Below are 60,948 nucleotides of genomic sequence, written 5' to 3' on the forward strand. Positions count from 1 at the left end.
GTCATATGTCACATGAAAACCAAAATAGTTCCTAACGCCACATCTGAATGAGGGTAGGGGAGGTTCAATTTGCCATGTTGCAAGGAGAGCTTAACTTCTGTCTGGCTAGCTTGCCCTGCGCTCAGTGAATCTGCGTTCGACTACTCCGCCTAGGCTGCACTGTCGAGCGCAGATCCACTGAGCGCTCAACACAGACAGCATCGTCAGAAGGAAAGTTGATAAAATAAATTAAAAAATTTGTATTGTTCGATACATATGCGTACCGAACCGAAAGCACTATATCGAACGGTTCAATATCAATACGAATATCGTTGCACCCCTATTAACTACCTCTGCCTGGCGTTCTTTTCCTTTCCAACCCGGATCCAACTGTTACTGTCCCCCACCCTCTTCGCTTAACTTTCATGTGGGGACGTAACACTGCTATTATTGTGTTTTGCTGTGAATGCTGATTGTATGATGCATTACAGGAATTGTGGGTCTGAGTGGGCGGCTGATACATTTATGTTGAGGCTGCTACTGCTTCTCTGGGCTATACTTTACTACTTTGGATTTATTATTTTTGCTTCTTGTCTTTTCTTTTTGCTCTTTTTTTGTAAGCAAGCATCTTGCAACCTTTAGATTACATACTTAGTCACGGGGGGCTACAGGTGAGCCCACCCTCGTGCTCACTACCATCAGCAAAACAAGTCATAAAAAGAGTATATGTTGTTTCCTTATCAAGCACACCCAAGGACAGCACCCCCTAACGTTCACATGGAAAGGTACACTCCACAACTGTCCCTCTGTAGTCTCCTGCTGTACTATTCTTCTTTACAACCTACTGCTTATCTTGGCACATCAGAGGGGAACTGAAACTGTTACTTTCTGCTCTATCTGCCTTAAACTCACTTGGGCATCATGGAAAACACAAATTTTTATATTCTGCCTTACGGGGATTTGGACACTGCCTACTTGAGGCTCTTACACAACAACAAGCACTTCACCAGGATGCCGCGCTCTGTGTTATGGGAGATTTTAACAGATTTAATCTCAAACGCACATTTCACAACCTTCACCAGCACGTCCTCTGCCCCACCAGGGGCACGAGGACATTAGACCACTGCTACACTCCGCTCAAAGACTGCTGCAAGATTAGGCTTCTGCTGGCATTGGGAAAATCGGACCTTGCCGCCATCGTCCTTATGCCTGCTTACAAACAAAGGCTAAAGCAGCAAGCACCAATCAGAAGGGAGGTCGCACACTAGGCGGACCACTCGGTGACTGCACTGGATGACGCAGACTGGGACGTGTTTCGGCACTCTGAGATCGCGCATCGCTGCCTACAATGAAGGGCTTGTCTCCGGTAATATGGACCTATACACGGCTGCGTCTTAGAATGTGTGCAGCGCGGTCAGAAAGGCAAAGCAGAGTTACAGGGAAAAACTAGAGTCACGTCTACAACAGTGCAACTCTAGGAGCCTGTGGAAGGGACTGCAGACAATAACGGACTACAAACAACCAGCTTCTTCAATGAAGAATGCCGACGCTTCACTGGCTGTTGAGCTGTACACGTTTTATGCTCGCTTCGACGCTGCAGCAATTAAAACAACAAAAGTCTGCACATGCACGGAGTGCACCAGTGAAAACGATGCCTTCATCATCACAGAGCATGCTGTGAGGAAAGCTTTCAGGAGAGTGAACACCATGAGGGCAGCAGGACTAGATGCAATCCCTGGTCGAGTTCTGAGAGCCTGCGCTGACCAGCTAGCACTGGTGTTCACGGAGATCTTCAACCTCTCCCTGGCCCAAGCAGTGATTCCCACATGCTTCAAAGAGTCCATCATTTTCCCTGTCCCAAATAAACAACAGCCCGCTTGCCACAATGATTACCGCCATAGCTGGACTGGCCATCGGGCATACCGGGCATTTGCCCGGTGGGCCGCTGGCGATTTTTTTGTTTTTATGGGCCGATGGATTTTTTTTTTAGGAAGGGTATATATAATGAAAGGTGTTGGATTGGGTAATTGGTCATGATCGACTCTGGGCTGGACCAATTACAGCCGAGGAGACGGATTTACCCTCCCCCTTGTTTAGCAATCACGTGATTTTCGCGCATTGCATGCCGGGCACTAGTGGCAAAACAATCCAAGTACCGCATCAAATGCAAGCGTTTGCAGCACCGCTAAACGTTCATTCTCCGTACAAAACAAAAGGAGAACAATGCCGGTCCGTACAAAGACAGACTCGACGAAAAGACAAAGAAAAGATACGAGAAAAAATCAAAGGAGTGAAAGGGTCAGACCCTTACGAGCACACAGAGTGAACAAAAGACGTTAGCGTGCTGCCCAACTTTCACCACGCTCAGATTTATAATTATACGCTTCTTGGAGTGAGTGCATACACTCATGAAGTTTAGTAACTTCAGGCCACTGCAACAAGCCCAGGTACAGTTTACTGACGGATGGGTGCAGGACCTTGAAATGCACCGTGTAGAACGAAAGACCATCGTACGAACAAAGGTAAGTTTACCAGTCTCACAAATTGTCGTCATAAATACACATTCGTTAACAGTTTATTAATATAACCTTTGAGCTCAACGGTAATTAATTAGCAGTGGAAATAATTTCTGGTTCATTACAGAAATGTAGCAGTGACAATAATATTGTATGTTGTAATCGCACTGGAGAATTAGTGATACAAAAAACCTGTTTTATCCTGTGAATAAAAGTATATGTTTTTGTCAATGTACCATAATAACAGAAGCGAAACGCAATATTGTGTCAGGACAATTCACTATTTATGCACAATAAACAAAGGAGCATAGCGCGACAATTTCTGTTCAGCGCCAGACTTGCTTGTAACCTATATCACCAATTATGTTAAGAAAAATGACGTATTAACTACTACAAAACTCTGACCTTTGTGGGAATGCTTGGAGCAGACTAACCTGTGAGCTGGAGTGTTCTGGGACGTTATATTTGGTATATCCAGACCATCCGTCGGCTCTTACTTCGGAAACATGGCTTAAATTTCTCTTCAACGACGTAATCCGATTAAAAAAAACGATCTCTTTACCCGTCGGCTTCCCGTGGCTGTCATGCAACCGGCAGTTAATAATACAACAGCTTCTTGCCATTTTTTTGGGTTTCTTTTTATCGCTGTGTAACTGAGTTCGCTAGTACCTCTTGCCACAAGTTCCCAGAATCCTTTGCGGTTTTACCCCTGAATGACGTCACATTTTCAATCTTTATCCTGGTGGGCCGGTCTCTAGTCAAAATGCCCGGGCCGATTTTTTGTCCCAGTCCAGCCTTGATTACCGCCAACTAGCACTGACTTCAATTGTGATGAAGTGTTTTGAAAGACTGATGAGAGATCACATCCCTTCTTCACTACCTGCCACCATCGACCCACTTCAGTTTGCATACCGGACTAATCGTTCCACAGACGATGTCATAAGATAAGATAAGATAAGATAAGATAAGATAAGATAACCTTTATTAGTCCCACACCGTGGGAAATTGTTTTGTCACAGCAGGAAGTGGACATTGCAAAAGTTATGAAGCAAAAATTAGAATACAATAAGAATAAATACAGTACACCACTGTACAGAATAGAATAAAATAAAATACTATATACAGTAGAATAAAATAGAATAAAATATACAATAAGATAAAAATAGAATACAAATGCTATATACAACTGAGTAAAAATACAACGATGCCAGAAAAGATTATTGCACATTAGTGTTATTGCACATTTGTGGATGTGTGTGTTTGATCAGTTAAAGTCTTTGTTGTGGAGCCTGACAGCAGTGGGGAGGAAAGACCTGCGAAATCTCTCCGTCCCACACCGTGGGTGCCGCAGTCTCCCACTGAAGGAGCTGCTCAGTGCTGTCAGAGTGTCCTGCATGGGGTGGGAGATGTTGTCCAACAGGGATGACAGCTTAGCTGCCATTCTCCTGTCACTCACCACCTCCACTGGGTCCAGAGGGCATCCTAGAACAGAGCTGGCCCTTCGGATCAGCCTGTTCAGTCTCTTCCTGTAACCAGCAGAGATGCTGCCGCCCAGCAGACCACACCATAAAAGATGGCTGAGGCCACCACAGAGTCATAGAAGGTCTTCAGGAGTGGGCCCTCCACTCCAAACGACCTGAGTCTCCGCAGCAGGTACAGCCTGCTCTGCCCTTTCCTGTAGAGGGCGTCTGAGTTATGAGTCCAGTCCAGTCTGTTGTTCGGATGAACACCAAGGTACCTGTAGCTGTCCACAGCCTCAATGTCCAAAGCTTGAATGTTCAGTGGTTGCAGTGGAGGATGTTTGTGCCTGCGGAAGTCTACAACCAGCTCCTTGGTTTTACTGGCGTTGATCTGGAGGTAGTTCAGCTGGCACCAGTCCACAAAGTCTTGAGTCAGTCCTCTGTACTCCTTGTCGTCTCCATCAGTGATGAGGCCGACTATTGCAGAGTCATCAGAGAACTTCTGCAGGAAGCACTAGGTGGAGTTGTGGGAGAAGTCTGCAGTGTAGATGGTGAAGAGGAACAGAGCCAGAACCGTTCCCTGTGGGGCCCTCGTACTGCAGACGACCCTGTCCGACACACAGCCCTGAGTCCTCACATACTGTGGTCGGTCGGTGAGGTAGTCCCGGATCCAGGTAGTGAGGTGATGGTCCACTCCAGAGTTCTCCAGCTTGTCCTTCAGAACCGAGGGAAGAATAGTGTTGAAGGCACTGGAAAAATCAAAGAACATGATTCTCACAGTGCTTCCAGCGGTCTCTAGGTGAGCGAGGGAATGATGTAGGAGGTGAATGATGGCATCATCCGCTCCAATGCCAGGCTGGTAGGCAAACTGAAGTGGGTCCAGTGATGAGCTCACCAGGCGCCGAAGCTGAGCCAGGACCAACCGCTCCAGGGTCTTCATCAGGTGGGATGTCAGAGCCACCGGCCTGTAGCTGTTGAGGTCCTTGGGGCGTGAAGTCTTTGGCACTGGTACAACGCAGCAGGTTTTCCAGAGCTGTGGGACTCTTCCCAGCCTCAGGCTCAGGTTGAGGAGGTGCTCCATCACACCACACAGTTGGTCCGCGCAGGACCTGACGACCCTCGAGCTGATGCCATCTGGGCCCGCTGCCTTCTTGCCATTAATCCTCCTCAGTTCCCTCCTAACCTGGGTGGTTGAGAGAGACCGGCTGGAGCCTTGTGTTGAGTGTGTATTGGATGCTGTTGTTGGGGGTGGGGAGGAGTGAGCAGGATGAATAGAGGAGGTGTGAAGTGTCTGAGGTGTCAGAGGTGGAACAGCAGCAGTAGGGGTGGGTGAGTCTGCAGCCGATGTTGGAGACTGCCTCATGGCTGAATCAAATTTGTTGAAAAAATGATTCAGTTCATTTGCCCACCTCACATCCCTCCCAGGCAGAGAGTTCTGATGTTTGTGGCCTGAGATGGTTCTGAGGCCTCTCCAGACTTCACCAACGTTGTTTTGCTGAAGCTGGTTCTCCATCTTTTGCCTGTAGCTATCCTTTCCATTCCTTATCAGTCCCCTCAACTCACTCTGCACCCTTTTCAACTCCTCTTTGGATTTGAAGGCCCTCCTCTTCTGCTGAAGGACAGCTTTAATTTCTGGGGTAATCCAAGGTTTGTTGTTGGAGAAACACCGTATAGTCCTGGTAGGTACGGTGTTATCCACACAGAAATTAATATAGTCAGTGATGCATGTAGTAAGGCTGTCGATGTCCTCTCCGTGGTCGTCACCAGAGATGGGCAGTAATCCAATTACTTTTTCAAGTAACGAGTAAAGTAAGGGATTACTATTGCAAAAACGGTGTAATTAGATTACCGTTACTTTCCCGTAGGAACGCTGCGTTACCGCGTTACTAAAACCATGATTTTTTTTGCGAGAATGTCTCATGACAGTGACGTAAGCGAGTGTGACATTCGTGACAACAGCTGTGTGCAGATCGACAGTGGATAACATATCGAGTACGGGAGTATGAGCGTGCAGCGTTTAAAGCGTGGAAGTACTGACCTTACTTTGAGTTTGATTCCATAAAAAGTGACAAAAACATTAGTGTCCGTTATGCGTGGGAAGAAAACTTCTTTTTACAGCGAAAAAAAACCCTAAACTTCCAAGCAAACAACGAGTGCACTATGACATAACGGGAAACTCACAGAGAAACTCGCGGATTCTTCCACTGACCGCTGCGCACACCTGCACCAGAGTAAACCTCCACCTAACCCACTCCTGCTTTACAGGTGAAAATAGAGCAACAGGACCGCTAGTCTTTGAATTTTATTTATTTTCTGCTGTGTTTTACTTGCATCTATTTGAAAGAGTGAGTGTAAACACACACAAAAAATTATTTCATGTGCTGGAATGTGCAGAAAATAGGTTCAAATGTTAAACTAATTTCTTCCAGTCAGGGAATGGTGCATATAATTACATTTTTGCTTGATGCATAAAGTTAAAAGATTAAAACTAATAAAACAAGTTTTAAACAGAGACTTTTCCATTTGATTACATTTTGTATGATGGATTATGCAGAAAAAGTAGAATTGGGCTGAAAGATCTATCGCTTTATCACCTCTTCAGGTTGTAAATCGTATTTTTAAAAAGTAACTAAGTAGCTAAGTAATTAATTACTTTTGAAAATAAGTAATCAGTAAAATAACTGGATTACTTTTTGGGGGAAGTAATCAGTAATTAGTTACTTTTTTCAAGTAACTTGACCAACACTGGTCGTCACAGATCACCTCCCACACAGTCGACTCAAAACAATCCTTAAGGAAAAACAAGAAGAAAAACACTCAGTAACAGCCATCAAATGCACTGTAGTTTCAGCACAGCAGCCATCCACAGGGTCATATTTTTAAGTATACAAGTTTAAGGTCTTTGGGACACTGCTTCTCTCTTTTTGCTAAGTCACCTCTGTCTCAGCAGGGGCTGTATGCTATATGCTGTAAGCCTAGTTGTGATTGTCAAACTGAGCATAACGACCTTTCCCTACAGAAACGAAACAGGATGTGTCAACAGCTTTTATTTGTTCAGAAAAATACTCTCCCCAAATCTGTTGCCCATGAGCACAACAAAACCTACTGCCACTGAGTAGTATATATGAAATAAAGTTATTACAGTTTGGTAGAAAACACATACGGATCACAAATGCTGACTATATAACAAGATGATCTTTAAATTGTACTTTTAAAGGAAAAGAGAAGTCCAGTCAAACCAGTTTTCTTTTCTGTTAACAATGACCTGTTGTTCAGTAAAATACTCCCCTCGTAAGTCTGTTGCCTGTAAGCAGCACAGGATTGTGTGTGTGTGTGTGTGTGTGTGTGTGTGTGTGTGGGGGGGGGGGGGGGTTCAGAGTGTGACCCCATAAAGACTTCTCTAAACCTGCTGGTCTGGAAGTCCAGAAGTTCATCTAAACAAAAGGCACCTAGACTAAAACTGACATAGTTACGTTTTTCCTACCATGAAACAAAGAGAAGATACGATCTCTCCCATGCTCCAAGGATGTGCCAGAGCACTCTGGAATTCACACAAAGTCTTGTAGTGAACAACAGCCTAAGTCATCAAAAGGTCAACATGCAGTATTCTACCATATGCAAACTTATATCATTAAAAGATTATACTGACTACTAAGTACAATTTTTCTATTGACACTGAGATCCCGACGAGGCCTCCTTGCAAGTAAATTGATCGATCGCTGTTGCCTTGTTTTTCTTTCATGGGAATAAGTCCTTGATACAGCGTTGGTCTGTGTTTAGACCCAACAATAAGGCTTATAGGTTCAGAAATTGGTCAAACTACCAAGAAGTTGAGTTATGAAAATAACCCAGCATTTTTTAGTATGTATGCCATTATGTTTTTGTTTTTGTTGGCTATTTTCCTGCAAAGAAAAATGAGGTAATCTATCTTTTTCTGTGGAAAAAATGTAGAAAATGTAAAATGAATTAATAGGATGTATTATTATTTAGTTCACAGCAGATAGTAGGTATTTCATCCTGTTCTTCATGTAGTGGAAACAACACTTGTGATACTGTAGTTTTTATAGTTTGGGGCCCTCTGGAGATAAGTCCAATTTAAATAATGACCCTTCACAATCCTTCTGTGAATTTTTCCATTTTATGCACTATAAATACTGAGTGCGGTTCAACTGGCAACCATGTATGAATTTTGTTTAAATTTTAAACATGGAAGATTTAGACTACAGTACTTTTTTTTTTTTTTTCATTTCATTTTTAACAAATTTCTTGTTATTCTCATCATTAACACTAACACAGGTTTGTGGCCAGGAATCTAATGGTAAATGGTTGCTGTCTCTCAAGAGGTACAAATAAAACTGGTTTTACTGGACTTGTGCATTCAACTGACTTAAACAATGGCACCGGAGATAATGTAAAAAAAATATACATATGTATGTTCCCCATACAGGTTCTACCAGTTTAAGACACTCCATTTTGTGCTCCCTGTCTTTTTTCTTTTTATTAATTGGAAAAACATTTTGTTTTGAACATGTCGATGAAATTTCTTGAGAACCCACAGACATGATCAAATCTATGGAAAGTTCATAGAAGAGGCCAACTGAACCTTCAGGATTTGAAAACTGTTTGTGTAGAAGAATCAGTTAAAATCACACTTGATGCATGCGACTAGTTTCTCCATACAGGAGGTGTGTTGAAGCTGTCATCACCAGCAAAGGATTTTGTATGAAATATTAAATACATTTCTGTAAACATATTCGATACTTGACTGGTCTTTCAGTTTTCATTATTACGCAATTTTTATGGACCGCTATGGGTTGATTTATTTGAATGTGTTGATTCGATGGGTTGCTACCAACATGCCAGTAGCACCTTTAGAAATACTTTTACTTAGAAAATTGGTGATGTGTTCAATACTCATGTCACCTTCTGTATGCTACACTATACTGTCACTCAGTTCTAAAGCTACTTCCCACCAATGTCCATCTGCCTTAATTAAGATAGGCACAATTTTATGACATATTGGTTTAAGTTTCAATGGTAAAAACATTCTTTAAGCTATAGATTGGAGAAATTAATCCTAGATGCCACTAGATCATTTTGATGTTTGGGTCAAAGTATAGGATAGTATAGGAGGAGTTGCAGATGTAGCTTAGACTTTGGATAAAATGAATCAAGCTTTCACATTCACGGATTTACATCAATTGATCTTAATTGTAAAAATGAGCAATAGACTTTGTTGGTCTAAAACAGTTTTGAGCAGTTTATAATTTATGGATATGGCAGGTTATACAGGAAATGAATGTAAGATAATGAAAATATCTTACATGAAATAAGATACTTTATTACTTTACTTTATTTATCCCAAGGTTGGGCTCACGATTTTTTTTTTTTCAAAAAGGTCAAATCCTGTCAACCAGCCATCCCTTTCTCCTCCATCAGAACGCTGCTTAAGAGGAAAATGACAGGGCTGTTTTCCCTAACAATGAGGTAGGAGCGTGGGCCAAGATGGTGGTGCTGTTGGTTGGAGTGTGTGTCTGTGTGTGTGTGTGTGGGGGGGGGGGGGCATTATTATTACAGAAACTGGATTTTGAATTGTGAGTTGACAACAAACGAGACTTCCATTGTAATCAGAAGAGGATTGATTTCACTTTTCCTGATTCTATTTTATACAAACTTGTATCAAGTGAAGGAGAGAGCATTTCTAGAAATCTTTCTAACTTATTGTTTTTCTTACCTTGTTTTTTTTTATCTGTAGGAATAAAACACATAAAAATAACCATAATGTCCCCAATTGATTTTGGACTTTCTGGACAACATTTTGGCTGCCACCATGTCAGTGTTTTGGAGCCAGACATTATTATTACTACCTTCTAGCCCACTAGTGACCTAACCAATTGCAAGGAGGTTTTCAGTGCAGTACCATATACAGCTTTTTGACTAGTTTCACTATAGTGGCTTTTAGCATTGCAAGCAATAGCGGAATACACATTTTCCCCCATTGAATGATGGTTCCCAAAATATTCACCAACAGCATTGTAAGCCTGCATGACTCAGGCTTTAGCAATCTTCATGAATTACCTATGTAAAGACATTTATCTGTTAATTGATGCTAAATATTGGTATACCTGTCAAAGGAAAAACAATGAAGTGAGGCCCAAACTTTATTTGATTTATTTATTTAGTATTATTTTTAATATTATTATTTTTTATTAATTTCTCTAAGTAAAAATGATGGAATCCTCTGCTGTCTGCTGTTGATCATCCTCGGTTCTACTTCCTTATATACAAGGTATGTATTAAGGCACTATTTTCAAAAGCATATTGATATGTAATATCTATATGATGTAGCAACCTTTTCAAACAATTTATTTTGTTATGTCTTGTGGTGCTTATTTTTCCGGTATCAGATATTTAAGGAACACTATCCTAATGATAAAATTATATCCTGAACAAGAACCAAGCCACAGCATTAATTTGGATGACACACTTAACTTTGGGTAAGAGATATTCAAAATTTGGACACCATTGTCTGGTAATTATAATGTCCCATACTTGTATTTGATTTTTAAGATGTTGTTTTTAGTAGAATAAACACATGCAGCTTGTGCACACAATTTAGGAAACTTCTGCATCAAAGTACAGTTAAAATAAAATATTTTTGGAGGTTAATGTTACAATAGCACTTGTGACAAGCAGACAGTAACCAAATTTGAAAGTGTGTTTAAAAAAAAGGAAGAAAGAAAAACCAGAGCGACATGATTAAAGAAGCATTTACACAATAAAACACAAACTAACTATAGAATAAAATAACCTGCTTGGGAGTGTTCATAAGTAAGATTTTTTCACTCTCAATAAAGGACAAAAAAGCAAAAGAAACACTGGAAGAACAGTCTTTAGAGAGTTTCATGATTAAAAACAGTCAAAACACTGATAACAGCTGTACTGTTACAAATGAATTAACATCTCTGGTGAACTGTAAATTCAAGTTGTTTTTAGTTCCTCATATTCATTATCACATATATAGGGACATGTTCCTGAATTAATTTAAACAAGAATATATAGATTGTGTTTTAATTAAGTGTGCCTATGCCAAAAGGCACACTTATTACTATTTCTCCGATTTATTATTCTTATTATTATTAAGTGTGCCTATGCCAAAAGGCACAGTTATTACTATTTCTCGGATTTATTAAGTGTGCCTATGCCAAAAGGCACACTTATTACTATTTATTCTTATTATTATTATTTTCCTTTTTGTGCAGCTGGATCAGGAATGGTGTGCTATGACTTTTGGTGTTTATTACTTCTATAGTTTTTTAAATATGAATATTTTAATGCTAGTTTTTGCCCATTGAAATGAATGGGAAGGAAAGTGAAACTTAACTTGAAACGAAAGTGAAACTTACTTTGTGGTGTGTTGGCTCACTCACTTAATTTGTGGTGTGTTGGCTCACTCTAGTGGTATGCCAGCAGTAGTACGGCCTGTCTACCCTTATTTGGATTTTTTTTTGTAGCCGTATGAATGGCAAACTACACTCATTGGCAGCGGCATAGGCACACTTAAAATTTCTTCTGAAATTTTCGCTTTCTAGTTTGTTTTGTTCTTTTAATCCAGGGCCAGACCAGCAGTTCAGACATCAACATCTTGGAATGCTCCTATCATCTGGGAGGGAATGTTTGATCCAAATCTTTTTGATCAAAAGCACATAGGAGAAAAGTCATCAGTGGCCCTTACTGTGTTTGCTGTGGGACGGTCGGTTCCTCCATAAAAACTGTATTCCTTGGCTATTATACAGTGGTGCCTTCTAGTTAATAGAATTGAATAGAATGAATAAGAAATGTAGGCATACCTATGCCTGAATCAGTTCAATATGGCGAATTTAAACTGTAAATTCTCTAGCCCACATAAGTAATCATGAGGTGGTGACTCTAGTTTTAGTTTATGGGGGGAAATGTGCCTTATACCCCTGCAAAAGGGTTGCAAATGCATATGATAAGATCCACAAGCACAAACAAATGCTTACAAATGTGTACATGGATTTCTGTGTAACTTTTGAGGAGTCACAAATATGTGCTCCAATTCATGCTCAAATACAAAGAAATTTGACCAAACTGTTTTGAAATCCAGACATCTAAACCTGAATAAATTTGTGCACATACATCTACGGTTATTATTATTATTATTATTATTATTATTATTATTATTATTAGCATTAGCATTATAGTCATGTCTAGGTCTTTTCTTGCTTTCTTGCATGTTGCCTTCTTTGTTGCTTTTTTTTTTTTTTTTTTTAGCTTTTAAAAATGTAATTGGTAATTAGTATCTGGAGTAGTTGGCCTTTATGACCCATAACCAATAAACACCAGCTTGCCTTGCTGTTTGTTGGGTGCGGACGATTGAACCTTGGCTCAGATTGAAATAATTACTTTTTGTGCATCAAAGATAGTGAAGAAATATACAAACAGGATGGTTTTTGTATTGTTTTGCAATAATTTACAAATAAAAAAATCATTTGTTTTTCTCTGTCTCTCATTAAGGTACCTGGATGCCTACCTCAAGACTTTCCTCATCTCAGCAGAACAACATTTTATGTTGGGATTACCAGTGACGTATTATGTGTTTACAGACTTACCAGACAAAGTACCAAACATCACACTTGCTTCTCACAGAAACATAAAGGTTATCAAGGTGGGAAAGCACACCAGGTGGCAAGACATTTCTATGATGCGAATGAGGACAATATCAGAAGCTATACAGTCAGAGATCCGTCACAGATTTCATTATGTCTTCTGTTTTGATGTGGATCAGGAGTTTAAGGGGAGATTTGGGTCTGAGGCACTGGGTGATTCTGTGGCTTTGCTCCATGCCCACTATTATAAATTACCAAAAGCCCGGTTTACCTACGACAGAAACCCCAAATCTAAAGCCTTCATGGAAACTGGAGATTTCTACTACCATGCTGCTATCTTTGGAGGAACGTGGCAAAATGTAAAGCATTTGGTAGATGCCTGTTATCTGGCTATCATGGAGGATAAAATAAATGATGTGGAGGCTCTGTGGCATGATGAGAGCCATCTAAACAAGTACTTTTGGGTTCATAAACCAAGTAGGCTGCTGTCTCCAGAGTACTGCTGGGACCAGAGCATTTGGGCCAAGCAGGATATACTTGTCACCCGCCTAGTGTGGGCACCAAAACATTATGACACACTTCGTACTGGCTAGATTGAAAATCAAAGTTGGAATTATTTTATAAGCAAGGGGCTAGCTTGTTAAATGTGTATATATAGGCTTATTTTATGTTGGATTATTAAGTGTGCTAGTAGAATAGCTCGTCTTCCTTTTCTGAAAACTCATCTAATCCAGCTAGGTAAATCTAAATGCTTAGGCTTGGAGGACTGTTGTTCTTTTTTGTAATTATGTTGCAATATTATATATTATTTTGTAAATATTTTAGGTTGTGACTAAATCTGGAGACTTTAATTATAGTTTGGTGGCTAACAAAGGTGAAAATTCTGCTTATGTACTAAAATCTTAAAATACCATAAAGAGAAGCATATCCTCTGACCAGTAGGTTTTTGTGGAATATTTAGGGTGTCAAGAAGACAGACAGAAGTGAATTAAAAGGCCTAAAATCCAACTTTCATGGGTGTAATGTAACAAAGAGTGCATTGACAGAGATTTATGCATGTGCTTTTGCTGATAGTTATTTTTGCTTTAATCAAATCATGAATCTAATCAAAAATATGATCAAGAGGTAATAATTTAAAAACGAAGTGATTTTATTATGAATGGGCAATCAGAAGAAGTAATTTTTGGGTGTATTGTGATTGATAAATACTGAAGTTCACATATTTACTGATATAAGGAGAGAAAGCAAATTCTAAGTTACAATGAAGTAATCAGAATTGAAAACTGTATGTGAAGTACAAAGAGCAATGTATTTCTAATCAAGATGATAAGAAGATGATAAGAAATCAGGCTAATGTTATGCAAACTGAAGTGAAATTATGTTGAATAAATGTGACAATTGTAATAAAGTAACTTAGAGAAAGAACACTGAGATGTGCTCAACACCAAATGGTTGGACTGACAAAACACTGGATGATGGCCATGAGTAGTAATATACCTGCACTTTTTTTTGTGTTTTAATTAAACTCTTTTTAAAGGATTGTATAGGTCTCAGAGCTCTGTTATTTAGACATAGGTGATTTAATTTAACTAATTTAGGGTATTTTAACTAGCTTTTTCTTTAGTGCTCTGAAACACACAGAGGTTAATAGTTTCAAACAGAGTGCCACAAATAACAGGTATCCCTTTAGAAATAAACAGTGATACTTCTAAAAACCGTGTATTCCCACACAGCATTTAATTTAACTAGTTTAGGAAGATTTCACTTTTCTAATAGTTTCACAGGCTAAATGTTTTAAACAGAATACCACAAACAAGATGTATCCCTTTAGAAATAAACTGTGATACTTCTAAAAGCACATATTCACACCTAGCCACACTAGCACTGTATCAACCCCAAGGTTCCTTTAATGCAACTAGCCCTATAATTATCTACTAGTCACAAACACACTGCAACAGTAAGACTTGTTGATTACACATAGATGATTTAACTACTTTTTTCTTCAGCGCTCCGAAAAGACACAGAGGCCAATAGTTTTAAATAGAGCACCACAAACAACAGGTATTCCTTTAGAAATAAACTTTTCTTGTGTTACTTCTAAAATCTACAGATTCTTAACTCTGCAACAGTTAGACAGAGGGGGTTACAGTTAGGCCCCCAACAGTCAGCAAAACAAGTCATAAAACAATAAAAGAGGCTCCCTTATCAAGAGCATCCCAGCACACATCCCAACTGTAGTTCCATTACAAACAGTTTCCTTTATCTTATCATGTCAGAGGCCAACTGAAACCAAGTCCACCTATATAAAAAACACCCCATCAGACACAGTATTTTCCTCAGCACTTCACAACTGCCGCAAGGTATAGCGTTTTAACTTTTTTTTTTTCGGATCCCAGACACACGGTAGTTAGCACACAGTTTGGACATGTAGAAAACATCGTTTGTTTGAAACACATCAGCAGAGAGGTAGAATTCATAGCTGTTCATAAGAGTTTAATTTAATCAAACCTCATTTTACGGATCTAAGTGGCTCCTCATCACTAGCCAATTCACCATTTTATTTAAATATCTGAATTTTCGGAATGAGGATCCAAGCGGGACACAGAGGCTGCTAGTTTTAACACACCAGAATGCAAATATAAATAAAAGCCTGACTATCCTAAGAGCCTAGCTGCAGTGACACCTTTTTTTTTCACACGGATTCCTGGATGTGCGTTCGAGCCGACTTTGCTACCCGCACAGAGCGTTTCTGCCATTCGGGTGCTGCTTATACAGTAGAGAAAAGCAACAGTAAAGCGTGTTTCTCTGCTCCAAGAAATCCGAGGGCCTTTCACACAGTAAGCATGTCTGTTATACCCAGCACATAAATGTCTCTGTGTTAGCGCTGATTATTCAAACCCTGTTTAAAATGTGACACATATGTTATCCAAAATTGTTTCCTCTAAATTTGCAAAGTTACTGATTTAAAAATTATATTTTTGAATTTTTTTTTAATTGACTCTTGAGCATATTTATATAGCTAAATTCACAATGGTATAACCGTGCTAAATAAAAGAGGCCCAAGCACCAAAGCACTCTAATGCAAGCCTCTAAACTGTATGTTGATAAGTACATGAAGCGTACCTTTTCCTCTACAGCTGAAAACAGTCTGTATCCATATCTTGAGGATCTGCTGAATTGTTTTTAATGGCACTTTTTTTGCTGAACTGCAGATGATGATGAATTCCTCTTTATTGTAGAAACTGTCCCTAAGCTATTGTTGCTCAAACTTACTGAGTTCCCTAGCTACTTCCTTACTATGTCAGTAAACTTTTTGAAAAGGAAGCTGTTGTAGATTTAAAGAAACATCTTAATTAAAGCAAAGGCAAAAAAATGGAATGAATTTTATGTGACTGTTCATATTAAAGCCAACAAGTGAAAATCCAAAAACGGCTCCAATCCTTTGCATTAATGATCTCCCTCTCTGTGTGTGTGTGTGTGTGTGTGTGTGTGTGTGTGTGTGTGTGTGTGTGTGTGTGTGTGTGTGCACCCAAACAACCCCTATTTCGACCAAAGGGAGGCTTTCTGGTTAATTAAAACATATTTCTGTTCTTTAAGGTTTGAGTGTCTACCAACTACTGAACTTCCTTGTTCAATAATTTCTTTAGCAGGAAAATGAGAGGGCTTCCCCCCATCTATGAGGTAAGAGTACTTGTTGTTTTTGTTGTTTAAACATAAATGAAAAGATATCTTTTTAATACACAGGATGAGGAATACATTGTTTAATTAACATGCTTTTTAATACACAGGGCAAGGTATTCTGAAATCTTCTGCTACCTGCTGCTGGTTATTGTTGGTTTTACTTCCTTATATTCAAGGTGTGCAACAAAGGCTATATTAGTGTAAGTGTATCTAATGAAGTTGCTCGTGATTGTACATAACAATCTTCCAAACAACTTATTTTTGCAGCATCAGATGTTTAAGGAGCACTACCGTAATGCCAAAACTCCCAATGACTAGTAAACTGGAAGAAAGACATAATATAAATTTGGATGACACACTTAATTTTGGGTAAGAAAATTGACTCACCATTTGTTAATTAAAATTATTTTCCTTTACATCTATTTAATAACATATTAATATAATAATAATAATAATAATAATAATAATAATAATGTTGTTGTTGTTGTTGTTGTCGTTGTCGTTGTTGTTATTATTATTATTATTATTATTATTATTATTATTATTAACAACTTTTTTTTTAAAAACCTTAAAGAACAGTGATGACTACCAGTAAACACCCCTGGCAGTTCCTGTGTAACAAGCAGGAATTTGATACCGTGGTCATATTAACTGATTGTGCAAGATGCTAAACCACCTGTTACAAAAACATGAATCTCTTAATATTTACAATTAAATGCTACAAATTTAATAGACATGCATGAATTTTAATCAAAAGCTAGCTGGAAAATAACAATGGTCAGCTTATTTCAAGATATCCTTACTGTTATCCAACTTTAGTTATTATTAACACTTTAATAATATTGTTGTTATTGTTGTTGTCTTAGTTAAGAACAAAAATTGTTGTTATCAACCAATTTACACCAACATTAATGTTATGGAATTTTTACTGATTTATATGATTATGCTTCAAATGTTATGTTATACTTATGTTCACATATTTCACCAGACACAGCTTTCTGAAGAACCAGGAAACTGACCCGGTGACATTTACCGCAAGAGATCAGCACAGAAATACACATCCTCAGAAGTTGCCTCGCATTATCTTATTCTTTGAAATTGACTTGTAGCACACACACCTCGTGACATACACACACACACACACACAGCTTACACACAGACAGCATCGGGACCTGCGTAACAGGAAATGTGATTATATTTGCATATTGACGATGTAACCTATAAAAATAAACGAATACTGCAGCTCGGTGTGATTTACTCTCTGAGTTTCACCCGTGCCGCACGTTATCAGTATCAAGTGTCTCAGTGTTGTTTATTCACCTGACTGTTTGTTAACTGTAAATCTCTGACAATTAAAATCCAGCATTTTGTAATATACTTCAACCCTGGTGGCCACGGTAATTAGGAGAAAAAAGGTCAAAGACATAAGGCAAAGGACAGATTAAAGTCAGAATTCTGACTTTAATCTCAGAATTCTGACTTTTTTCTCTGATTTTAATCTCACAATTCTGAGAAAAAAGTCAGAATTCTGAGATTAAAGTCAGAATTCTTTTTTTTTTTTTCCAGTGGCCCTAATCCTCTTCCGTAGAAAACAAATGCTAACCAAGAGAAGACAACCTCAAAATCTAATTTTCAACTGACATTTGGGAACTGTTTTAACATTTCTCTATGGCAGGGGTCCCCAATCCCAGTCCACGAGGGCCGGTGTCCCTGCAGGTTTTAGATGTGTCCTTGATCCATCACAGCTGATTGATAAATTACCTTCTCAACATGTCTTGAAGTTCTCCAGAGGCCTGGTAATGAACTAATCATGTGATTCAGGTGTGTTGACCCAGGGTGAGTTCTAAAACCTGCAGGGACACTGGCCCTTGTGGACTGGGATTGGTGACCCCTGCTCTATGGGGAGGGAGATGGCGAAAGCTGTGCTTCAGAGAGAGAACCATAAATTCTCTCATGACTCAAGCCTGGGTTTCGGTACCGCTGTAAATGATGCACGACAGAGCCGACCACATGTTCACACTTTTTGTTATTTGCTAATGCCTTTAGAGTGTGAGTATTTGAGTTGATTTTAGCAAATAGCATGAGCCTGGCTGTTTCCCCGGGGTCAGTATCCCCACCGTTACTGACGGGTGCAACCTTTTCGGTTGCGAGTGACAGGTGTTAATAAAGCGTTGCCTCTGACCACAATAATGGCACTCATTTATGGAGAATCTTCTTCTCCAAGTAACGATGGTAGATCTTTTGAGGCAACCTCACCTTTCAATCCGTCGCTAAGAGTATGTAAAAATGCTTCTCAGAATGCCTTCGCAGAGTGCCTAATCCAGAAATCCTCAGAGAAGTCTGCAACACTTTGTCTCCCCTGCTTCAAAGACATCAAAGAGTGGGCACTGGGATTTGAACCCTTATCGAAAACAGCCCAAAACTTGGTTTGGAAATTAAAAAAGGTAATTTCAGAATTTTCTTTCAACACAGCCTGGGCCTGCTTCAGAGCCTGACCGCAGAGTAGCTGGACAAAATAAGCTGTTTTTGATTCGTATGTTCTGGGTTGTTGCCAAAACACGAGTGAACACTGAGTGAGAGAGCTGGTGGTCTTTTCTAACTTACCCGAAAACAGTTCAGGCGTTGGCAGGAATCTCTCTGGTGTCTCCTGGAAGTGAAATGGCTAGCGCTTCTGGGGCATCTGTCAATTTACTTTTGAACCCCTGAAATGAGAGGATTGTGTTAAAAAATGCTTCAGTTCAAAAAAAATAAATCACTCGCTCTTCCACTTTACTCAGAAATAAACTGTTTTATGTATTCTTGTTAAAAACACCTCCATCTTTTTCTCTGTCTCTAATTAAGGTACCTGGATGCCTACCTCAAGACTTTCCTCACCTCAGCAGAACAACATTTTATGTTGGGATTACCACTGATTACCACTTATGTGTTCACAGATTCACCAGAAAAAGTACCAAACATCACACTTGCTTCTGAGCGAAACATAAAGGTTATTTAAGTGGAAAAGCATGCCAGGCGGCAAGACATCTCTATGATGCGAATCAGAACAATATCAGAAACAATAGGATCAGAGATTCGTCACAAATTTCATTATGTCTTCTGTTTTGATGTGGATCAGGAGTTTAAGGGCAGATTTGGGTCTGAGGCACTGGGTGATTCTGTGGCATTGCTCCACACCCAAATCTAAAGCCTTCATGGAAACTGGAGATTTCTACTACCATGTGTGGATCAGGGAAATTATTTTACTGCTATTGTTAATAATCAGCATCATTACCATTGCATTAATAATATAATATATAGCATTTGTTACGTTTCGGTGTGTCAGTGTTTTGTTTTTGCATGACTTATGTATTTCCTGCTTTACTTTGAAAGTCGGTGTTATCTTAGTGTGTTCAGTTTACATTTTCCCTGTCTCGTCAGTTCTAATTTGCCCCAGCTGTGTTTCCCTCATGTGGTCCATTTCCTGATTGCTCCCTCTATGTATTTAAACCCTGTGTTTCAGTGTGTCATGGTCGCGATCTCCCCCGTGTTGTAAATAGTTTGGTGTTTTGTTGTAAATAAATAGTCTGTTGTAAATAGTTGTGAATGGGTTTGTTAATACTTTCGTCATGGGATATTTTCGTTTTGGGATTTTGGTGGAGAGCCTTCGTGGTTTTATCTTCCTTATCTTTATTTTTCTACGTTGCACCCCGGTTGCCTAGGCCGGGGTGTAACATATGGGGGCTCGTCCGGGATCGCTGGAGGGTCCGAAGGAGGGACAGCTTCGGCCTTCTGTCTTCGCTGGAGGGTCCGAGGACCGCTTCAGTCTCCGTCTGTCTTCGCTGGAGGATCCGAGGGACCGCTCCAGACTTCATCCGCCTTCGCTGGAGGATCCGAGGGACCGCTCCAGCCTTCTGCAGCTGGTGGGCTGCGTGTCCGTGTGTGCAGCTGGTGGGCTGCGTGTCCGTGTGTGCAGCTGGTGGGCTGCGTGTCCGTGTGTGCAGCTGGTGGGCTGCGTGTCCATGTGTGCAGCTGGTGGGCTGCTCATCCGCCTTCGCTGGAGCGTCCGAGGGACCGCTCCAGCCTTCATCCGCCTCTGCTGGAGGGTCCGGGGGACCGCACCAGCCTTCGTCGTCTGCTGGAGGGGGAGATGTTACGTTTTTGTTTTTGCATGACTTATGTATTTCCTGCTTTACTTTGAAAGTCTGTGTTATCTTAGTGTGTTCAGTTTACATTTTCCCTGTCTCGTCAGTTCTAATTTGCCCCAGCTGTGTTTCCCTCCTGTGGTCCATTTCCTGATTGCTCCCTCTATGTATTTAAACCCTGTGTTTCAGTGTGTCATGGTCGCGATCTCCCCCGTGTTGTAAATAGTTTGGTGTTTTGTTGTAAATAAATAGTCTGTTGTAAATAGTTGTGAATGGGTTTGTTAATACTTTCGTCATGGGATATTTTCGTTTTGGGATTTTGGTGGAGAGCCTTCGTGGTTTTATCTTCCTTATCTTTATTTTTCTACGTTGCACCCCGGTTGCCTAGGCCGGGGTGTAACACATTGATATTGCATTCAGATGTTTAAACAGTGTGTGTGTCTTTCAGAAAGACTAAGTTGCAGGCTGACAGGAAGTTGCAGGCTTGCAGAGCATGCTTCTGCAGAAGTGAAACCGAAAGCAGAGTCTAAGTGCAGGTTATTCTGAGGAGCTGGTTAGACGAGGCTATTTGAATAACTAGGTTATTCAAATAGCAATAAAAAATAATACAATTTGAATAACTAGGTTATTCAATTTGAATAACTAGGTTATTCAAATTGTCTTTTATGCTTTTATGTTCTTTTATTAAGCTTTTAGTAGAGGTTCTTGATTATAACATTTATTCAACATAGTACATATAGTTTCAGTTAGGTTATTACACATAAGGATGAGCCTTTGTTCTGGTGAAAGGTCAGAAGTGCAACGGGTGAAATGAGAGAGCATATAAGGTCGACACATACACACACACACACACACACACATACACAGTAGATAGATGCATTTATAGGTGAGAGGTTAGTCATGTTTGTCTCTGCAAAAGAGGAACAGTTTCTTGTTGTCTCTGCAAAAAGAGGAACAGTTTCTTGCAGAAGTGTCTGCGGTTTTGGAGAAGCGCTAGTCAAAAAGGTTGACAATGTTCTTTTTAAACTGTGTTAAAAGTCATTGTGGTTTTGATTTGACGTATGCATGTATTCTGTTTGGTGACGCATGAAGGGCCGTCATTAAATTCAAACCCTGATGGTATAAAATATCTACTTATGCTTTGGTTAATCGGAGATCAGTGCTGTCTGTGAACAGGCACTGGTCTTCCCACGCGTGTATTTCATTAAAATCAATTGTTTGACCAAGCTCTTCTGGACCATGGTTGTTTGTACTCTCCTTCCTCAGTATTTGAACCCTAACATTTGGGGGCTTCGTCCGGTGGTTGAGGAGGGAGAGAGTTGGAGGTGTAGATGGAGAAATCCGGGGTCCAAGGTGGTCAGACGGGCAAACACGAGTGCCAGTGGTCGAAATGAGTGGGCATAAGCCGGCTTATCTTAAGGTAAGGCACTACCTGTTGAATTATTTCCAAAGTGTGCCAAATTGGACATTACAAATTAAAGTCTACTCACTGAAATTACTGGTGAATGTCTGCTTTGATTTTGATGAGAATCTCATGACAGTACTGAGGATTTAATGCAGTTGGACTGCTAAAAATGATTGAATGCGGTTGGACCGCTAAAGGATTTAATACGGTTGGACCGTGTAAAGCAGTTGGACTGCTGAGTGATTTTAGTATATTAGGGAATTTGGTTATTGTTTGGGGTTGGAGCCCCTATTGGTTATAAGGTTGGACCTGCTACAGTCTAACACTTTTTTGGGTGTTTTACTGTTGTTCCAAAGTATTATAAATTATTGAAGAACGCCAGTTGGACTGGTGGGAAGCGCATAGCCTGGAGTTTACGCTCCCTCCTTGTCGTGGACGTGCGACATTGACCTCTCGGCGGAGAGGGTTAGTTCAGTGTGGCTTAACTGTGGGGTACAGGGCATCCTGGAATAAGCTAGTGGTTGGACTACTTTACCGTTTGGAACGGTAATCTGCGCTTTTTTGGGCAGCAAAGGTTGGACCTTGGGTGTTGGACACTCTTAAATTGAGTTAGGGATTTTAGAGATGAGGCCAGAAACTGTTGGACAGATACTGGTTAATTGATCACAAAAAAGTTGGACTTTATCAGTTGGACCGTTAACTTAAATTTGTCGAAATTGGTTAGGCGCTAAAGCTGTTGGGCCTGACAGTGGTTGTAAATATAAGACGTCTTTGTAATATAAAATAAGAGAGTTTGGTGTGAGAGGAGGCTGTGTGTCGAGTCAGCAATGCACTGACTGCCTGCTGATATTTTTAGACAGTGTGTGTGAAGATGCAAATTAGTAAGTAGTGAAATGCTTAAAACCACCGTTGGTTTTACAAATACTGCTGCAAACATTGTTGAATGTGTGTTTAAGACGCTGTTTATGTTTATTAGAGGGCTCTAAATAAAGTTTTGAGTTGCCGTAGTGGATGTATAGTAATTGACTGAGTTTGGATGTAGATATATAAATATATTCAGTGCATTGTAGATACTTAAGACTAACATATCACTTTCAGTAGTAACCTCTCTCCAGCAATAATTGCTGGTGTGTTTTATTTTTTCAATTTCTTGTGTGTGCTGAGAGAATTAATAGAGGTTTCAATTGTTTTTGGGTTTTTTTGTTTTTTGACTTGCTCTTTCTGATTATGAAAAGCATTAAGGTGACTCCTTCAGTGAGTAAGTGACGGGCAGGTGAGTAAGTGACGGAAGTGACGGACAAGGTAAGCGACTCATGTTGTAACTGACGTCAGACGCCGGAGATTTTGGCGGAAAATTAAAGCAAATGGTAGTTTAGATTTGAACAAATTCATTTAAGCTTCAGCATTACCAAATACACTTATCAATTGTCTTATAACTCACACTATTTGTCTAAATAATCTCCAACACCCTGGAGAACAACGAGGAGAGTTTAGAGACTCTCCAAGATTACATCGATCAGTGCTTTCAGGATCTCGTGATGAAGAAGACCCCGTGTGCAGCTTCCCCGGCCAAAGCTGAGACGCCGTCGTCGAAAAGACAACGCCCGGCAGATTCCCCCGGCTCAACATCGCCAGCCGGCAAAGATATTGCCGACATATTGGAGTCAATCGACAAGCGATTGTCCAGTTTCGACGCAAGGCTGTCCTTGGTGGAGATTCTTCACCGAGAATTTAAATGCTTGCGAGAATCCCTGGAGTACAGCCAGCAGCAGGTGGAAACGCTTGCTGCTGAAAATGCCACGCTAAGGGAGTCGGTGAAATGTCTCACAGATAATGTTACCCAGCTCAATAGAGAAAATAAAAAAATAAAAGAAACAGTTATCGATCTACAAGCTCGTAGCATGCGTGATAATCTGGTATTTTCTGGTATTCCAGAAGCCGCTGGAGAGGACGCGGAGACCACGGTAAAAAGCTTCATCAAAACCCACCTGAAGCTGCCGGAGGACACTGTGAAGAACATCGTCTTCGATCGGGTACATCGCCTCGGCCCCATTCGGGCTACGGCCGGGAGACCACGTCCTATCGTGGCCAAATTCGGCCACTTCAAACAAAAGCAACATGTGAAAAGCCGCGGCAGGGAATTAAAAGGAACGGACTTCAGCGTGAATGACCAGTTCCCCAAAGAGATCTTGGAACGACGCAGGGTCCTCTTCCCAATCCGACGCGGCTTCATCCAGAAGGGCTCCCGCGCTGTCATCGCTGTGGACCGGCTGTACGTGGACGGACAGCTCCACCGCGACCCCAACATCACTCCGTGGCTGTATTAACCTCACACCAGATAAGAATCAGCTACACCATTTCCCTATCCACTCACACTAACTTGCATTAACATCTGTTTAACTTACCAGTATCAAATCGCATCTTAAAGTGTGATTTCATAGCAGAATTAACACCGTCACTCTCCGTCAGTGATTTAATTGGAATGTTTACGTTTTGTTTCTGTTTTTTTTTTTCTTCTCGTTTTTTTTTTTTTTTTCCTCCTCTCTTTTCCCCCTCTTGGTTTTATGCTGCTCACCCCTGTCCTTGGTTTCTTTCTTTATTCCTTTCACTGCCTCGATCACCTGCTTCGACACTCATCCACAAACATCCTTTATTTCGACACATACGCACCATGCGCTCAACGGCAGCACATTTACATCAGTCAGACAGCGCACACAGTCATATAAGATACACACACACTTAAGCCAAGCCTACTCATATTAGTAACTATGCATACACAAAGTCAGACTCAGGGAGCATCTCGCCACACATTTTTTCTCTCTCTCCTTCTCTTTATTTATGAACAAGTGACGTATTCTCTCCACCTGTCTAAGCAACGCACACAGCATACATCCCTAGTTATACACAAACATCTATGGGTACACTGAGGTTCATTACATGGAATATAAATGGAGCTGGCTCCAGAGAAAAGAGGTTAAAAATATTTAACCAACTCAAAAAACTACAGGCAGATGTTGTCCTATTACAAGAGACCCACAGACCTCTTAGAGGTTCGAATGAACTTAAAACACCTGAGTTTCCTAATGTGTTCTCAGCTTGTTATAATTCTAGACAAAGGGGAGCAGCAATTTTAATACATAAAAATATTAATTTCACAGTACTCGATACAGTTATAGATCCAGAGGGCAGATTCTTAATCATTAAACTATCTATATGTGATAAAAAGCTATGTATTGCAAGTGTATATGGTCCAAATGTTGATGATCCCTCATTCTTTCACGGTTTTTTCAGTGCACTCTCTGAACACTTAGATGGCACACTTGTTCTTGGAGGTGACCTCAACCTTGGACTAAATGAAGACATGGATAGGCTCAATACAGCGGGAACTCAGCGTAATTGGCAGTCCACAAATATAATCAAACAGTATATGAGCGACTTTGGTCTTTGCGATGCATGGCGCTCCCTTCACCCCACCAGTAAGGAATATACTTTTTTCTCACATGTCCATCACTCCTACTCTCGTCTGGATTATTTTTTGGTCAGCAGCTCACTGCTGAACGACATTTCAGACACTGAGATTCATCCTATAGCTGTCAGCGATCATGGTCCTGTATCTTTAACACTAATGCACAAGAATAATACTACGCCAAGAAAAAACTGGAGATTTAATATATCACTACTTAAAGATGAAGACTTTATTAAATATTTTAAAAAAGAGTGGACTTCATATTTGAACTATAATGACACTCCCGAAACATCAGCTTCTGTTCTATGGGAAGCAGGGAAAGCTGTGATGAGAGGTAAAATAATTTCTTTCTCATCACATAAAAAGAAAAAAGAAAACAAAAATATTCAGGAATTAGAAAAAAACATCAAATCACTAGAAGAAGCCTACGCGTCCCACCAAGATCAGGAAACATTGAACAAAATACGCAAAACAAAACTAGAATTAAATGAGATAATTGATAAAAAAAACAAAATTCTTAGTACAAAGACTACGCCTACAAAATTATGAACATGGTAATAAATCCGGTCAATTTCTAGCAAACCAGCTAAAAATAAAGAAAGAAAAAACAACTATATGTGCTGTTCAAGATTCATCTGGGAACACAATATATGATCCGATACAAATAAACAACATTTTCAGGGATTTCTATAAAACGTTGTATTCACCACAAATAAACCCATCTAAAAAAGAAATTGATCAGTTTTTGGACAACATAACTCTTCCAAAATTATTGGACACTCAAGCAATGGCACTGGATTCACCACTGACACCAGGTGAACTCCAGGAAGCCCTGATAAGTATGCACAATAATAAGGCTCCAGGTCCAGATGGCTTTCCTGCAGAATTCTACAAAGAATTCTGGTCGATTCTAGCACCAGTTTTCTACAGAACGTTGTTGGAAATTAAAGAAAAGGGCAGACTTCCATCAAATATGAATTCTGCAAACATTAATCTCCTGCTAAAACCAGGCAAAGACCCTGTATATCCCTCAAGCTATCGTCCAATATCCCTTATAAATGTAGACCTTAAAATAATCTGCAAAGCTCTCTCAAAGAGACTGGAGAAAATAACCCCCCTCTTAATTCATCCTGACCAAACTGGTTTCATAAAAGGTAGGCACTCATCAACAAATACACGTAGATTACTTAATTTGATAGACTACTCATACAGTAAAAACCTAGAAACTACAATATTCTCTTTAGACGCAGAAAAAGCATTTGACAGAGTTAACTGGAAATTTCTATTTGCAACTTTACACAAATTTGGTTTTGGATCCTCTTTCATAAACTGGTTAAAAATATTATATAATTCCCCAACAGCTTGTGTTAGAACAAATGACCAGACATCCTCCAGCTTCTGTCTCTTGAGGGGCACCAGGCAGGGATGCCCACTCTCCCCTTCACTATTTGCAATTTTTATTGAACCACTAGCAGCAGCAATTAGACAGAATTCAGTAATTAAGGGCATAAAATGCAAGAACGTGGAACATAAAATCAGCCTTTATGCGGATGATGTGTTACTCTTTCTCCAAAATTCACAAACCAATATCTCTGGGGTGATTGAATTGATAAACTCTTTTGCAAGAATATCAGATTACTCAATTAACTGGTCAAAATCTACAGTCCTACCGATTAATTGCTCCTTCCATAATTCCTCTTCTACACCACTGCAATCGGGAAATATAAAATATTTAGGTATTAATGTTTCTCCCAAGCTTGCAGATCTAACTAAATTAAACCATATCCCACTTTTAAAGAAGGTAGAAGATGATCTGGCTAGATGGAAATGTCTACCCATATCACTCATGGGAAGGGTTGCCGCTATAAAAATGATGGTCTTACCAAAAATAAATTATTTATTCTCAATGATCCCAACTAAACCGCCACAAGATTGGTTCAGATCTCTAGATTCATGTATGTCCAAATTCCTTTGGAAAAATAAACCCCCACGTATAAGCTTAAAAACACTACAAAAGACCAAGGATAAAGGAGGACTAGAACTGCCTAACTTTCAGCACTACTTCTTAGCCAACAGGCTTCAGTTTATCTCAGGATGGCTAAAACACACCCTCTTAGATGAACCTTGGCTAGATGTAGAACAAGCACTCTGCAATAATCTAGAGATCTCAGACCTACCATTTATCAGCTCAAACATCCAACGACATGAATGCTTTAAAAGCATCAACATCAGCTCTTCTCTGACAGCATGGTGGGAGTTTCTAAAATTGACGGCGTCTTCATTAATCCCATGCAAACGTACACCTATCTGGAACAACCCTGACATATTACAAAACAATAATATGATAAACTTTTCAGATTGGAGTGATAAAGGAATCAAATATTTAGAACATATACTAGAAGGAACAGAATTTATTTCATTTGACGGACTAGTTACACAATATGGGCTCAACAAGAAAAGATTTTTAGAATATCAACAAATTAAATCCATAGTAAAAAAGAAATTTAAACCGGGTCAAGTTGAACTACAAACACCACCAAGTGTGGTTCAATTTCTTACTCTTAAACCCCCCAAATTACTATCCAAAATATACAGAATGCTTTCTAAAACAGATGAATCAATATCACTTCCTATTGCAAAATGGGAAGCGGATTTATCAGTTAACTTAGACCTAAACTTCTGGTCTCAGATTTGCTTAAAAACCTTTCATCTAATTAGAAATCCCAGTCTTCAATTAATTCAATACAAAATATTACATAGAGTGCACTATACAGGTCATCGGATGTTCAAGATGGGCTTTACGTCTACCAACAACTGCTCACACTGCCAAACCAATTCACCGGACAATTATATCCACGCTCTTTGGTTCTGTCCACCAGTTCAGAAGTTTTGGCGCGAGATATGTGAAGACTTATCGAAGTGTCTGAAATGTAACATTCCAACTTCCCCCTTAGTGTGTTTGTTGGGCAGCTTAGATAATGTCACTTCAGAAAAGAATATCGCCCATATGATTTTCACTGCCCTATGCATAGCCAAGAAAACAGTCCTCATGAACTGGAAAAATAAAAATAATCTTAATTCTAACCAATATAGAAATTATCTATTAGATTACATTAGTCTTGATACAGCCTCTGCCACCACATCAGATCAATTGCTCTGGGCTCCTTTGATCAGCTCCATCACCTAGTGGGGGTGGGGGGGTCATAGTTTGGTCCCGCCTTCACTGTTGTGATTGGTGTGGGGGTAGGGACAGGCTTAGGGCGTCGGGGGGTTCCCCGGAGGCATCTTCCTTGGGGGGCTCAACCCGGGGTAGCGGTCATGTCCGGTTAGGGGCTCTGTTGGCTCTCCGGTGACTGTTTCCTCACGGCTGCGTGCAGCGGGGCTAGGGGAGGGTCTGTGCTGACGGACGTGGGTTACTGACCTGGTAGCCTGGCTGCCCCTGGGTGGGTCCGGGATGGGCGTGAGGTTCTGGGGGCGCTCCGTCTCTGGGCTGGGACCCGGACCGGGCCTCGGGGGCTTGGGTCCTGGTTGGTGTGTTGCCGGGGTTGTGGGCGGGTGGGTGCATGGGGGCCCAGCCCTGGAGCAGGGTGCCGCCGGTGCGTCGAGCCACCTGGGGGGCTCTTCAACTGGTGGGGGAGATTGTCACATCTTGCAGGAGCTTTCGTCTCCTCAGGAGCTGCCTCTGCAGGAGGGGGAGATACAGGAGAGGTGGAGGAAGATCTCAGCCTGGGTGTTTATTGTCTTATGTAGTCTGGAAGATGAGTGGATGGTGGGGTGGGTGCAGTTTTCTCTGTGGTGGGGTTGGGTGGACTGTCCCGGGCTCTGTGGGGCCGGGCGGCGCTGCTGCACTGGGCCCGGTCTGGATGGGCCTGGGCCCCCTTTCCCTGGCGGGTCGCGGAGTATGGGGGTGCCTACTGGGGTCAGCGGGGGAGCTGCCCCCAGGGAGGGGTCACTTGCCCCTCCCTTCCTTCCCTCCCCATCTCCAGCTGCCTCCCTCTTCCCGCTCCACCACAACCACCCACACATGCAGGGCCTTGGAGTAGGGGTATGTCACCAGGGTGCAGAGGAGGCTACCCCCCCCCCCCCCCCCCGTCCCCTTCTGGCTGCCTCTGCCTCAATTTAGTGTGTTAATACAGGTTACAATTTTATCCCACAACTTAGACATTCACATTACTCACACTCTCATTACACATACATATAGGATCTTGGGGGTGGGCACGATACACGGAGTCCAAAGTACCATCAGGGTGTACACCCCACCCCTGGCATCGTTGCCCACCTCTCAATTTTAAATACACGTAGACATTGAGGGCTAGCAGGAGGGACCATGCGCTTACCTGCTGCTCTCTGGCAGGTAGCTCCAAGCCCTCCTGGGTTTTAAATGCACCTTAGAACACACATGCATCAACATTACAATGAGCGGGTGGAGGGAGGTTCGGAGTCTTCTCTCACCCCCGTTCTCTGCGACCTGCTGGAGCAGGGGGGCTAGGACTAGGAGGAGGAGTTGGCCGTCCGACTGCGGTCTGGAGTGTGGAGCCTTCCTGCTGCTGCGGAGTCGGGGCGGTCTGCCTCCCCCCACCGCAGGGAAAAGGGAAACACCACCTGGGTCTGGCTGCAGTTCCCCCCTCCAGGGGCGGGGGCACCTAGACCCGGTTTGTAGAGTACGCTTGGGGAGTGTGATCGTGTGTACAACGTCTCTTTATGTCTGTCTCCACGTTGGTTGAGTGTGGAGTAAGTGCATATGAGAGCATGAGGGTGGGAATGGATGTTTGTATCTGTGTGTGCCTGTATGTCTGTGTCTATATGTCAGGTTGGGTGTCAGGCGCCACCTCTCTGGGGACATCTCAGGCCCTCCAAGGTTTGGAGGCCTATCTCCCCCTACCACCACTTCCCCTGCCAGTGGCGGACCCCCTCAGACATCGGTGCGTTGGTGGTTCTTTGTGTCCGGGGATGGGCGTCCAGGTACACACCGGCTCACTCCTTGGCGGCCGCTTATCGGGGCCTGGAGCCTGGGGCTCGCTCGGGCCACTTCGGAGGTGGGGTGCCCCCGGCCTCTCGGCCTGGGGCTCGGTCACTCAGGCGCAGCTGGCTGCCGGCGGAGCTCACGGGCGCGTCACTGCAACTCCCCCTGGCTTCTGCTCCGCGGCTGCTGAGTGAGCCCTCATCTGGGACTCTCCTCAGCTCTTTCCGGGACAGTGGCGCAGCTGCCCCTCTGTTGGTCTTCCTTGGTCTCTTGTGTTCTGGGGGCCTCTGGATGTCTGGAGTTTTGATCTCCTCCACACCTGCTTCATGCCCTGGAGGACGGGGCTGTGGCCCCCCCACACCCTCTAGCAGATTATTACATGAAGGAACCTTTTAAAAAAACAAAAAACAAGCGCGTCCATGCTCACAGGTGTACACACGGGTGATCACACCCACAAACTACACCCTTTTTGGCTCCTACCTCAAAGCACACTGTGTTCTGTTGATCTTATGTGCTGCACAATAATGTTTAACATTTAGTATTTACTGTCATATTCCCATATATCATTGTGATGTTGTTTATTCTATTACTCTTGTTCTCTTCTGCTTGCTTTCTTTTTTCTTTCTCAGCAGGTGATCCAGGTGATTGATATATGCATTTTTTTTCTCTGCCCGTTCTGTTGGTTTTTGTCTTTTGCCCTTCTCCCCCGTCCCTCTTCTCAGCTGTTTCTCTTTCCCTCTTTCTTTCTCCCCTTCTTTCCCCCAGTCAAGTCTGTACCGTATTCAGTAAGTGAAAATAAAATAAACAATAAAAGGTGAATCAAATGGACCATTACGGCAAGGCTGGGATGGTCAGTTTGGTAAAGTAAATCCGTTGGGCATCTTTCTTTGCCTTTAGACAACAATTCTGATGGCAAAAGAGCCAAACGGGACAGGCCAAAAAAAACAAAAAAAAAACAAATACTGCTGCAAACATTGTTGAATGTGTGTTTAAGACGCTGTTTATGTTTATTAGAGGGCTCTAAATAAAGTTTTGAGTTGCCGTAGTGGATGTATAGTAATTGACTGAGTTTGGATGTAGATATATAAATATATTCAGTGCATTGTAGATACTTAAGACTAACATATCACTTTCAGTAGTAACCTCTCTCCAGCAATAATTGCTGGTGTGTTTTATTTTTTCAATTTCTTGTGTGTGCTGAGAGAATTAATAGAGGTTTCAATTGTTTTGGGGTTTTTTTGTTTTTTGACTTGCTCTTTCTGATTATGAAAAGCATGTCTAAAATGTTCTTAGGAAAGCGTATTTTGAGTTATATTCCTCAACTCCTGCCACAGTTTAAGTGTGTGAATGCTGTGAGTAGTAGGTTTTGAGTGATTGGGTGTGATTTGTACAAAATAATAAATACGTAATATTAACAAAAGTTGATAGTAGAGTGAGTGCAGAAGTAGAAGTGTGAGAGAAAAGACGGTGATGTGAATGCTGACAAATGCAAAGAGTTTAGTCTATTTAAAAGGCAGTGTGTGTGAGAGGAGTATGAAATGATTGTGTGAATGATGCTACATTTTAGATCAAAAGTTAGTAGAATTACAGAGGGTTTGTAGATTGTAAATACAAAACAAAAAGAGTTTGATTAGACTGTAGAAACAGGAAATATGGCTCTGAGTGCTGTGTGAGTAACAGGAAGCGTTTGTGTGACAGGAACTGTGCATGCCCATAAAAGGAGACTCACTGTCACAAGTGAGCACCCAGAGGGAAATAGACTCTAGCCAGACGAAGCAAATGGAGGTTTTAAGAAAAGAAATGAAAAGGATATTAATTTTATGCTTTAGTGTGTTAATACAGGTTACAAATAAATAAAGGTGGACTTTTCTCAACCTGGAATTTTAAGAGGCAAAACCATAGATTAACAGAATTGGGAAAAACAGGCCAGATTTTGGCTTAAAATTTTACAGCTTGACCTCCCACTTGGCCCCCATCCTGAGAAGAAGCTCAAAGGTCAGTTAATCTCCTGATGAAGACCGACAGAACATCGTGGACTTGAAGAATTAACAGCAGGCAGAAGGCAGTGCAACTGAAACCACACTGACGACACCAGCAGCAGCATGTAAGAAAAGCACACGATGCAACATGTACTGTAAATTACAGGCTGGACAGTTGAACAGTGGGATAATGAGCTGTGGGAAAGCACTGGACACTGATTTTCAGATCTGCCATGCTTGGAGTAATCTTGAAAGAGACGACTGAAAGGATGAGCAGAGAAGAAGAAACCAAGTGATGAAGCATGCACGGTGGACTGCAGGCTGGTAAGAACAGTGTGACATAACTGTTTAAAGGCACTGAATGTGATATTTTACCAGGCTGGGACCTAATCTAAAAGGAAAATACTGAAAAGAAACAGAGAAGAAACAGACTGTCTTTGCTGGAGATTTCAAGACAACAAAGGACACTGTGAGAAGAGCACAGGGGCCAGTGGGAAGGTGAAGTCCAGAGGAGTTCGAGTGACTGGAGGGTATAATTGGGTTGAAATTGAAGCCTGAACTCATGGATGGTTTAGAGATGTCCACCAGAGAAAACTAAAGAGGTAAACAAAAATAGAAAACACACATACACAAATTGTTACATGTGAAATTATTTTTGGAAAGAATCAGAAGGGAGATGGTTCGAATTAAGAAATTAGTGAAAAGATGCATGGATTAAACCTGATTATAACATACAGAGGCAATGAAGAAAGCAGCTTACACTCACTGAATATTAACATACATAGAAACCGCAATGAAGACATGCTTACACTTATACACATGACATAAGTTGGTATTTCTGACCAGAGAGAGAGAAACGGGTAGTTTAAGTACTCATGATAATAATGAAAATGTCTTAGTTGTGTTATATTCAGGGGCGAAGTAGACCTGGACCAATTCTCCACATGCAGCGGTCGGAAGAAACTTATAGGTTAACATGACTGGACATGTTAAGGCAAGTTTCTGGTTGAATTGTTTACAGCGCCATGCGTCGCTGAACCTAACAAGCAAACTCCGACCTATGTCTGAGGACCAGGAATGCTGTTATTTAAGGTGGGAACTTAAAATTTGGGTTAGCAAATTTTGGGAAAGAGAAAACTGACGGCTTAAGTGGAGAATTGTGAAGGAGTCTGAAACACTGCAAAAGCAACATATGCAAAATCACATACACAAGCAGAAAACGCATTAACCTTACAAGGACAAGCTCATGAAGATTAATGCATAGACACTGATAAACCTGGCTAAGAACACAAACATACGCAATGAAAATCAGCTCGCTATTTGTATGAGTGATAGAATGGTGTGAATGTTTAATAAAATACACTCAGGGCTTGAAGTTGAGGAATAACTCAAAAGAAGCTATATGACAGAGGGAGTGAGTTATGGAAAAAAAGAAAAGTGATTAAAGTAGTTTTAAAAGAGTGATTTAGGAGTGCTCTCGTACTGAGTGATCAAAACCAGTGATCACTGTAGAAAGAAATAAAATAATTTAATAAGGTGGTAATGTTTAAACATGTATTTCTCTTGTTACGGCAACTTGTTGAGATATGACTCAGTATGCAAATTAGCTGGAGTGAGTGGTGACGCAGAAGCTTCCTGTGTGTGTGTGACTGAGGCTTTCAGGAGAGGAAGCATAGCAGACTGTTCAGAAGTGCAGATTTGGATAATAAATTTATAGTTTAGTGATGATATGTTGTCATCATGGGGTTATATCTTATGCTGAATCTAAGTATGTTAAAGTGCATAAAGGGGGCGATGGTTGTGTGCAAATTGTGTGGTTGTAACAAGACTTTCGGTGTATTGAATGGTAAATGGTAAATGGCCTGTATTTGTATAGCGCTTTTCTAGTCCCTAAGGACCCCAAAGCGCTTTACACAACCTGTCATCCACCCATTCACACACTGGTGATGGCAAGCTACATTGTAGCCACAGCCACCCTGGGGCGCACTGACAGAGGCGAGGCTGCCGGACACTGGCGCCACCGGGCCCTCTGACCACCACCAGTAGGCAACGGGTGAAGTGTCTTGCCCAAGGACACAACGACCGAGACTGTCCAAGCCGGGGCTCAAACCGGCAACCTTCCGATTACAAGGCGAACTCCCAACTCTTGAGCCACGATCGCCCCTATTGAGGAGGTGAAATTATGTGAGTTGACCTGGAAGGGTGGCAAAACTTTTGTGTGCTTAAGATTTTTGAGGTTGTTGTGGTGATGGGTTGATTCTGTCAGTGAGGTTCGGGTTGTTTTTGTTTTTTGTTTTTAATAGAGGGAGTTTTAGTAAACATGGACATGTGGGGGCCCATTATTTTTGTAACAGTGCACTTAGAGAAAACCTGTCAGGTGATTTTGTTTTGTGTTTTGATGAGCTAATAATCAGCTCTTTTTCTCATGTTTGTTCTAAGCAGGCCTGGAACAGTGAATAACAGCGCTGACAAATTCTCGGGAAGAGCAAATATAAGGTGGGCTTTCCAGATTACAACTGGCTGAGGAGAAAGCTACCTGTGGGGACTGATCAGGTCGTAAGTCCCTGTCTAAAAGGATTGTAGCGATTCGATCCAGTCCAAAAGCATGAAGAACTATTTTCCTATGGAAATAGAACAAATAAATGAGCTCATTTTGCTGAGGGTGGAGAATCTGATTACTTGCGCGGGAGGCTCCACTATTAGCAAAAATATGGTGTGAATGCATGTGAGTGAATGTGTGTGACTGGATGAAGGTGGGGACGAATAAATGTGGACAATTTGCCAGAAAGAGAAGGGTATACTTTGCTTTGCTTTGCTTTTCCCATAAGCAGGAGGAGTGGAAGGCTTAATTCTTGGGTTGCTGATGTTTGCTTTGAGAAAATTTCTGTTTTATTGATTGGGGTTAGATTATGGTATTATAGTATATTGTTGGGAGAATGCCAAATGCTAAAGGGGAAACATTTTTTGATAGAACTCATGTTACCATTAACTGAAGAAACACATGACTGATAACTGTTTTGTTTTAAGTTTATTTTTATGACATAGATTGGATCATGAGTGGGGAAAACTGAGCATGTTTAGTTTTGACACATGAAATGTGTCAAAAAAGGGGGAATTTGTGAAACTGAAGCAGAGATTGTTATTTTTATGCCAAGGTTAAAGGATTAAAGTAAACTGAATTCTGTTTAGAAGATACAATGCCGGTGTTTTTAAAGCTGTATACAAATCTTAGAGGGAAATTGTGGGACACGTTGGCAAAAAGATACGCTTTGGGGAAAACTAGTGAAGGTTGTAGGAGTAGAAAAGGTTTGATTTCTTTTTGATATCTAGAAGAAGTGGTTATAATGTAGGCTTACACATACAGATATTATAGATTTATTTTTAGGATAAAGGGGAGAGCTTATACGTAGAAATGATTTTTTAATACATATTGCATTTTGTGCCTTTAAAGGAGTTGTGGCTCAATTCGTCTCTTGAGTGTCACGAGCCTTTGGCTAGCGCTATGATTAGCCAATATACTGTGAGGATGATATGAGTTATTGAAGGATTGCACACGCTTACAGACACATAGAGTCCATAAACACACATGACAGTATTGATTCCAGGCAAAAGGCCTCAAATTCATTTCGCGTTTAACTGAACTTGAGCTGGCCCTGTAACAAGTGACAGAAAAGAGGAACTGAGTAGGAGTTTCTTGCTTTAGAGAAGGACCAAAGGAAGGAAAGCATATATTTTGGTTAAGTCTGATAAACTAGAATTAGAAGGTATTGTTACATTAAAAGGAGCAAAATGAAATAAAAAGGCTATATCAAAAACAGGTTATAACATAGGAAATGTGAGTTTTAAAATGAAGTTAGTGTTAACACACAGGAGTTGTTTCAAGGCAGCGTTTAGCTATGATGAAATGTATGCATGAGTAATTGCTTATATGTTTAAACTTAATTGATTAAAATGGTTGTTTTCTCTTGGAGCTTTTAGTAGAATAGGCGCTTATAATGATTCTCTTGTGATCTATTGTGAAAGTTGACTTGCAGTAGCAAGAGTTCTGTGTACAGGATGTTGATGATCAGATAAGGGAGAATAGAGCGAGCGACAGGAAACGTAGGCAGGGACGTGAAAGCAGCGTTTTAAGAGTTTTAAAATGATGAGTAACGTTGAGGAATATATATAAATACAAGTCAATAAGTGAAGAACATAATTAGGATCATGCTCTTGATTAAAGAGTCCCAAACATGATAAGTTAGGGAGGCATAGGAAAAGGTGTTTTGTTTCCTTTTTAGCAAAAGAGGGTCAAGAGAGGGAGTGTGGATCAGGGAAATTATTTTACTGCTATTGTTAATAATCAGCATCATTACCATTGCATTAATAATATAATATATAGCATTGATATTGCATTCAGATGTTTAAACAGTGTGTGTGTCTTTCAGAAAGACTAAGTTGCAGGCTGACAGGAAGTTGCAGGCTTGCAGAGTGTGCTTTTGCAGAAGTGAAACCGAAAGCAGGGTCTAAGTGCAGGTTATTCTGAGGACTGGTTGGTTGAGGCTGGTTAGACGAGGCTATTTGAATAACTAGGTTATTCAAATTGTCTTTTATACTTTTATGTTCTTTTATTAAGTTTTTAGTAGAGGTTCTGCTCTTTTTCTCATGTTTGTTCTAAGCAGGCCTGGAACAGTGAATAACAGCGCTGACAAATTCTCGGGAAGAGCAAATATAAGGTGGGCTTTCCAGATTACAACTGGCTGAGGAGAAAGCTACCTGTGGGGACCTGATCAGGTCGTAAGTCCCTGTCTAAAAGGATTGTAGCGATTCGATCCAGTTCAAAAGCATGAAGAACTATTTTCCTATGGACAAACCCTGGTTTACTCCTAAACTCAAAAAGCTGTGGCTGGAAAAGAGAAAGGCGTTCAGAAGCGGAGACAGGGACTGCTACAGAGAGGCCAAGTACAGGTTCACTAAAGAAGTGGACGTTGCTAAACACCAGCACTCTGAGAAGATGCAGCAGCAGATCTCAAAGAATGACTCAGCCTCTGTGTGTAAAGGTTTTAGGAATATCACCAACTACAAGCCTAAAACCCCCCACTCCACTGATGACTTGCTCTTGGCCAACACCCTCAACGACTTTTACTGCCGTTTTGACGAGTCATCAGGCAGCCTTCACACCTCCAACGGCCCCAACAATAGAGACACTTTGGACACTCATTCCCCCACCTCTCCCCCCTCCATAGAGCCATCACCACCTTCAAACACTTCACTTACAACACCCCCCTCCTCACCCCACACAAAAGAGGATTTCACACCACCTCCTCCCACCACAACTCTTCATATTCATGAAGCAGGTGTGAGGAAGCAGTTTAAGAGTCTGAATGCTCGAAAAGCTCCCGGCCCAGACGGTGTGTCTCCTGCCACCCTCAGACACTGTGCAAACGAGCTGGCCCCAGTGTTTTCTGGTATTTTCAACTCCTCACTGCAGGCATGTCATGTGCCTGCCTTCTTCAAGTCCTCTACCATAATCCCTGTCCCCAAGAAACCTAGGATCACTGGACTAAATGACTACAGACCCATGGCTCTGACATCTGTGGTCATGAAGTCATTTGAGCGGCTGGTTCTCTCCTATCTCAAGACCCTCACGGCCCCCCTCCTGGACCCCCTGCAGTTTGCATACAGAGACAACAGGTCTGTAGATGATGCCATCAATATGGCCCTACACTTCATCCTGCAGCATCTGGACTCCCCAGGAACTTACGCCAGGATCCTGTTTGTGGACTTCAGCTCTGCCTTCAACACCATCCTTCCAGACCATCTCCAAGGCAAGCTTTCCCAGATGAATGTGCCTGATCCCATTTGCCGGTGGATCACTGACTTCCTGACGGACAGGAAGCAGCATGTGAGGCTGGGAAAGAATGTCTCGGACTCCCGGACCATTAGCACCGGCTCCTCTCAGGGCTGTGTTCTTTCACCCCTGCTCTTCTCCCTGTATACTAACTGCTGCACCTCCAACCACCAGTCTGTCAAGCTAATCAAGTTTGCAGATGACACCACCGTTATTGGACTCATCTCGGACGGGGATGAGTCTGCCTACAGGAGGGAGGTTGAACGTCTGATGTCCTGGTGCAGCCACAACAACCTGGTGCTGAATGCCCAGAAGACAGTGGAGATTATTGTGGACTTCAGGAAGCACACAGCTCCACTCCCCCCCATCATCCTGACTGACACCCCCATCACCTCTGTGGACTCATTCCGCTTCCTGGGTACCACCATCACCCAGGACCTGAAGTGGGAGCCCACCATCACCTCCGTCATTAAGAAAGCCCAGCAAAGGATGTACTTCCTGAGGCAGCTGAAGAAATTCAACCTGCCAACACGGACGATGATGCAATTCTACACAGCAATCATCGAGTCCATCCTCACCTCCTCCATCACCGTGTGGTACGCTGGAGCCACTATCAGGGACAAACAGAGACTGCAGCGTGTTGTGCGCTCTGCTGAGAAGGTGATTGGCTGCAGACTCCCATCTCTGCAGGACCTGTACACCTCCAGGACACTGGGGCATGCAGCTCGGATCTCAGCTGACCCTTCTCACCCTGGACACAGTCTGTTTGACCTGCTCCCCTCAGGCAGGAGGCTCCGGTCCATTCGCACCAGAACCTCTCGCCATAAGAACAGTTTCTTCCCCTCTGCTGTTGGACACATGAACAATAACCGTATGACTGTTCCCACCACTAACACATGACCCTACGCTGTGTTCACTGCATCATTCCATGTTTGGCACTGATCACCACCTGCACTCATGTATATATCATGTATATATCTATCTACTTAGCACTTTTAATTCTTATTCTTATTCTTATTTTTATTTTCATGTTTATTTAAGCGTAATTTATGACAGTATGTTTGCACTGAAGCACGGCAGCAATTTCCTAATGTTGTAAACCTGCTCAACATTTGGCAATAAAACCCATTCAGATTCTGATTCTGATTCTTATTCTGGTTAATTGGAGATCAGCGCTGTCTGTGAACAGGCGCTGGTCTTCCCACGTGTGTATTTCATTAAAATCAATTGTTTGACCAAGCTCTTCTGGACCATGGTTGTTTGTACTCTCCTTCCTCAATATTTGAACCCTGACACATGCTGCTATCTTTGGAGGACTGTGGCAAAATGTAAAGCATTTGGTAGATGCCTGTTATCTGGGTATTATGGAGGATAAAATAAATAATGTGGAAGCTCTGTGGCATGATGAGAGCCATCTAAACAAGTACTTTTGGATTCATAAACCAAGCAGGCTGCTGTCTCCAGAGTACTGCTGGGACCAGAGCATTTGGGACAAGCGTGATATACTTGTCACCCGCCTAGTGTGGGCACCAAAACATTATGACACACTTCGTAGTGGGTAGACTGGACAGGAAATTAAAATTAGAATCTTTTTGTGATAGAAGTGCAAGCTTGTTGTTGATTTTATATTGGTTTCTTTTTATGTTTATTGGTTTACACATTCACCAAGCAGTGCACCAAAGGACAGCCACCTCGTCCCCCTCTCCTCCACCACCAAGCAAACGGCCTGTGTTTCTGATGGTAGCTTTGAGTGTTTCTATGTGAAAACCTTAGACAAACTTTTCTTAATGAGCATAAATCAATGTGTGTGCTTTTGTTTTTTTAATGGTATATGAGCCCTTTGGAGTGAGAAGCCATTTTCTGTTGAAACCTGTTGGAATTGGTATTTTTTATATTATCATTTGTGCTAAGATATATAGCTATAGAATCGTTGCCTTTATGTGTCCTAATATGGCTATCATTATGAAGAAAGAGCCAGACAGTCAGAGGATTTATTTTCAACCTTCTAACATTTCCAGTATCTGTGTCTGTGCTGACAAAATGTGCTTTCTTTATTTAGAATGCAGCTTAGTGCAGAGATTAGCTATGTTACACATTTGGAAAGTACCATGTTCTGTTCTTTTAAGGTGCAAGACTTCACACCTTTAACTGTTCATTTGAGATATGACCTATTGCAAGTTCCTGTTTTTATAGGTTAGCAAGACGCTTACTTCTGCTTTGACCATACCTCATACACACAAGTTAAGTTCATTGAAAGATGGTATGTCTATGTATGGTATGGCTGAAAACACACAGACACACATGCACACCCACACACAGAGAATACAGACATTGATGTTGCTCAGATATGCCTGCTTAAGACTGTCACGTGTATTTGTAATTGCATATTCATGTATGTGACAATAAAATTGGCAGTGACAAGGGAGTCAGTCAAAGTTGGCCGAGTTCAGATGAAGGAATCTTTTCCTCAACTTTGGCTAGACTGGCACCACAAAACACTGTGCAGGTGATGGTCTTGTGTTCCAGCGGGGTTTGTGCCTAGATAAACCCAACAAAACCCATTTTATCTTATTTTCCACAGTAGGAATTTAGGCAAGCAAATTTTCTTTTGTTTGACTTTCATTTTGACTTGGCAACATTAGGGACCTTTAGAGATCTTTTGTTCGTTATTTTGGCATAGCTCAGTGCTGAAGTCAATAAACAGCTGTATAGCAGTTGCTCAGAATTTTGTCTCTTTTATTGGATGGAGTTGGAGTGGAGGGTCATATTTCCCATTAAGACCAGATTAATCCTTCCCCAGGGATATAACAATCAAAGTTTCCATTTTTCCACTACCTACTATAGAAATATTTATTCAAACATTTGTCTAGTCAATGAACTACCAGAACTTTTTTTTTCTTTTTTACACATTTATTATGTAGAAAAACTGAGACTTGCAGTTAAAAAATTGTACATCTTTTCCGCATATTAGACCTTCTCAGGGAACTGTAATTAAATGTCTGGCCCTCAAGATAAGTGTGTGCTGTATTTGGGGGATGATGTAAAAAAGTTTTCCCATATCAACTTAGTAAACACAGAGAGAAAGCTGGATTCAGTAATACGAGACATTACTAATAAATATGATCTTCTAATCTAGCCAACAGGATTTGTGGTCCCTCTAAAATCTGTAGAGGAAGTCTGTTTAACTCTTGCGTACGTGTCAAATGACTAAACATGTTAAGACTTACAAGTTATTGTGGAACCTACATGAAAATGAAATAGTGTATTTCAGCATATTCACAATCTCACCCCTGAACCACACACCCCAATACTTATCTTGGACCAAACCTGTGTCATTCTGCTGACCTCAGATCACCTTAGACCTGTCCTGCTGTGGATAATGATGTATTATTCATAGGCTGCCACCATCTGGCACATCAGTTTACCCAGCCACCTTGGCAGTCATCCTATCAAATACAAACAAGCAAGGAAGGGGCAGTAATCAGAACAGTCCTTACTCTACCCTCTGTAGTGTCCGTGCCAAATGAAGATGAATTCAAGTTAAAAGATTTCAGACACTGACTTATACATATTTATCAATGAAAGGATAAAATTTTCTATTTGGACTAATGGACAAATTGAGAGGGGCTAGATCTTTTATAAATCCCTTTTAAATAAAACCTGTCACCACAAGGTGGAGCTCAAATCACAACAATAAAAGGGAGAAGAAGCACAAACTATTTCCCACACAAAGGGAAATGCAAGATGACTGCTGTCATACCAATACCAACAGAGACTTAGAAGTATATAAGAAACAAAGAAAGAATATAAGAAAATGCAGAGATTATACTGCTCTTAGCTATATAGTTCATTTAAAAGGTTTGAGCTCATTCTTTTATCCTTCGAAAGAAAAAAAACATCATGTTAAATTTACAGCAGAGTTATTAAGCCACCTAAACTGACAGAAAAGCTTTTTAAAAATATATAAAATGTGCTTTATTTTTTGAGGTTTGACAGAATTCTTTAAATATAGAATTTTTACTGGATCTGACTAATAACCAAACTTACAATCATTATGCTGAAGCAGCACCAAGCTGGACAATAGGTCATGTAATCAAATAAATAATAAATAATTCATGTAATGACCACTACATGATGATATCTGTTTGATTTGGATGTTTACTGGATGATTACTGTTTACTGGACAAGTTCCTCAAATTCCTCTTCATCAAGCTTTACCTGAACATTGCGTGTGTGTGTGTGTGTGTGTGTGTGTGTGTGTGTGTGTGTGTGTGTGTGTGTGTGTGTGTGTGTGTGTTTGCAGAGCACATCAGTGCATACTGTGCATTTTTAATAAAGCCCACAAAGTTCTCTGTTGTGGCGCTCATAATCTGCAGAAACAAAAACATGAAACATGACCTTGTTTCAAATGGTTGCGCTCAAACAAGAAACACAGCTCACAGCACAAATTGTTTGTGTCTTCATTTGTGCTACAAATAGAAACAGTTGAGCCTCAGGTTGGGGGGCCACATAACACTCCATGTGTTGTCTGCTTTTAAGAATTAAAAATCAGAGTCAAAAGAAGAGGTCAGGTTAAACAAACAAACTATGATTGTAGACTTCTGATGTTTGACTTATATGTGAAGATTATATATGAAAATATTAACTTTTGCCCCAAAAATTTATATACCTGAAAATGATTGAATTAACATACTAACAAGTATACTAACAGATATACTAACAAATTACATGTATGTGCGTGTGCATGTGTGTGTTTGTGTGCAAGTGGAGTGAGACGTGTGAAGATGATAAAGGAGGATCCAATCGCAGGCACTTGTAAAGGTGTGAAGGTGGTTTATTGAACACAAAACACAAATAGAAAAACGGCAAACGGGACTGCAGACTACCTAAACTGAGAACAACTAAACACGAATTAGAACACGAACATGAAGGAGGATGGGCAGAGGTAAATGACGACGGACAGCAGGGAGAACACACGACTGGAACATGGTAGATACACAGACGGACCAGCGACTACTACAACAGAAGACACGACTTAAATACACTCAGAGAAACACAGGGAGATTACACACAGGTGGGGGACACAGCTGGAGTAATTAACGAGACGAGACAAGGGAGGTAAAACTGAATACACTCACATGAGACGCAGACCTTCACAATAAAACAGGAAACAAGAAATCACTACACAAAGACGCAGACTGGACACAGATCAAAACCCACACCAAACATGAGAACACAAAACCTGAGAGTAAAAACCAAAACCAGAATCACAGAAACAATAGATAAATAATAATAATAATAATCAACAAAGCACCAGAGAACAAAAAAACGATCATTCAAATAAACCAAAACAAGAGAACTCAAAATGCTGGGTTGAACCGACCCAGAACCGTGACACTTCCTGTCTTACTATGAAATGTAGTTTTCCATTGTGTTTTTTCTAACTTTCTGTTTTGCCTCTTTTCATCAAACAGTACACTTGGTGACCATGTTAGTTGATTGTTAGTTCAAACGTATGAAAGGTGACTAAAATATTGTAATTTTATTTTAGTATTTTAACAGAAACTATAGATGAAGAAAGAGCATTTTGTCATTAAAAAACTCGCACACAGACACAATTAGGTTTAACATACTGTGCGAAGCAATCTTCATCAAAGTGTGTACTGCTTTACACTAATGGTACACTGAGCTAAGTACAGTGTATGACTTCAGATGCTGGAATGAGAATTATAGCAGGAGGTGGAGGATGTGTCCAAAGATTCCATGGATTACAGAGCAGAAAGCATTTTCTTGTAAATTCTTCTAGCAACATCATCACAATAAATCCTCAGCTTAATGCCTGTGTGAAGTGTACATGTGTGTGTGCAGTGTGTGTCTCTGGGAATGACACAGTACAAATAGGGAAATAAAGAACTTTCCCATATGTGGTTTTAAAGATAAGTTCTTGTGTTAAGAAAAAGTTAAATACAGGCTTTTGCCTTGAAGTTTGGTTCTCTTTTCCTTTCTTGTTTTGTGCGACCTCAGTGCTCTAAGTATAAAGAATCAACAACTGGACTACTTTGGATTTCTGACCAAGCCAGAAAGTCAAAATTAAGTAGTAAACTAATTTATCTTCAACAAAAACAGGCACTATACCAAGAACAAGATGAACTTTTTCCATACAGATCTTGCTTAGGTGTGAATTTTTTGTTTCCTCAAGTTAATTATAAGGAAAACAAAAGTCTTTTGTGCCCCAGACACATTTATGACAAAGGTAATGGAAACTTGAAGTTCCCTTGCAGGTGTTGCTAAATCTTCTATCAGGAACCTTGGGATAAATTGGTAACACTTTATAATAAGTGCACACTATTAAGCATTAGTTAATCATCTGTTAAGCATTAGTTAATGCTTACTTAATTCTCTCTACAGCATCTACAAAGTATTTCTCATAATCAGTTAATAGTTTTCAAGCACTGCTTTAAACACTTTATTCATGATGAATAAGCTAATGTAAAACACTTTTTATTAATTAGCAAATCTGGAGACTCAGGGGTAACAGAAATGATAGACTACTGTCAGAACACCTTACAGTTATTGAGTGGAACGAGTGGCTCGCAAAAAAGCGCAAAAATGGTACATTGGGGTGACTGATATATGACATTTCCAAAAAATACAGATAATTCTAAAAGTTAATGTTGCTACTGCTATTTTTTTTTTCTTTTCAAAAATGTTATTTGAAAAGTTTATGTAAAGAGCTACAGGTCATATAGTTTGCATCCAGCCGTGTTCTGTATTACCTCAAATATTGGCTGATAGTTTATGACACTTTTTATTTTTGTATCAACATTTGTGTGTCCAATCTGTCAGCATTGTTCTGATATTTCTGTGATTGGCATCTTAAAAATACAGTGCGTTCTGGATCTACCCTGTGTGTTGTGATTTATTTTTTGTTACAATGTATTTTAAATACTTCCACATGTATTAATTAGATTTTAAGGTATATACTTTAGATGGGCTCACTCAAGATACTTTACTAACAAGTAGCAAATGGTTTGTAACTTCCTAAATAAGTTTATTAAGGTATCTATGAGTATTTATAGATACTCTATCGAAAAAGAAGTTGGTCGATAGTGAGTTACAGCATAGAGTTACAGCATTGGCAGCCTTTAAGTGACAGTTATAAATGTATTGTAAGACATCTGTTAAGCTATAGCAGCTGACTGATGTAACCCTGATATTCAGTGTTTATAAAACATCTAATATGAAACTACTATGTGTAGTACATGTAGAGTTTATAGTATTATATAGGGTATGTTAACCATCTATTTACCTTTTACCAATGATTTTGTATACCATTGAACATCCTGAAATGACTGGTTTGTAACTGATGCAGAGTAGTGTTTATAAATGATTAATCAATGCGTTTTAGAACATGAAAACATAATTAATAAAAAAGTGTTGTACATTAGCTTATTCATCATGAATAAAATGTTTAAAGCAGTGCTTTAAAACTATTAACTGATTAGGAGAAATACTTTGTAGATGCTGTAGAGAGAATTAAGTAACCATTAACTAATGCTTAACAGATGATTAACTAATGCTTAATAGTGTGCACTTATTATAAAGTGTTACCGATAAAGTTTGACTCTGCTTTCACATTGGATCCTTATGTTAAATCTCTGGTTCGTTCTTGCTTTAAGAGTAATATTGGCAAGCTGACTTCCAGTTTCATACTCTGAATTGGAAATTGTTATTCATACATTTATTTCATCACAATCTTGAGTGTTGTAATTCATTATTTGCTTGTTCTTTGGAACATCAGCAGTGTTCAGAACTGCTGCTGTAAGGTTTCTGACAAGATCTTCTAAGTATTCAGATGACACAAGACGGCTTCCACAAGTCCAAATCAAGATTCTGGTTTTGACTTTGGGAGCACCACCATGCATCAGTGAACTTTTACATCCATACATCCCCAGCAGATCTCATCAGGGATCAGGGCCTACTGCCTGTGGGTTGACAGGTTGACAACTACGGGACAGAGCTTTTGCAAGAGTGGCCCCTGGAATCTGGACTTCTCCACCTCTGATCTTAAGATCTGTGGACTCAATGATTTGTTTTAAAGCCGCTAAAAATGAATCATTTCAAACTTGCTTACTTTTGGTCTTTATGTTTTTAGTATTTCTGTTGTGAAGCGCTTTGCAATTTTTATTTTAAAAGGTGCTATTTTAATAAAATTTTACTTTTCTTTTATATGGCATGGGTAATCCTAGAGAGTTACTAAGGGTTGCAGTGTATTATGAGTGAAGTTGAAATGTTGTGTTCATTATCAAGTTTTATTAAGTAAAATTATTGTGATGAGAAATAATTAAAAAGCAAGTGTCTATGATGTTCAGATTGTCTGTGAAGTATACAGGGTGGGATCAGAGTCTCCTCCCATTCACTGCAAAGTAACTACGTAGATCAGGAAGGGAAGAGAAAAAAGTCATTCTTCCAAGTGAGAAATGTGGTTGCCTTCTTTAGTCAGATTTTGCTGAGGAAACAAATTGTCAGGCAACTGTTGTTAATTGGACAAGAGTTTTGTTATTGGTGTCATTCTTTTGGTTGTGGTACAATGACACACTGGCTTCAGAAGTGCCTGTTTTGTTGTTTACTTTGGTCAGGTTTTTGGATGTATGATTCATTGATGACCCAGGCCAAAAATGGCAAGCCACCCCTCCAGGATTAGTTGAGATGATTGGTCTAAGAAGGAAATTAAATTCTTTAGACGAGCCTTGAACTTCCAATTCTACTTAAGTGGTAGGACAGAATTGCACTTCATTGTGCCTTTGCACATTCCACAAAGAGAGATTTTATTTATGACTCTCACTTAAAGGTGTGGGCTGACACTAGAGAGGTTAAGTCAATTTCCCCAGGTGTATTTTGTTTATTGTTTTCCATGATTTGGGCCCATTTTCCCTTTCATGTACTGCTATTGTTTTTTCTTATATATGTAACTGATTTTTCATGTTGAGACTGATAGGTTGTGTTGGAAAAAATACAAATGAATTCAAGTTCATCAAACCAAGTTCTCTGAGCGTTTTTAATAGTCATCCACTTTTGTCTAGCAGTCGAATCTAACAGTAACCATTTAAACATTAAAATCTGTATCTCAACTATTGAAAGGGGTGTTACACATTCCTCTGTTTACATATGTAAACACATTTTGTACCCCAAATGCAGTCATCCAGGACTTAAGCCCTTTTTCCATAAGTACCTATTCGGATCGACTCAGGATGGTTCGCCAGGATTTTCCATTAGGTCATAGTACCTGGTACGAGGTACTTTTTTAGTACCTGCTCGCCTGGGGTTCCAAACAATCCGAGCAGGTCCTAAAATGTGCCATTATCAGACTGCATGCCGCCGATTGGCTGGTCAGTAGTGTCACTCAGTGATTCATGAGAGTGTCTTGTTCACAAAAGTTACAACTTCAATTTCTTTAACAAGGAAAATGGCTAGAAAAAACACAGTTGGGATCCCAGAGTCCAACGAAAAGCACAGACTGAGCAGCAGGTATATTCTTGCTTCGATGTCCACCTTTTTTGTAGTTTTTGTGTCGCATATTAATTACATAACAGGACACTATGACGCGCTTCTATGACGACAACCACACAGTTAGGTACTACTGGATTGTAGTGGAAAACCAGTCAATCCGAGTCAAGTTGTGGAGATCCGTGGAGAGTCGATTTGAGTAGTTACTGATACAATGGGGGCTTTGAGTGACAATGCCTTTCAAAGTCCTAACATAAAGTGTTCGTTTAGTAGGACAAAAACAGCCACCTGAGCGAAGGTCACTGAAAGGTGGAAAACCTGTCGCTTGTTTGTTTAAGCTGCACAGTAATCAAACACTCCCACTGAATCAATGGTGTGAATTGTTTTTTCACCAGCAAGCCTGTTAATGTCTTTCACAGTCTGGGTTTTTCAAAGCACCAGTTTCAAGTTGGTACACGCTGACATCATTTTTGCTCTCATGTTTTACAAGAGGTGACATCTAGGTTGAGACCCACCTATGAAAATATGGAGGTGAACTGGAATTATACAACCCACTGGCACATAAACATCATGGTAAATATAATAACAGAAGTGTATGCACACCTGCGTCAGTCTCTGGTATAGTTTGGTTTGCAGGTGTTGAGCCTGAAGATCTGGCTGCCTACAAAAATATTAACAAAACTAAAACATGTATGGCAATATGCATGAATGAAGGTCTGGACCAAATCCCATTTTAAAAGTTTTTAATAAAACTGCATGGTGCTGCAGGCTGCCCCATGCTTATTTTCTTTCCTGGAAAACTGATAAATAAATAGTCAGTGCATAATTTGAAAAAGAAGAAAAAAATCCATCCATCCATCTTCTTCCACTCATTCGGGAGAAAAAATCACTACATTAACATGGTGGAGGGTTTGTGTGTCCTAGGGATCCCAGGGGCTATGTCGGTAGGGTCAGCCATGGCTAACCGGTCCTGGGTGCGGGACCAGACAAAGAGCAATTCGAAAGACCCCCTATGAGTATATGATGAAGGGAACGGTTCACCCTGCCTGTGATAGGGTTACCAGGACCACGCCCTGGAGCCAGGCCCAGGGATGGTGCCCGAGGGCAAGTGTCTGGTGGCCAGACCTTAGTCCATGGAGCCCGGCCGGGCACAGCCTGAAAAAGGGACATCAGTCCATCCTCCTGTGGGCCCAACACCCGCAGAAGCCGCCGTAGGGGTCGGGTGCAATGTTTATTGGGAGGCAGCCAGAAGCGAGGCCCTGGTGGATCGGTCCATAAAAGAACCATATCATATTTTTACTCTTACTACCAAACCTTTTTGCACAGTACTGCAATTATAAAGTGTTTATATCTTAAGTGAAATTTAGCAAAGATAACCTAAGAATTTAACTGAAAGTAGAGCCAATACAACTGCATGCCCGTGATTTAGGAAAGGGGCCCTTTTTTTTAACCCTTTCTTACTATGTCATATTAGCATATCCCTGGATGCCATGTATCTGCAGCCTTTCTTATCTTCTTAAGGTGTCTCCTAGTCAGAGCAGACAACAACAGGAAAAAAATCCAGCTCACTGCTTCGAAGCCATGGCATAAAAACTGACACTCTGCTTCAGTGGATATCAGATATCACACTGATTCAATCAGAATAAAGTGTACTAATTGCACAGCTTACAGGATTGCCAATCAAGTACATCCCAGTGAGCTCTAACAAACCAGTTAGAAATCTACCCCTGCTGACTTAGCAGGTAATTGAGCACTCAAGTAAGGATCAAGTCAGACGAGTCGGCATTCACAAATGCTGCTAGTTTGGATTTTAAGAGTCGTTAAAATCTGGTAGGCAAGTATTGGTGGAATAGTTATTATTCAAGTGCTTTTGTATTTATTTGTTCAGACATACAAGCATCGATATCTTAAGATTCTATGAAGTATACAGACAAATAACTCACAGAACTGCTAAAAACTAAACCTGTTGTTTACTGTCGTTATTTGTGTTTCCTTTTTTAACTTCAGTAGGAGCTTTGTTTGCTGGAAGAAAGGGCAGATTTGGGATTTGGGGGGATTTTTTATACTTTGATGAAACATGCTCTCATGTTGTCTTAAACACAGCAGGTCCCTGCACCCTTCCATGCCCTTGTGAGGGTATGCCAAAGCTGTAATATCATACTGCAACATATCGCTTCAGTTCTCCACAGGTCACATTCCTTCTTGCTGGTGGAAGACGGGAATCAAAGTGAAGAGAGAAACAGGAAAATGAGAAGTGTTAATTCAAAAGTAACAAGGAAAGTTCAAGAAGAAAAGCGGAGAAAATTGGATGAAGGCACACACAAAAAACAACAAAGAGGAAAAAACAGAGTTATGCGATCGAAGTTCACCAACACTGAACAGCTTCTGGCATGGCTCATCCTTTCTCATCATACACATTCCTGTCTGACATGCTCACAAAGCACCATTGTACTGAACTGGGTCTGACTCATATCCTTACTGCTACCTACCTTATAAGCTATAACCACATATTGTTCACACCAAGACACACGGTTGGCCTTGAGCCACCTCCATTGTGTAGAGTTATGGGCTGACAGTTTTAGTACTGCCTGTAAATGATTCTCCGCTGTAGAGAGAGAAGGTGTGAACTTCAAACGATAAGGGGAGAAGAGAGGAGGAGGATGAAGGGGATGTGATATGGTGCTGCTCCAATGTTATGTGACCTAAGGTTGAAGGGGAGTCAGTGTTTACCAAGGTCAGTGTGTAAAGGTCCAGTTTTGTTTATTGATCTAAGCCTGAACAGCTACGCGTAGTGTCCAGTAGAGGGCTCTGTTGTTTAGTTAGCGGCAAGCTGCACTTCCAGCTCAGACCGGGTTTGTGGCGCACATTTCCCAGTAGGCAGCTCTCAATGAAGCGTGAAGCAGCGTGATACCGGACTCTAGCGAAACGAACAATTTGCAGCCCTTGGAATGCGGAGCGAGGTACATGTTTTAAGTTGTATTTCTTTGCTTAATTGATATTTTGTTGTATTTTCTGCTTTATTTGAGTTCATATTTGTAATAAGCGTCTAAGAAAATGTATTTTGTGTTTCTGTTTAGTTTTCATGGTGCATTGGCGCACCTGGCGCACTGTTAGATTCTGAATGAATCTCAAAGTAAAAATTACTGCACCCGTCGAGGCTCTCTCTATTTCTTCCTTGGTCCGGGGGACTGCTACAGTGAAAACTCGATCGCTGAGTGAAGGCTACTTGCTAGCTCCCATGCCAGATGAGTGCAGCCCGTGCCAGGAGCTGGGTCCGTGTGTCAGCTGTGAGAGATTTCTACACCAGTCAAGATCATCTTTGCTTCGTTGCCTACCTCCCCTTTGAACTCTGATGGTCACTTTACGAAGGTGCAGGTATTATGCCCATTAAGGACTTTGCTGATAACAGGACTCTGCACTCTAATTCAGAATTACTTGCCTTAAATATTTTTGTGGTTACAGCCTTAAAGGTATACTGCATTGCACTGAGTAATTACAATCTTTAAATTGTATGGGTTTATTCTTCTTGAAAGTAACGTATATCAGCGGTATTTACAGTTACATTTTGTCTAATATGTGGGTGCTAATCTGTTTATTTATGTGATGTAAACGTCTGATGTGAGCATTGTTTCCAAAAGTAACACTCACGTAAGTTTAAGTCCAGACGTTATCGCATAGAGCAACATACACATTACAGTAACAAAATGTTGAACGCTGCTGAAGAAGCCGACGACTCAGAGCAACAAGGAGTAAGATCCAGCAATCGTGAAAGGCATTTAACTGAAAAGGGTAAAGAAATGCAGGAATATGAGGCAAAGAAAAATGAGAAGGCATTTAACAAAGCTTATGACACTTGGAAGAAGGCAGCTAAAGAAATCAGAACAAAGCTGAAAACTTTCTGCTCACCTGAAGAGCTAAACAATGCCAGTCATGACATAAGAGACAAGCACGCTGTAGTACAACAGCATTATGAACCCATTCGCCGCAGCCAATCCATGACGCCCGACATTGTTAAGCGAATGGATGCTTGTGCAGTGCTTACAACTGACATTTGTGAAGTTGTTGCTAAACGACAGGAAAATATCGATCAGCTCTTTAACGATCGCCTTGAAAAGGAAAGAGTACGAGTGATGTTAAGGGACTATGGTTCTGTGTTTGGTGATACAAAAACTGAAACGTCGTTCCCAGAGGGTTCAGTTGCACGCTCAAAGGCAGATTCTACTGGCAGTCGTGAGGTGGAAGCAGAAGCTGAACTTGCAGCCAAAGTGGAACAAGCAAAGGCCACACAAGAAATATTGGCACAGGAAACCAAGATCAGCCAAATGGAAAATGAGTGGAAAATAAAGGAAGTGGAAACAAAGGCAAAGTTGGAGGAGGAAAAGACTAAACTTCAACAGTTAAAGGCAGACAGCGAAGTGAAAGTAGCAGCTGCACGAGTAAGAGCCCTTAGCGCTCAAAATGACATTGAAAGCCATGATCAAGTGTCCTGCTACAACTTAGAAAATTCCGCAAATCTCCCCAACAGCGCACCACGGCTCTCTTTAAATCCACAAGCACCAACATTTAGACCTCACAATACTACTCCAGAACGTGAAGAACTTAGCTTAGTTCAAGCCCTCGCCAGCTCTCTTACCCTAAACAGGCTTCCTGTACCTGAGCCCACCATCTTTAGTGGCGACCCCCTAAAGTTTATGGATTGGAAGGTATCCTTTATGGCACTAATTGGTGACAAACCTTTACCTGTGTGTGAGAAAATGTTGTATCTAAAGAGCTATCTTGCAGGTGAAGCACGAAAGGCAGTAGAGGGATATTTCTTCCGCAACAGTGAGCAGGCATACGCAGGCATTTGGAGCGTTTTAGAGGAAAGGTATGGCAGCCCATTTGTTATCCAAAGAGCCTTTAGGGCTAAACTCACAAAATGGCCTAAAATAGCTGCCAATGATCCTAAAGCACTGAGGGAGTTGGCAGATTTTCTCCAAAGCTGTGCAGAGGCTATCCCTCAAGTCAAAGGCCTAGAGATCCTTAATGATTGTGAGGAAAATCACAAGCTTCTAAGAAAACTGCCTGAGTGGATAGTGCAGAGATGGAGCCGCATTGTGGTGGAGGAGCTAGACAAAAGCCAAGACTACCCCAACTTCGCTCGCTTTACAAAGTTCATACAAAATGAAGCTAAAGTAGTTTGCAATCCTGTTGCCTCACCATTCCTAATAAACGAAAGGGCATCAGAAGAGCAGCATGTTAAAAGAGCGAAGGCACTCAGTACTACCATCCAACCAAAGTCTCCACCAATCCCAGTATCTACTTCTAGACCTAAACCCCCATGTTTGTTTTGCAAAGAAGAATCGCACGGCATAGCTAAGTGTCCTGCTTTTGCAGCGAAAACTAGTGATGACAAGAAAGTTTTCATTCAAGAAAATCGTCTCTGCTTTGGGTGTTTGAGGAGGGGGTCATGTAACCAAAGAATGCAGAGGACGTCACTCCTGTAGTAAGTGTGGTCGGCGTCACCCCACCTGTCTACACACAGAAAGAGTGAATGAACCTAAAGAAAAGAAAACTGAGGATTCTAAATCCCCAGATGAAGGTGCAAACAAGGAAGTGCATAATGTTATGACTCATGTACTAACAAGGAAACTATCTTCCACATCCAGCATAGTACCAGTATTTGTGTCAGTTGCATCTGAGCCTGAGAAAGAAATACTTACATATGCCCTGCTTGACACCCAGAGTGACTCATCCTTTATTTTAGAGGATTTGGCCTCAGAACTAAATGTAGACGCCCAACCAGTGCAGTTAAAGCTTAGCACCATGACTTCCGTCGACACAGTCGTTGCAAGTAAACTTGCCAACAACTTACAGGTGCGTGGGTTTGATTCTGAGACTCGTGTCCGAATAGAACACGTCTACTCTCGTGACTTTATCCCAGTTGACAAGTCTCATATCCCTACCAAGGAAACTGCACTTCAGTGGCCACACCTTGAAGGCTTAGCTAACAAGTTACAGCCATTGCAGAACTGTGAAGTAGGTCTATTGATTGGTTATGACTGCCCATCAGCACTAGCCCCCCTAGAGATCGTCACAGGCAAAATAAACGAACCTTTCGCACAAAGAACCCTACTAGGATGGAGTATTATTGGTTCTGGTAATCCTCACCTAGACAGAGAAGGTAACCAGAGTTATGTGCACAGGATCACAGTCAAAGAAATGCCCATACCATCAGCCACAGAAGTACTCAAAGTCCTAGAGACTGACTTTAATGAGAGAAACTATGAGGATAAGTATGTATCACAGGATGATGTTCGCTTCATACAAATCCTCAGTGATACAATAAAACAAAGATCAGATGGGCACTATGAGATGCCGCTTCCCTTCAAGGGCAATGATCCACCAGCGCTTCCCAACAATAAGAAGTTAGCCACAGTCCGACTGCAACACCTGAAGAAAAGGCTAAAGGCTGATAAACAGTATCATGAACATTACTGTTCCTTTATGAGAGACATTATCAGCAGTGGTGATGCAGAATTAGCACCTCCTTTGTCTGAAGGCAAGACTGCATGGTACATCCCACACCATGGGGTATATCACCCGAAAAAACCAGCCAAGCTAAGAGTTGTCTTTGACTGTTCAGCAAAATTTCTCGGTGTCTCATTAAACGACACTCTTCTCACAGGTCCAGATATGATCAACTCATTGGTGGGGGTACTCTGTCGTTTCAGAAAGGAAAATGTAGCCATAATCTGTGATATCGAGAGAATGTTCCACCAGTTCTCTGTTTGTCCAGACATGCGCAACTATCTGAGATTTCTGTGGTGGCAGGATGGACAATTAGACAAAGAACCCAGAGAATACAGAATGGCTGTACATCTATTCGGTGCCAGTTCATCCCCTGGATGTGCTAATTTCGGCCTGAAATATTTGGCACAACAGTACAGAGCAGACTATCCTAAGGCCTCAGAGTTTGTTGAACAGAACTTTTATGTAGACGATGGTCTAACTAGTGTCCCATCAGTTAAACAGGCACAAGAACTCATCACCGAAACACAAGCACTTTGTAGACTTGGCGGTCTACATCTGCACAAGTTCAACTCAAACCAAAGTGATGCGCTTTCCCAGCTGGAACCCTCAGACAGAGCAGACACCACAGAACCGCTCGATCTCAAACCTGACACAACAGCTGAAGGCCATGTGCTCGGCATCCAGTGGTCAATCAAAAATGACACTTTCAGTTTCAAAATAAACACTAAGGACCAACCTCCTACTCGCCGGAGCATACTGTCAGTGATCTCATCCCTGTACGACCCACTAGGGTTCGTAGCTCCCTTCACCTTAAGAGGCAAAGGTATCCTACAGGAACTGTGTCGCAGAGGCATTGAATGGGATGACCCCCTTCCTGACAACTTACGCTCACGGTGGGAGGACTGGAAAGATGGGTTGGAAAGACTAAAATCGGTTGCAGTGCCTAGATGTTACCACCCACCAGAACTAACAGACATTGTAAAGGTGGAACTGCACCACTTTTGTGATGCTAGTGATTTAGGATATGGTGCATGCTCCTATATTAGGTACCTCAGCAACGAGAAGGTCCACTGTAGTCTTGTTATGGCTAAGGCAAGAGTCGCACCTACCAAGGTCACAAGTATCCCGCGATTAGAACTCTCAGCCGCAGTCACATCAGCTAGAATGAGCAGCATGCTAAAAGCAGAGCTTCAGATGTGCATTAATGAAGAGTTCTTTTGGACTGACTCCCAAGTAGTCTTAGCCTATATTAACAATGAGGCACGACGGTTCCACGTCTTCGTTGCCAACCGTGTTCAGTTAATTAGGCAAACTACAGATCCCAGACAGTGGCACTACATTGACACAGCTCAGAATCCTGCAGATTACGCCTCTAGAGGGCTCAGTGCATCAGAAATCATGTCAACATGTTGGTTGTCTGGTCCAAAGTTTCTGTGGGAACTAGAGATGGACCGATCCGATATTACGTATCGGTATCGGTCCGATACTGACCTAAATTACTGGATCGGATATCGGAGAAAAATAAAAAATGTAATCCGATCCATTAAATATCACGAAAGCACCTCACAAAACTTGCAACACGCCGTAACTCACCTCAGAACGTTAGCACGTCTGAGCAGTATGCCTCACGTGATAGAGCGGCTGTGGCATGCGGGACCTGTCGGTGCTCTGGATAGCATTTGGAGCTTCGCTAGCAACCCGGCATTTCATCTCCGACAAAGTTATCCCCGAGAGAAGTAAAGCAAGTGTGTAAGTCCATCTCTGAATGTTTGTAAAGCATTCCTGCGTTAAGCTTAAAAAACATTATATCGGATTCATATCGGTATCGGCAGATATCCAAATTTATGATATCGGTATCGGTATCGGACATAAAAAAGTGGTATCGTGCCATCTCTAGTGGGAACATGACATTTCATATGCACCCAGCCCCTCAGCTGTGTTGTTAGTAGGGGATCCAGAAGTCAAAGCAGTCAAAGCTCTCACAACTCAAACAAGTGAACAAGACAATATCCTCAGCCGTTTTTCAAGGTTTTCAAGCTGGTCAATGCTCCTTAAAGTGGTTGCAAGGATAAAAGGATTGAGATCCAGCAAAGCCCAGTATGGAAACTTTGTAACAGTAGATGAACGGAGAACAGCTGCTGACACAATAATAAAGCTCCTTCAGCAGCAGGCCTTTTCTCAAGAGATGGAAGTGTTGAAGGTGGGAGATAACCTTCCGAGTTCAAGTCCCCTCTTTAGAGTAGATCCAGTGCTAGATCAAGGACTTCTCCGTGTTGGAGGAAGACTGAAGAAGTCAACACTCTGTCAGGGACTTAAGCACCCCATCATCCTCCCAAAAGACCATCACATTACAAAGTTGATCATTGCTCATTTTCATGCACAGATTTGTCATCAAGGTAGAAGCCAAACTCTCATGGAAATCAGATCAAATGGGTTTTGGGTGATTGGTGGGAGCAAGGAAGTTGCAAAACTAATAAGCAAATGTGTTCAATGTCGAAAACTAAGACGTTCACCAGAAGAACAACGCATGTCTGAACTTCCAAAGGAACTAGTTGAAATCTCAGATCCTTTCATGTATTGTGGAATGGACTGTTTTGGACCATTTGTCACAAAACAAGGTCGCAAAGAGCATAAAAGATACGGACTCCTCTTTACATGTCTTTCCTCACGTGCAGTCCACATTGAGATGCTTGAGGATCTTTCTACTGACTCTTTCATCAACGCTCTGAGATGTTTCATCAGCTTAAGTGGAGCTGTTTGTAAGTTGTACAGTGACCAGGGTACAAACTTTATTGGAGCCAAAAATGAGCTAAGAGAGTCTCTTAAACAATGTGACATGGATGCCTTAGAAGCATTCCTTGCCAATAAACAGTGTGAGTTCGTCTTCAATGCCCCATCTGCTAGCCATGCCGGAGGTGTGTGGGAACGACAGATTCGAACCATCCGCAATGTTCTCAATGCCACCATTGCTCAATGCCAAGGCAGGCTGGATGACAGCTCTCTAAGAACTCTATTCTATGAGGCGATGTTTATAGTTAATGGTCGACCACTGAGCGTCGATGGAATCAATGATCCTAAATCTCCTGAACCTCTAACTCCAAATCACCTCATATTGATGAAATCAAAGGTTGCACTGCCTCCACCAGGAAAGTTTGTGAAAGAGGACTTATATGCAAGGAAACGTTGGCGCAGAGTCCAGTATCTCACTGAGCAGTTTTGGAGTAGATGGAAAAGAGAGTACCTTCTGAACATATCTATGAGACAGAAATGGCACCTACCACGTCGAAATCTTAAAGTCAATGACATAGTCATTATCAAAGAAGACATGCTTCCCAGAAATCAGTGGCAACTGGCTCGAGTGGTTGAAGCACCAGAAGAAGATGACGGTTTGGTCCGCAGAGTCAAGCTTCAAGTTGGCGATCGAGGCTTAATAAAGAAGCAGGGAACAGCACACAAACCTCACGTAGTTGAGCGACCTGTTCAAAAGCTTGTAGTTCTATTAGAAAATAACTAATTGATGTTTCAATCAATACTGTCACATCAGGCGTATTTGCGAAAGTTTATTGATGATGTATTTGAAATTGTGTTCGTTCTTGTAGTAATGTCCATATGTTACAGCTGGAAATCATGTAAAGAATGTTGTTTATTATACATGATTTGGTGGGAGTGTAAAGGTCCAGTTTTGTTTATTGATCTAAGCCTGAACAGCTACGCGTAGTGTCCAGTAGAGGGCTCTGTTGTTTAGTTAGCGGCAAGCTGCACTTCCAGCTCAGACCGGGTTTGTGGCGCACATTTCCCAGTAGGCAGCTCTCAATGAAGCGTGAAGCAGCGTGATACCGGACTCTAGCGAAACGAACAATTTGCAGCCCTTGGAATGCGGAGCGAGGTACATGTTTTAAGTTGTATTTCTTTGCTTAATTGATATTTTGTTGTATTTTCTGCTTTATTTGAGTTCATATTTGTAATAAGCGTCTAAGAAAATGTATTTTGTGTTTCTGTTTAGTTTTCACGGTGCATTGGCGCACCTGGCGCACTGTTAGATTCTGAATGAATCTCAAAGTAAAAATTACTGCACCCGTCGAGGCTCTCTCTATTTCTTCCTTGGTCCGGGGGACTGCTACACAGTGTGTGCAGTGTGTGTGGCATGCTGTTTTTTCTCCCCTCCTGGTGTCTTCATTCCTGTCAGCTCGTACTGTTCATGAAAGTCCAAAACATCAAATTTTTACCTGCTTGAGTGTGTTTGTTTAAATGGTAAAATGGTAAATGGCCTGTATTTATATAGCGCTTTTCTAGTCCCTAAGGACCCCAAAGCGCTTTACATATCCAGTCATCCACCCATTCACACACACATTCACACACTGGTGATGGCAAGCTACATTGTAGCCACAGCCACCCTGGGGCGCACTGACAGAGGCGAGGCTGCCGGACACTGGCGCCACCAGGCCCTCTGACCACCACCAGTAGGCAACGGGTGAAGTGTCTTGCCCAAGGACACAACGACCGAGACTGTCTGAGCCGGGGCTCGAACCGGCAACCTTCCGATTACAAGGCGAACTCCCAACTCTTGAGCCACGATCGCCAAACAGAAGAGGAAAGCTAGAAGACGGATATGAAAACAGAGGAGAAAATAAAAGAGGATTTGAAAGAGAGCCTTAATTTCTGTACAATTTCTGTATAATAGTTCTATCATCACCATAAAGAGGATACAGCTCATTTCCACTGTAATTATTAGACAAAAGCAAAACAAAAATCTCATAAAACAACGCTCCGAAAGCCTTTGGAGGCTATTAGATAACAATGTTACAGCTCAAACTGCCAATACAAGTCATCCCACAAATATGAACTTTCATCCTCAGTGTAATTCAGCAGGGAAAGGGGTGGAAAGAATTAAAAAATGTTTATTTGATGCTTTATTTGAATGTTGAATTCCTGTAGACTGAGAAACATAACGGGGCCTTGGAGAATTTGTAATATGACAAATACAAGAAGTTTCAAGAGCCCAAACTTCCAGAAAAGCAGCTCACTCTCTGGCCAGTATAGTCATAGTCATAGCATTTTGTATATATTCATTTAGTTTTCTTTGTCCTTTTTAAACATGGTTCAGGAAGTTTGTAGTCAGATCATTTTTTAACCTGTTTGGGAAGCATATCTAAAATTAAGGTCAAAGGTCAAATGTGACATGATATTTGTAGGTAAACTATAATGTGATATTTTGTACCTCCTTATGCCAGTGTCATTCCTAAATGCTGCCAATACAAACAAAAGTAGCAGAAATGTAATCATGGTTTTTAAGATAAGAAATATTTTATGAAAGTTGGATCTTATTTGGCCTGAAATTCAAGGTTAGCGTGATATTTAGAATGCCCATTTTTTTCTTTCCCTATGTGCCTTTGTATTGTCAGAACAGACAGTGGCAGTAGGAATCAGCGTCTGAACTAGTTCTATACAGCATTATTATGGCTTGCTGTGTGGCAGATTCTGGCCAAGAAGAACTTTGAAAGCACTGTGATCTCCAAAACAACTGAAATCCCTGTTTGAAAACTTCTTGTCATGCTGAATGAAAAAAATCAAACAAAAAAAAGAACTAAATAATTCTGGCATAACTGCAAAGTATTAAAAAACGTCTATTGTTTGACCTGTTTCTCTCCTCACTGAGTAAAAAACAAGTTTTATTCATGGACCTCACATTAGCTGAAGAAAAAAGAAGAAAAAAAAAAACAAGAGAAAAGCAGCAGGGTTGAGCCTGTTGTTTTCACCTCTTCACATTGATACTTAAAAAGACATGGTGAGCGTTTGCCCACAGCCATCGTGAAAAGTATAGGCAGGGTTCTAGGTAGTGCTGCACCTACCAAGTCGAGCATCCCTGAGGCAGAGGTGTGTGTCTGTTAAATGGGACAAGAGGGGAAAAAATCCCCAAATTCCCTCTGTGAATGGCACTGGGTAATTAATCTCCAGCAGGGGTTTGCCCTCCTCTCTGACATATGAGTGACACACAGGCTTTGTGTGTATGCATGAGTGTGTATCTGTGTGTGAGAGAGTTGTTTGACTGGCTCTCCCCCAGGCCAGCTCCATCATGTCTGCTTCTTCTTTTGATGTTCCTCGCTTCTTTTTCCCTTTGCCTTTCCTCTCTTCTTCCTATTTTCTCTTCCCTGCCTGCTGTGCTCCACGCTGTCCCTTTTCTCTTTTATTTTTGGTCTTTTCCAAATGAATCATATCGAGAATGTGTGCATGACAGCCCGTAGCCAATGGTAAGATGATATGTATAAATGATGTGTATACAACATATATTGCTCTGGGGCCTGCATGATCTTTCTTCTTCTTCTTCTTTCTTTCTGTCTTTTAAGGTGAACTGTGAACTCAGCAGGGATTAAGTATTTGGACCTAAAGCTGTGTTTGACCAAGCCTATTTTTTTATTAACAATAAAGCTAATGCTAATGCATATAAAATTACTCCAATACTCCATGCTTAATGAAAAAAGGAACATTGTAAAAGTAGATGAGCGTTACTGGCAGGACATAGTCAAGTACCACAGTAAAAGTGCTGGTTTGGTCCCACTGCTAGAAGTGGAAGTACTTGGAATTACTTTATATACATCTCTCCAAGCAAGGACAGCTGATGCATCTGAAATAAAATGAAAGAAGAGAAAGTTTTCTGTTTTTAGTTTCTGGATTTTTTCTCTTAACTTGGATTTATTTTTTATAATAATAGCAGATGTTGTGTCCTTTGAAGAGTGGGAAACATAAAATCACGTGAGATGTTTAGAAGCACAATCGCAAGATGAAATGATTAATTGATTATTGGCAACCTTCAATTCAAAGGATGCTGTTTGCAGAAATAACATGAATGTCTTCACACTTACAACACTAGCACCTCTTCTGAGGCAGTACAATGGCCTGT

The 60,948-nt window shown here is 41.1% G+C and overlaps 2 protein-coding genes, 1 long non-coding RNA gene and 1 pseudogene across 3 annotated transcripts; all 4 read left to right on the forward strand.

The window, feature by feature from the left end:
- Positions 1-9,413: 9,413 nt before the first annotated feature.
- Positions 9,414-13,212, forward strand: LOC147339406 (N-acetyllactosaminide alpha-1,3-galactosyltransferase-like). Its single transcript, XM_086299407.1, has 5 exons — positions 9,414-9,442; positions 10,179-10,244; positions 10,363-10,452; positions 11,571-11,708; positions 12,494-13,212. The coding sequence occupies exons 1-5, from the start codon at positions 9,414-9,416 to the stop codon at positions 13,176-13,178; spliced, it is 1,008 nt and encodes a 335-aa protein (XP_086155533.1). The 3' UTR covers positions 13,179-13,212.
- Positions 13,213-18,346: 5,134 nt separating this feature from the next.
- On the forward strand, positions 18,347-39,592 carry LOC147339407 (N-acetyllactosaminide alpha-1,3-galactosyltransferase pseudogene; annotated as a pseudogene).
- Positions 39,593-51,699: 12,107 nt separating this feature from the next.
- LOC147339408 (uncharacterized) lies at positions 51,700-56,494 on the forward strand. The gene is made up of 3 exons (XM_086288874.1): positions 51,700-52,240; positions 52,320-55,522; positions 56,434-56,494. Exons 2-3 carry the CDS (start codon positions 53,145-53,147, stop codon positions 56,492-56,494), a joined length of 2,439 nt encoding a protein of 812 aa, XP_086145000.1. The 5' UTR covers positions 51,700-52,240; positions 52,320-53,144.
- A 135-nt stretch (positions 56,495-56,629) lies between these two features.
- LOC147339409 (uncharacterized) lies at positions 56,630-58,129 on the forward strand. The gene is made up of 2 exons (XR_015130263.1): positions 56,630-57,936; positions 58,054-58,129. It is a non-coding gene; the product is annotated as an uncharacterized LOC147339409 (long non-coding RNA).
- Positions 58,130-60,948: the final 2,819 nt, after the last annotated feature.

This window comes from Aulonocara sp. 'chitande type north' Nkhata Bay, linkage group LG1, assembly GCF_057382095.1.
Source record: "Aulonocara sp. 'chitande type north' Nkhata Bay isolate Kocher_YH1m ecotype deep benthic linkage group LG1, A_spYH_male_GT1.1, whole genome shotgun sequence".
In the NCBI taxonomy this organism is placed as follows: Eukaryota; Metazoa; Chordata; class Actinopteri; order Cichliformes; family Cichlidae; genus Aulonocara; species Aulonocara sp. 'chitande type north' Nkhata Bay.

Coding starts and splice junctions, on each gene's coding strand:
- LOC147339406 (XM_086299407.1), top strand. CDS start 9,414: ATGACAGGGCTGTTTTCCCTAACAATGAG. Junction 10,453..11,570: donor GATGACACACTTAACTTTGG/GTAAGAGATATT, acceptor CTTTTAATCCAG/GGCCAGACCAGCAGTTCAGA. Junction 11,709..12,493: donor ACTGTGTTTGCTGTGGGACG/GTCGGTTCCTCC, acceptor TCTCTCATTAAG/GTACCTGGATGCCTACCTCA.
- LOC147339408 (XM_086288874.1), top strand. CDS start 53,145: ATGACTCATGTACTAACAAGGAAACTATCTTCCACATCCAGCATAGTA. Junction 55,523..56,433: donor CGATCCGATATTACGTATCG/GTATCGGTCCGA, acceptor TTTCATGCACAG/ATTTGTCATCAAGGTAGAAG.